General features: G+C 39.8%; 4 protein-coding genes and 1 long non-coding RNA gene across 7 annotated transcripts in view; 2 read left to right on the forward strand and 3 right to left on the reverse strand.

Annotated features, from left to right (window-relative positions):
* Positions 1 to 4,904: 4,904 nt before the first annotated feature.
* On the forward strand, positions 4,905 to 7,297 carry LOC146666621 (uncharacterized). The gene is made up of 3 exons (XR_014912785.1): positions 4,905 to 5,256; positions 5,903 to 6,023; positions 6,323 to 7,297. It is a non-coding gene; the product is annotated as an uncharacterized LOC146666621 (long non-coding RNA).
* Positions 7,298 to 8,225: 928 nt separating this feature from the next.
* Positions 8,226 to 10,553, reverse strand: LOC146666622 (uncharacterized). 3 transcript variants are annotated; one of them, XM_085414737.1, is made up of 4 exons: positions 10,234 to 10,553; positions 9,670 to 9,810; positions 9,386 to 9,464; positions 8,226 to 9,023 (listed from the first exon to the last, which is right to left on the reverse strand). In XM_085414737.1, the coding sequence occupies exons 1-4, from the start codon at positions 10,279 to 10,281 to the stop codon at positions 8,800 to 8,802; spliced, it is 492 nt and encodes a 163-aa protein (XP_085270863.1). In that variant the 5' UTR covers positions 10,282 to 10,553; the 3' UTR covers positions 8,226 to 8,799. The 3 variants fall into 3 exon arrangements, 2 of the variants coding, with proteins under 2 accessions (XP_085270863.1, XP_085270862.1); XR_014912784.1 differs by having other exon boundaries at positions 8,228 to 9,023; positions 9,386 to 9,467; positions 9,670 to 9,848; XM_085414736.1 differs by having other exon boundaries at positions 8,252 to 9,023; positions 9,386 to 9,467; positions 10,234 to 10,552.
* Positions 10,554 to 12,896: 2,343 nt separating this feature from the next.
* LOC146666623 (LIM/homeobox protein LMX-1.2-like) lies at positions 12,897 to 30,215 on the reverse strand. The gene is made up of 7 exons (XM_085411384.1): positions 30,098 to 30,215; positions 29,017 to 29,203; positions 18,870 to 19,102; positions 18,518 to 18,693; positions 17,486 to 17,563; positions 14,747 to 14,813; positions 12,897 to 13,297 (listed from the first exon to the last, which is right to left on the reverse strand). Exons 1-7 carry the CDS (start codon positions 30,213 to 30,215, stop codon positions 13,074 to 13,076), a joined length of 1,083 nt encoding a protein of 360 aa, XP_085267510.1. The 3' UTR covers positions 12,897 to 13,073.
* A 9,809-nt stretch (positions 30,216 to 40,024) lies between these two features.
* Positions 40,025 to 68,639, reverse strand: mvb12ba (multivesicular body subunit 12Ba). Its single transcript, XM_085414738.1, has 10 exons — positions 68,360 to 68,639; positions 55,545 to 55,667; positions 50,812 to 50,919; positions 50,608 to 50,704; positions 50,320 to 50,449; positions 49,694 to 49,834; positions 47,758 to 47,852; positions 47,341 to 47,396; positions 43,465 to 43,524; positions 40,025 to 43,220 (listed from the first exon to the last, which is right to left on the reverse strand). Exons 2-10 carry the CDS (start codon positions 55,653 to 55,655, stop codon positions 43,134 to 43,136), a joined length of 885 nt encoding a protein of 294 aa, XP_085270864.1. The 5' UTR covers positions 55,656 to 55,667; positions 68,360 to 68,639; the 3' UTR covers positions 40,025 to 43,133.
* Positions 68,640 to 71,240: 2,601 nt separating this feature from the next.
* Positions 71,241 to 72,089, forward strand: part of mapkap1 (MAPK associated protein 1) — a 19,991-nt gene continuing 19,142 nt past the window's right edge. Inside the window, exon 1 of the mRNA XM_085414739.1 lies at positions 71,241 to 71,400. The gene's annotated coding sequence lies outside the window, so the exon portion shown is untranslated. The remainder of the gene's footprint in view (positions 71,401 to 72,089) is intronic.

A 72,089-nucleotide genomic window follows, 5' to 3' on the forward strand; every position in this document is an offset into this window, starting at 1 on the left:
GTACAAAACAAAAATGGCAAGGGGGGGCGATAGCATCACCTTCACCCATGATTGGGTAGGAAGTCCCAAGTATGACTGAAGGTGTGATTTGTTCTAAAGTCTTAGAACAGCTGACCTGAGAGGTAGGATCATGGCTAAGCTGGAAACCTGGATCCTCTGTGGCTGATTACCAAGTCTATGTGAAGTATCCTCTGCAGGTCTACTAGAAGATGTGAATGCAGCATTACCGACAATCCCTACTGCGACGTTCACTGAAACCAACCAGTTGATGTACACCATGGCACAAGTGATACTTGTGAGGTGCATGGGTAGAAGGTGAACAGAGCAGTACCCTTCATGGAGAAGGGATGGAGACTAGAGGCCATGATCAAGGCAATGCAGAGAAAAGTTAGCCAACTACTGTATGAAAGCTGAAGAAAGGTGTGATGAAGAAAGGGATGCCTAACAAGTACAGCAATCTGTCTATACCTGAAGCCTTGGAAACTGCCAAGCAACGACTCACAGCATTGGTCAGCTGCTTGAAGGGATATACCAGAGAGATAGAATTCAGGGGAATAAATCAGCTCTACTCAGTGGCAAGGGAACAAGAGTGGAGCTGGAACAATACTGAAAGAGCATATGGGAGAAGGACACAACCCATAACAACAATGCTCAGTGGCAAGTAGATCTAATTGCAACTTTCCCAAACAGGTCCCAGTGACCGTCACAGTGGCAGGCATCTAAGAAAGAGACTTTCGCATGATGAGCTGGACAGCACCAGGCCCTGACATGATTCATGCCTATTGGCTAAAGAAGCTCACTGCACTCCATTAGCGTGAAGTCAGCACAAAAGAACCAGTTGCTTAATAACAAGTATGACTCAATGCAGAGAGGTCTATTAACCCATAGTGAGTGAGAAAGGTGACTGAAAAAGAAATACTCAGTGCATCACGGGAATCCCCCAGCAGCCTACATCTATTGCAGCATAACTAAAGGAGGATCACCTGGTCACCTGATCCAGCCCTGGCTATATGCTTTAGCAAAAAGTTTTAAGCCTAATTTTAAAAGTAGAGAGAGTGCCTGTCTCCCACATCTAAACTGGAAGCTGGTTCCATAGAAGAGGGGCCTGAAAACCGAAGGCTTTCCCTTCCATTCTACTTTTAAATACTCTAGGAAGAACAAGTATGCCTGTAATACGAGAGTGGTAAATGGACTGGTTCTTATATAGCACTTTTCTACTCATCTGAGCACTCAAAGCGCTTTACACAACTTGTGCATTCACCCATTCACACCCATTCGCACAAGCACATCTTTCTAAGTGCTTCATAGCTAACATTCACACACATTCATACTCATTCATACACACATTAGCCAATGAAGAGAAGATATATATATATATATATATAATACATATATATACATTCTATGTGTGAACCTGCTTTCATCTGTAAAGAATATATAATTCCCCGCTCGCCCCTGCGGGCGGTCAGTCCTTCAAGCTCGGGTCCTCTACCAGAGGCCTGGGAGCTTGAGGGTCCTTAGCTGTTCCTAGGACTGCGCTCTTCTGGACAGAGATCTCAGATGTTGTTCCTGGGATCTGCTTGAGCCACCTGCCTAGTTTGGGAGTCACCGCACCTAGTGCTCCGATTATCACTGGGACCACTGTTACCTTCACCTTCCACATTTTCTCGAGCTCTTCTCTGAGCCCTTGGTATTTCTCGAGCTTCTCGTGTTCCTTCTTTCTGATGTTGCTGTCATTGGGAACCGCTACGTCTATCACTGCGGCCGTCTTCTTCTGGTTGTCTACCACCACTATGTCTGGTTGGTTAGCCACCACAATTTTGTCTGTCTGTATCTGGAAGTCCCACAGTATCTTAGCTCGGTCATTCTCCACCACCCTAGGGGGCGTCTTCCATTTTGACCTCGGCACTTCCAGGCCGTATTTGGCACAGATGTTCCTGTATACTACTGGCTACCTGGGGTCTTGTCTGATGTGATAAACCCCAGCCTCTATGGATCTTGTGCTCAGAGCTTGTTCCTGTGCTGCCATGATTAGTGCCTCTGTGCTGTCTTTCAGTCCGGCTTTGTCCAGCCACTGGTAGGATTTCTGGATGTCAGCCACCTCTGCTATCTGCCAGTGGTACATACCGTGCAGGGGCCTGTCCTTCCATGATGGTTCCTCCTCTTCCTCCTCATTCTTGGGTTTCTGCTGCCTGAGGTATTCACTGGGCACTCGGTCAGTTGGGGCCATCTTCCCAATGTATTCTTGGATGTTCGTTGTCTCATCCTGGACTGTGGTGCTGACACTCACCAGTCCCCGGCCTCCTTCCTTCCGCTTAGCATACAGCCTCAGGGTGCTGGATTTGGAGTTAAACCCTCCATGCATGGTCAGGAGCTTCTTTGTCTTGATGTCAGTGGCTTCTGTCTCCTCCTTTGGCCAACTTCCCAGCAGGGTACCTGATCATGGGCAGGGCGTAGGTGTTGATAGCCCGGATCTTGTTCTTACCGTTCAGCTGACTTCTCAGTACTTGCCTGACCCTCTGGAGGTACTTGGTGGTTGCAGCTTTTCTAGCAGCCTCTTCATGGTTCCCATTTACCTGTGGGTTCCCCAGGTACCATGGCTCAGGGGGTTGGGAAGCGCATCTGTAATCGGAAGGTCGCCGGTTCGATCCCCGGGCTCTCTGTCCTGGTCATTGTGTCCTTGGGCAAGACACTTTACCCTATCGCCTACTGGTGTTGGCCAGAGGGGCCGATGGCGCGATATGGCAGCCTCGCTTCTGTCAGTCTACCCCAGGGCAGCTGTGGCTACAACCGTAGCTTGCCTCCACCAGTGTGTGAATGTGAGAGTGAATGAATAGTGGCATTGTAAAGCGATTGGGTGCCTTGAAAAGCGCTATATAAATCCAATCCATTATTATTATTATTGTAGCTGTCCTCTATGTCTACAATGTTGCCTTCTGGTAGTTCGATCCCTTCAGTTCTGAATACGTTCCTTCTCTTTGTTATCATCCGACTACATTTCCCTTCCCTTCTGGGGGTCCTTGAGGATCAGGACTGTGCAGCGTTCGGTTAGCCATTCTGGGTGTCTCTCGTCAACTAGCAGCTGGTTCATTTGTGCTGCCAGGTGCTCGTGGAGTGCAGTCAGCTTCTTCAGCCAGTAGGCGTGAACCATGTCTGGGCTTGGTGCTGTCCAACTCTTCATACTGGAGACTCTTTCTTGGATGTCTGCCACTGTGATGGTTACTGGACCCTGTTCGGGGAGGTTGCTGTGGTCTGCCCTCAGATCCATTAGCCGCTGAGCATTGCCGTTATGGGTTGCATCCTTCTCCCATATGCTCTTCCAGTATTGCTCCGTCTCCAGGTTTGGTGGTGCTGTTCTCATATTGTTCCCCTGCCACTGAGAGTACACCTTGGCTGGTTCTGTGGAGAACAGCTGGTTTATTCTCCTGCCTTCGACCTTTCAATGTCAGAGGCTGAACTCAATGTTCTATCCATTTAGCATCACCTCCCTAATTGTCTGAACCTCTGGAGGGCAGCACGGTGGTTAGCACTGTTGCCTCACAGCAAGGAGGTCCTGAGTTTAATTTGACCATCAGACCAGGGTTCCTCTGTGTGTAGTTTGCATGTTCTCCCTGTGTTTGCGTCAGTTCTCCCTGGGTACTCCGGCTTCCTCCCACAGTCCAAAGACATGCAGTTGGTGGGGATAGGTTAATTGATCAATCTAAATTGCCCATAGGTGGGAATTCTGGAGTGAGTGTGAATGCTGGTCCGTCTCTGTGTGTTAGCCCTGCGACAGACTGGCGACCTGTCCAGGGTATACCCCGCCTCTCGCCCTATGACAGCTGGGATAGGCTCCAGCGCCCCCTGCGCCCCTGAAAAGGACAAGTGGAAGCAAATGGATCAGTGTATCCTATACTAAAGGAGGTTACAAACAAAGTACTTAAGGATTTTTAAAAAAAATAATATTATTAATATATTATTAAAAGAACTTAACCAGCTGTCATTATGGCTACCATGCAGATAATTCCAAGTCACTTATCTCAGTTAGCAACCTTCCCCAAGCATATTTGACTATTTTTCTGCACCTCTAGCCTTGCTGAGCACTCAGAGTGCTTTTACACTACTTTTATGACTTTGACAATATAGCTTAAAATGTGTTTAAATAAAAAGAGCATTAGTTGTTTCTCAAGGAATAAAAAAAATAAGTAGATAAGAATTCAAGGCAATTAATTGTTTATTTTAAGTACCAACACTTAGTAAAGCAGCAAATTTAAAATGCATCCCTGATCATTTCTAGCTGACCCCATTGGAAAAAAATAAATAGCAAAGTCACACTAAACACAGAATATGAACAATGTATATAGTATGATAAATAGATTAAAACAGGATGATATTGTATTTTTTAAATAGAACCTTCTTTATTTATTGTATGTGCATACTGGTGAGAAATAAATAACTTAGTCCATTCTTATGGAACTCCAAAGTGTTCACAATTAAATAAATAAATAAGTCATGATGAAATAAATAACTATGTGAATAAATAAGACACAGATATGTAATGTGAGAATGATATTGTGAAATCATGGAACACATCTTGAAAAAAATGCTCATTATTGTGAAATATATTGCATTCTGCTATATAAATTTACTTGTTATTGTGAAATATTATTTCATGGTCATTATTTTTCACAATAACAGAGATTATTCCTGAGGCATTTTATTTATTTCCAGCCGTTTTTATTCCAAAATGTCCTTTTTTCAAAGTCAGTCTTTATTTCAAAATCCCGTTTTTCCCGATGGTCTATTTATTTCATAATGCGACTTTTCAGCAGAATGACTTTGTCTGTCAATCAATGTAAGTGGGCTGGACCTTTGCACCTATTGGCTTATCGTTTTCCATCGACTAGTTTTCCTGGATACCGCCTCCGCGGACGGCTAATACAGCTAGCAACAGCGTGCTAGGTCAAAAGTCACGGAGGATGGCGGACTGGTGTGAACTTCAGCCAGTTCTGCTCATTTAAGCAAATCAGATAGAGAGGGATCATTTACCTGTAGATACTGTTTTGAGTCGTTTAGATGTTTCTGAAATGCCCGGATGATAATTGCTCTTCAACATGTTAGCATCGATGACAGCATTGTCGAAGGTTTAAGATCAATTCAGCACCGTGTTCGTTTGGAATACGCCGAGGAAGAACAGTCTTCAAATGTTGGCCGTCCACGTCTTGAAATCCCAGTGCAGCACTCAGGACTTTAGTGCTGTCCGGGATAACCATCGAGGTAATTGTCGATACGTTTTCTGTGTCTCCGAGCACAATTAGGAGGGAAATGACGGAGGAAGGTCTAAGGTAAATTTATGCTGTAATTGAGCACCTGTGTGATTCTGTACACAGCATTGTTTAGATGTTGACCTTAATTATGACGTTTGACAATGAATTATTATCGCTTACTTTTTTTTTGTTACGGTCTAAACTAAGTGGGGCAGCTACGGCTAAAGCTATCGGCGCCATCTCGGCGTTGAGACACGTTTAGCAGTGTTCGCTGTTAGTGTGTTAACTCGGAGACTGGGGGCAGTGGAGCCTGTAGGAACCTTTTACACAGAGAGTAGACCCACCAGCTTTCCACAGTCTACTTACTTATCACATCTTGTTAGACAGCAGGGTCATTAGTGCTTTAAATAGTACATAGTTGAATGTTTCATTGCTGTTTGCAGTTGATTGTTCTCTGATAACGCATAACAAGGTTGATGTTAAATAGCGAGTTTATTGAAATGGTTTTGTCTATTTCAGCAGCATTATAGATATCATACTTTCTCTGGTGTCTTCGGTAAAGCTAAAACAAGAATACATTTACATCCTTGGTTCTTTCAGCATTAATTGGAAAACTTTGAGATTTGCTGTTATATGAAAAAATGTTTTATGTGCAGAAAATCTGATAGGAATTCTTCTATTGGAGATGTGGATTTGGATTCAAAAGTGCTGGACATTCAGTGGCCGACTGCAGAATGATGATGGGACATCTACGATCCAGAGGCATATACATTCAAAGTAAGCTGATATTGTTAAAATATCCAAACATCAGTTTCCGGCCTGGAAAGCATGTGTCAGTGTGGCCTTGATGTGATATTTTAATGTAGGCATCAAAAATGACTAGCATCTTCTTATCACTGTTACGCAGTTATGTTCCTGTTTGAACCAGTCTGTACACGATTCTCTCTCCTCACTAAATCTGTACAGCACCTGGATACTTACCTGACACAATGATGATCTGTCCCATATGCATTAGTGTTTACAATACAGTCTTTTTGTAGTTGTTAGTACTAAGACATGATCTGTTTGTTAATCAGGATTTCGACTGATGGATTCAATGAGACGAGTCAATCCAGAAGGGGTCAAGATGCGACGGTTATCTATTAAGACTGCAAGGCGTTTTCAGTACAGTGTATCAGCAGCAAATCACCTTTGGCATATAGATGGAAATCAGCATTGAGCGCCTGTGGAGGGATGTATATGAAAACATCTTCATCCAGCTGGAGATTCAAGGACTGCTCAACCCTGGTGAAAGAATGCACTTGTTTGCTCTGCACAGATGCTTTTTGCATCACATTCAACATCATCTTCAGTCATTCCAGGAAGCATGGAATCAGCATTGACTCAGAAAAGCAAACAACCATTCACCCCTGCACCTCTGGTTGCTGCTGTGGAGCAGGGAAATTATTTTACTGCTATTGTTAAATAATCATCATTATTACCATTGCATTAATAATATAATCTGGAGTTTATATTGCATTCAGGGGTTGAACAGTGTGTGTCTTTCAGAAAGGCTAAAAGTCACAGGCTGACAGGAAACAGGCTTGCAGAGAGTTTGCAGAAGCAGGAAGTTATTTTGAGCAGCAGGCTAAGACGAGGCTTTAACAATGTAACAGATAGCTTTAAGATGGCCTTAAGATGTTTATGATGATGTTAATTTTGTATTTCAGATGCAGTTATAACTATTGTGTACACAATGTATATCTGTGCTTATTAAAGAGTTGGAGCTCGGTCAATTAATTGGGGGTTGGAAGCTTTGTTCGGCGCGATGTCCGGACAATCTATTGTGCAAGTGACTTGGAGCCATAGAAGGAATTGCAATACATGCTTACAAAACACTTATATCAGGTCATTTTATATTAAGGTTTTAAGTAGAGGTTCTTGGTTAAAACATTTATTTAGTAGAAGACATACATATAGTCTCAGTGAGCCTCTGGTCTGGTAAAAGGTCAGAAGTGCAACAGGTGAATTGAGAAAGAGCATTTGAGGACGAGACACAGACAGTTAGTAGGTGAAGAGGTGACACAGAGAGCATGTGAGGTCAACATACACACACACACATGAGTTAGATTTATTTAGAGGAGAGATTAGTCATGTCTCGGTAAGAAAGAGGAACAATTCACTTTAAGACAAGAACGGAAACTACCAGCCATGAAAATAGAAGATGATCTTCTGGGTTAAAAGTCATTGTGGTGTTGATCTGATCTATGTATAAAATGTATCTGTGACGCATGAAGGGGCGTCAGTAAATCAAACCCTGATGCTATAAAATATCTGTTTATGCTTTGATTAAGTCGAAGATTAATTCCTGTCTGTGTACAGATTATTCTTCCCACACGTGTGTATTCATTAAAATCATTGTTTGACCAAGACCTTCTGGACCAAGGGTGGTTTGTACTCTCCTTCCTCAATTTTGAACCTTAACACTGCACAGAAAGGAGGGACAAGATTTGTCACAGGTACATGACTATTTGATCCATATTTGTTCTTTTATGTAGAACTCTGCTATCTGTAGTGGAGATGAGTTTTTCTACTGTGCAAGTTGGTGTACCAAAAATCTTTTTCCTGCAAGTGGAAATGTCTCCCAAGCCATTCTCTCCTTTTATCCCACCTGTCAGGTATAGATGGCAATACTTTAAACAAAGTTAAATTTGTTATACCTGAAGAGAACCAATCCTGACCTAGAATGGGTGAATGAATAATTAGTTGGTAGCCAATGCCTAAGCAACTCACATAGGCCCTGGCAGACTCAATAAGTCCATCTAGGAACAGCTGCAGGAAACAGCTCTTCAGTTTAGATTTAAAACATGTGCATGCTCTTTCAGGTTGATGAGGATTATGGTGTGGACTGGACAGGACCACATAATCGCTGCCCATCAAATGAGATCACCATTCCTGAGATTCAGCTCCCACATGCACTGAATGAACAAGACCCTGCTGTGCTACCAATACTTCAAAATCACTTGTAGAAAGACACTATCACATTTAATCAGTTTCTATGTCAGGAGGATTTTTTTTTTAAATTTCTACATCTATGGCTTTGTAGCTAATACTGACTCAAAACAGCATAACCAATTTCATTTTCAACAAAACAGTGAGTGGCTATAAAACAGGATTTGTTTTATACAGCTGTCACTTTAATGATATTCATCTCTTGGTTGGATATACAGTACATGTCAACTCTGAGCAGATTTAATACAATGAACACAGTACAGTAGTGTAACATCTTAATTCAAATAATTTTTTCTAGAAATGTTTTTGTACCAGTAGCGAGTATAAACAAAACATACTGTGTAATTTATAATGTACAGTGAACAACTGAGTTTGATATCTTAACTCTTCATCAGTTTATATTAAAAAAGCCATAAATGCTCACCTGTACTCTGTATTTTTCACTGTCAAGTGTATTAAAAAGAACTAGAACTCACTAGATTGTCTGTTTCTTTGAACACTGAATACAGTAATGTGATGCAAGAAAGAAGAAATGGTCTAATCTTACCATGTGGTTATGGAATCAATCGTAAACCAGACCAAAACCTGAGTCAGTAGAGTTGAGACACACCTGAATGTCCATTAGAAATGACTCATAGGTACAGTAGTGTGCGGGAAGGCGTAGTACTTCAAAACCGGTGGAAGACTTTGGAAGACTGCTGTTGACCACTTCCACAGTCATTTCTCTCGGTAGGACTTCCCATCCTGTCCAAAACTCGATGAGGGCTTTTTGTTGTGCACAAGATGCTGCAACAGAAGATTGTTTTAAACTATAATGACATCCTATATTCATTACTTTGAATCTTTTATGGAAAAATACCATAAAAGATGACCACTTACATACAGGGCACCAGACATTTTTGCCCCACTCAAATTACTGTTGTAGCTGTTATAGATATCATGTTAACAAAGCTAAAAGTAGTCTACATACAATTCTAGTGCAACTGATAATGCCACCACTCTTTTTATGTATTGCATGGAGCAAATAACAAAACAAAATTATACTATAGTGTACTTTGTTAATGACCCAAGATCGCTGGACTGTATGTAATTTACCAAAGTATAATCAGAGAAAACCAATGGCAAAATACCTATCGCAGCAGACTTACCATTTTCAATGAAGGACCGAAGGTAACCTGCCACTCTGCATTTATCCTCGAGAGCATTCCTCTTCTTCCTCATCTTCATCTTCTGTGGCAGGCCACAGTCATTTTATAGCTTTACTTATCTTGTATCAGCAACATTAGGTGTATTTTTATTAAATGTAACCCAGCTGTTTAACTAACCCAAGCATATAAAATAGTATATTGGTGTTTTGTGTCAACAATTAATGTTCATCCTTCATAAATTAACCTTTACTATTCAGATGTTAAAAGATGTGACCTGACCTTACCTCACAACAGGGAGCAGTCTCTGATTCCCTTGGTAAGAAAAGAGGAATGATGTCTGATCTTTCTGTCAGAAGCGGCCATACCATGGTTTCCTTAAGCCCTTTCCTCAGCTGCTTGACTTGACGACTTGTTTGTGTTATGACCTACAACGGTGAGACCAAACCAAAACTGAAGTTGGAGTCTGTAAAGTGACACACACTTTAAATGTTAAATATTTAAAGAACATCCACTGTACTAGTAAAAGCATTTTCAAATTATACCCACTTACAAAATCACTACGTTGAACTAAAATTGCTTTCTTTTCTTTCACATAGATTACTTGTCTTCCATATTAGCACAGAACATAAGCCACTTTAAAACAGTCATGAATAACTATTACCTACAACAATGTAAATAGTAATACAGACATTAACCCAGAAGACAATTATTTTCTCTTACCTAATTTATAGAATTCTTTGTTATGATAAAAAACAGTATTAAAAAAAATCTGTGACTGAACTGATTAAAAAGCTCATTTTTGGCAGACAGACAGACTAACCAAGCAATAATAACATATCGTTACTTACCCTGAACAGCGTTTCGTGGAGTGGAGCTAGCTGTGATAGCGTTAGCATTTGCTAACGTTAACACTGCGTTTGTGATGAGAACTTGGACCAGGTACCACTTCATCTCCAGTACACTGCTGCAATACTCAGACTGAGGTGAAGACGTTCAATCTAAGCGGTTAGCAAGTTCTCTGAGTAACTCAGAAACGGACTTGTTTCCTGCAGCCATGCCCTTCACAAGAATTGATACACCTGTAACGTTATTCGCGCCCAGTGTTTTGCATTTGTCGGTGCCTTAAGTTTATTTTGAGCTGCATACTGCCGCCAGCTGCATAGGAGACGCATTGCACCATTAAACCTAAATCGACATGTGCTATTACTTATGTCTGAGTAAAGGAGCAACCAATCACACAACTGGCTCCGCCCTGTCTCTCTTGATTGACAGACAAAGTCATTCTGCTAAAAAGTCGCATTATGAAATAAATAGACCATCGGGAAAAACGGGATTTTGAAATAAAGACTGACTTTGAAAAAAGGACATTTTGGAATAAAAACGGCTGGAAATAAATAAAATGCCTCAGGAATAATCTCTGTTATTGTGAAAAATAATGACCATGAAATAATATTTCACAATAATAAGTAAATTAATATAGCAGAATGCAATATATTTCACAATAATGAGCATTTTTTTCAAGATGTGTTCCATGATTTCACAATATCATTCTCACATTACATATCTGTGTCTTATTTATTCACATAGTTATTTATTTCATCTTGACCTATTTATTTATTTAATTTTGAACACTTTGGAGTTCCATACATTCTAACATGCAAAAATGCATGTTCTTCAAGAATAGTATATGTAGATGGAATACTATATACCTTCAACAATGGGTATCAATCAGCTGGCTCACATAATACTTCACATAACAAAAATATAATATTTGCTCAACTTCTCCTTTAGAACAACTTACAGTATTATTCGGGTATCTTTACTGAGCGGCACATAGAGAAACACAAAGCTCTGTGCTTCTGAGACACTGTTTGAAGTACTTCAATAAATCTTTAAGTTGAACTAGTTCAGAACAGACAAACTGCAAAATGTTTACAATATTAGTACAGAGCATTCAAAGGAGCTTGCAAAGAAAAGCGTCTGGACTTCTTTAAGTTGCTTGAAGACGTTTCACCTCTCATCCGAGAAGCTTCTTCAGTTCTAAGGTCAAATGGTGGAGAGTCCCAGATATAACCTAGTGGGAGTAACCCCCCACAGAGGGACAAGAGGACCCCCTGATGATCCTCTAATCGCCTGAGCCAAGGTGTGAAACTGGGTGTGGGTCTCAATCAGCCAGAGTTTCGGGTGTGTTCATTGTGAAACCTGGCCCCACCTTATCATGCGAATTCCTGAGGTCAGATGGCCCAGGATGTGAGTGGGCGTTAAGGCATCTGGGAAGGGATCTCAAAACTGGATTATAGATGGCAGACAGTTGGTGTCGTAAACCCCCGCCTCTGTTCAAAGATGGTCGCTCACAGTGGACATAGATGGCTTCTTTCACTCCTCTTTCAAACCATCTGTCCTCTCTGTCCAAAATGTGAACATTGGCATCCTCGAAAGAGTGTCCTTTATCCTTATGATGCAGATGGACTGCTGAGTCTTGTCCTGTGGAGGTGGCTCTTCTGTGTTGTGCCATGCGCTTGTGAAGTGGCTGTTTGGTCTCTCCAATGTAGAGATCTGAGCATTCCTCGCTGCACTGTACAGCATACACCACATTGTTAAGTTTGTGTTTTGGCGTTTTGACAAAGAAGTCCAGACGCTTTTCTTTGCAAGCTCCTTTGACTACGATGACCTGGATGACTGAGAACCTTCACAGACAGTACAGAGCATTATTATTCTTGTCCAATAAATATACACTGCTTAAAAATAATAATAAAGGAACGTGTTGAAAATACATTTTACCTCAATGGGGAAAAAATCATGTTGGGTATCCATAGTAATATGGACTATCAAGCTACAGAGGGCTGAAGTCAAAATCACTGTGAAAATTGAAGTTAACAAATGATGGCAGGCTAGTCCATTTTGTTGAAATTCCATTGCGATAACTCAGAATGATACTCATTAGTTTGTATGCCATGACAAAATCAGGGCATGCTTTTACAGTAAGTAATGAGATGATAAATCATGTCCAGTGGGATCTCCTCCCAGCTCTGAAACAGCACATCACTGAGTTCATGGACAGTCTGAGGTGCAACCTGTCAGTGTTAGATGGATAGAAACATAATGTCCAAGAGGATGGATTTAAAAAGGTGAGTGTTGGGACCACCATATCAATTCCTTCATCCTCCAGGAACTGCCTGCATACTCTTACCACATGAGGCCGAGCATTGTCACACACCAGGAGGAACCCAGGACCCATTGTACTAACGTAGGGGCTGACAGTGGGTCTAAGGATTTCATCCTGATACCTAATAGTGGCATTGCTTAGCCAATAGAGGTGTGATAACATGAATATGCCTTCCTGGACCATCACTGACCCACCAGTAAACCAGTCATTCTTAGCCAGTCATCTCATTTCAGCCAGCTAGTAAAATTACACATACACGGCTATGAACTAACACTTTCAATACTATTACATTTTGCTATGAAACAGGACTCAACTAGTTATTATCTTAATTAACCGCCTGCTTAAAAGGCAATCCCACTGCAACAAAACAACTTTTGAGAAACAAAGGAGTCCAGTATCTGCTTTAGGTGCGCCTTTCCTTGGATAGAGGTTAGTCTGGTGTATTTGGTCGGCCTTGGTCATATTTAGTTGCTTGCTGTTTTGTGTCTTATGGCCAAGTAGACTCTGTGCCTTTTGTCTGCACTATGGTGGGCTCACCGTCCACAGCCTGGTAGGAGGTATGGTGGGCTGAGAAGAACTGAAACTGATGATGTGTCTTAAGAAGTATGAGCTTTGCATGGAGTGAAGACAGTCAATGGTGTTCCCCACCCTTTCATGTAAAGAGGCTTCATCTGGAGTGGCCATGAAGCAATCATTTAGACTTGTCAGAGAGGTCTCACTGTCAATGTCATGGATGAAGTCAATACCTGTCAAAATTAGAGAAGAAGATATAAAGAAGTAAAAAAAAGGACCATGTAGAGAGAGTTTAATAATCTTTTATTACAAATTATACATAACCTGAGCCGCTGCTAACAAAGTTCTGTTATTATCAATGTTCTATTTAAAATATAGGTTGGAAAAAGTGCAGGGAATTGTTCAACTTATTTAGAAAGACAAACAAAAGAAACCAGAAGTAAGAGATTAACTGAACATCTTCTCAAACCTTTATCTTGTAAATGTCCATTTTATTTCTTTAAGTTACCAGTTGGTTATATTCACTTTCTACCTCCTTAGTTACTACTACTACCTCAGTTAACACCAAAAGTTTTTTGCTGTTCTTTGACTACTTGTTTAGACTTGTATTTATCTTCAGAAATTAGTATATCACTGTGTCAGCTCAGGTTGAGCAGTCTGGAGAGAAAGAGGCACAGCTGAGATGGTTTGGGTTTGTGAAAAGGATAGTGGATATATTGCGCAAAGGATGCTGAATATAGAAGTGCCAGACATATTGAAAAGACATGTAAATATTGTATATCGTATAGAGGTTAATACACAAATAAAATTGTCAGTTTAGATCTGACATTTTATCCTGATATTATACAACACAATGACAGTATTGTCTGTTTGTTTGAAGTAGCTGTTTCTTTCATTTTCCTTTTCTATTTTATTGATCTATTCTCCTGCAGGACTTAAGCAGCACACCAATGTTAAAATGTTCTTGTACAACAACGTGTCTTACATAGAAACAAATAAATCATCATTATCATTGGCTGTTTGATCTTAAAGATGTCTCACCTAACATTTCATTTGCTAATCTCACCTTCAAACAACCGGCTGCTTGCTGCTGGGTTGCTTAGTTCGTTTGGTTAACAGCAGCGGCTTCGACTCTAATAAACCCTGTTGCCATGCCAATATTGACATGCTGGAAGTCCCTGAACAGACAGAAGCAGTGCTTGCCAAACCAGTGAGACACTTATCTAAACTGTCTGTTCATATCCACTGTGAGACCACAGTGGCAATAAGCCCACTAGCCATGTGGAACTATATTGCAGAGAGAATCTCAGCTCCCGCTTTATAGCTCTGCTGTTGAAAAACCCATATTTACCAGCAGAGATGAAATTCTGGTTTCACAATATGGGGCGTGCTAAAAACTACAAAACTGGGAGTGTTTGCTGAGTGACTTTACTCTTTTTATTGTTCCAATAAAAAATTTAATATTTCAAGCTGTCTCTCCAAATTATTGATAAATCACCTAGCTTTCTGGAATCGCTGTTATTAGAATTCTAAAGGACAGATTGTAATGACAGTTACATTTCTAATGTTCTTCTGCCCCACTGACGCAGAAGGACGTCAGTGGTGGCGCGTTTCATTTTGCTACATTAGAGAAAAGTAGCAAAAAAAAGGAACTGGAAATGCAAACAAAGATAAATCCTTACCTTGGCCTAGCCTTTGGCTGTTGTGTTGCTCCTGCTGTTGCTGTTGTCTGCGGGCTAACTTCTTCATCTGCAAATAAATAAATAGCAAACAGTTTGATACATGACTGACAGGCAAACAAGCAGACACACACACACAACCAAAAACACACATGCAATACTGTGCAAAGTCTTGTGCTGTTTCTTTATATTGTGGTTCTAAGGACCAGTAATTTTTCTAAGCAATGTTCTTAAGGTCTTTCAAAGATATTTTTTGGACATAGTTAGCACTTTAGGTACTTTGTTACTTGCAGCTCATAACTGCAACAAATAATTAGCTCCCACTTATCACAAGTGTTTTCAGGAAAAGGTTTGTATTGTATTGTATTGCCAAATGGATTGAGCAGTTGCCCGGGTATGAGTGTGGGGCAGCATTACAGCATACAGTAAAGAGGACTGTGTCATGTGAAGCAGGGCCACATAGGAGCTTGATAAGACCACTAAAGCAGACAGCCATAGAGACAAAACACAGAGGTGACTCTTGGACTTCCTTTCCTGGGCGGTCCTCATGTGAGCTAATTTCTGTTTTGAAGCTTTATTTTCATGTATGCACATGTTTCAATAAATCACGGCTCCTATTTATCATTTTGTAGCAAAATGTAAAGAAATCAGAGGTAGTTTAAGACTTTTACACAATATTGTACCAATGTATCGGTTAATATGTACAAATAGATTAAATACAAATAGGAATAAATAAGTGGAGACGGCAAAAAATTGAAGTGTTAAATAGATTTATGTGCAAAAGAGCTATGAGCTCATGAGATGACCTGATGTGCAAAAATTATTATTACTAGTTAAAATAGGTCAGCTGTTCAAGAGTCTGATAGCAGTGGGGAAGAAGGAGTTGTTGAGTCGGGATCTTCTAGAGTTCACACTTCTAAACCTTTGTCCCGAGAGCAGAAGTGTGAACAGTCCGTGTTGGGGGTGTGTGGGGTCTTTGAGGATGGAGGCAGCTCTCTTCTGGACTCTGCGATGGTAGATGCTCTGCAGAGAGGGCAGCGGAGTCCTGGTGATCTTCTCTGCAGCTGCTATCACTCTCTGCAGGTCCATAGCAGTAGTGCTGCCGTACCATGCAGTGATGCAGCTGGTCAGGGTGCTCTCCACAATGCAGCTGTAGAACCTGCCAAGGATCTTGGCCAACATACCAAATTTCCTCAGCCTCCTCAGGAAATACAGCCACTGCTGAGCCTTCTTGACCAGCTTTGTGGTGTTCAGTGTCCAGGTGAGGTCCTCTGTGATGTAGACGCCCAGGTATCTAAAGCTGCTCACCCTCTCCACTTCCACACACAAAGTGAGTGACAGTGACAGTATTGAAGGCGGAGCTGTAATCAACAAAAAGTACCGTGATGTATGAGCCTTTGTTGCTGTAGGCTTTATCCAGTGTATTTTTCCACCTTGTTGCACAATCAAATACTGTTCAAACCTGGGGAAATCTGGCCAGGATTTCTGTTGACTGCTTACAGCTCATCCATGGTTGAGTTAGCATTAGCATCGGGTGGTACATACACGGCCGTTACCATGATGACAGTAAACTCATAAGGTATGTAGATAGGTCTGCATTTAACAGTCAAATATTCCAAATCAGAACACTGGCTGTCTACAGTCTTTTGTCTCTTTAGACCAGCTGTCATTGATCTAGATGCATAAACCCCCAATGTTGGTGAAGCAAATACTCGGGAGCGGTGGCTTAAATGTTTTTTTCTTTAACCATGCTACTGGGCCCACCCTGCAGCCTCGCTTTTGCCTCCTTTGTTTACACTTCCTTTTGGGCTTGCTGCAGGCCTGGAGTTCTTATTATGTTCTCCGGAATCCTGTGGAAGTGGTGATAGTCTGACATAGTGTTCCTTGCACAGTGTAATCCCAAACTCAGAAGGTCCTGAGTAGATACTACTCGCCATACAGTAGTAAAAAACACATACATCCACACATATACATGTAAAAAATCTAGAAAAGCAAGCACCGAATGTGGAGAGCAGTAAGCCACTGTGTCTATGTGTGTGTCGATGTCTTGTGGAAGGAGGGAACCTAACATGCATGTCTGTGGAAACCCGGAGTACCTCGAGAGAACCCACAAGGGCACAAGGAGAAGATGCACACTAATTCATATGCTACAGAAGAAAGCTTTGAAAATTTTAAAAGCTTCTAGGTTATTGGGAACCAGATGACAGACTATTCATCATGCTAGAATTTTTAAAACACTATGTTGTTTTTTTAATTTACAAAGAAGAAATTAGTAGACATGCAAGAGCAATGAATGGCTGTTAAATTAAACGGCATGATTATGATATATTTTAGACTTGAGCAAGTATTGCATCAGACCGATGATGGACAATAGTAAAATCCCTGTAGCTAGTGAGACTATGATGAGTTTATTCTCTCAAATGCCACCAAGCCAGACAAATTAGATTAGAAACTCTCAGTACACTGAAGCTTGACTGATGAAAAACTGATTACATAACTAAGGACTTTTGGGAATAAACAGTAAGGGCCCATTGTCAGAGGATGCAATGTGGGGGGCCATCAGCGACTAAGACTTCTGTGAAACACCTAAAGGCTCATTTTAACTATCTTTGCTTAGAAGAAGCAATTTAAAAATTGTAACTGTAGTTCAACAATGTGAATGCTTAGAAGTTACAACCACAAAATTATGAAACTAGGTTATAAATGTATAAATGCTTATAGCTTTGGGGATGTGCTCCTTACCTTTGCTCTCTGGTTCTGGAACCAGACTTGGACCACACGAACACTAAGTCCAGTCTCTGCAGCCAGGGTCTCTCTTACCTGTAAATCACAGCACAATTAAATTTTATTATTATTATTATTATTATTATTGTTGTTGTTGTTGTTGTTGTTGTCGTTGTTATTATTTTATTATTATTATTAATAAAAATAATATTAATAAAACAATTAATACTATTAGTATTCTTACTTTTTTATTATAACAAATACATTAAAAAAAACCAACATGCTTCCATTAAACAAACTCTTCTGGGCTGTAACTGTGTAATGCATTAACCAGTTTTCTGGCAGTGCAGGCATTTGCTAGTTTTTATTAGCTTTAAATTCTACTACCCTCAGTGTCACCCTTGATAGAGGACAAATGTAGACACACCAGCTCAGAAGTATAAATAAAAACACACACATATATACAACAACATAATCTATTACAATGTAGGCTCTACAGGGTTTCAACCCTCAAGCGTCGATGCAGGACTGACAAAACCCTATTTTAAAAGAAAAGAAAAGAAAATGACAAAATGTTGCTTGGAAATAAGATAATTTTCATGACAACATAAGTAAGGTTTTGTGCTTAAACATATTAATTTTCTTTGCATATATGTGTTAATAAGTTTAATGAAGTCTCAACTGTTAATTCATTCAACTCCTCATTTTAAATTTGGGTTGTTAAAGCTAGAGGAACTAATTTTTAAGTTTCAGTGTTAAAATAATTTTAAATATTTGCTTGGCTGGTTGTCTTGGGGCCTTTTCCTTCATATTCAAACTGCTACTTTTATTAAGAACATAATACTGTTTTTCTACTATGACTTCTTAGTCATAGTAGAAAAATAGACTTGAGGTGACTGCTGTTAAGCATTGATGCTATATAAACGAAATGATACTGAATTCAAATGTAATGTAAGAAATGAAATGCAATGTAATTGTAGTACTTGATATGTGGTTTTTGACTCAAATATACCAGTATACAATTATAATATACTCTATACCTCTACTCACCTTTCTGCAGGGTTTGGAAGAAACCTCAAAAGAGGCCTTAAAGGCTCTCTGCTGCGGGGTGGTCAGGATGGTGCGTGGGCGTTTGGGCCTTAGGGGTTCTTTGCTGTCACTGCTGCATTTCCTGACTGATAGGGTTTTTTCTGATTTCACATCCTCGTCCTCATCCTCATTCTTATCTGTCACCAGACACAAATAATTCCATTAATCCCTTTGTTTAATTGTTGCTGCAGATTTGACCTGAGTTCAGTTTTTTGCATTGCATGGGAATTTTCCATTTCTAGATAAAGTCATCAATTAGGTACGTTCCTTTTGATTCAGTTCTTTTCTTTAATAATCTGTTATAAAATATTACCTGAGTCTGTGATGTCTGTACTGAGTGTACTGAGCAGGGCCCTCTCTCTCTCATAGTCAGTCTTGCACAGCAGCTGACCTTTTTTCAGTACAAACTCATCTCCTTTACACAGCTGGCGCTGGCAGACACAGCAGCGGAAGCAGCTGAGATGGTAAACACTGTCCAGAGCTCGCATAACAAACTCTGTGGGCGCTATCTTTCCAAGACAGTTGCTGCACTCCACAGCAAACAACCTGAGCACAAGGGGAAGGAAGAACAGTGTTATTGATGCAGCATTTTTAGGGAAAATTGTGTTTGACATATTTTCCTTGCAATTGAATCATTCTAGCAGTTATGTTTCTCCTCCAACAGAGTGCGGAGGAGGAGCAATGAGATAACACAAACACAAAAGCTACCAAGCTAAATCTAATAAAAGTTGTTTTGCCTTCTGACCATAATTCAACACATTTTGCTGCTCAAATTGAAATTCGGGTGAAAAATTATTTGTCACACTGAAAAACCTGATAGTTTCACCGATTATTTTCATTTGAATGGGTTTACAAACTGGCGTACTCAAACAACAGTTTTCAACAGTATTTAAACACAAGAGGCTTCTCTTTAAAATGTCTTCTTTCTACAGTTTTCTCACCATCCCATTACCACTGAAGTGTAAAGTTATTTATCAATTTACAGGATCTCTGTGGCTTTTAAATCACAAAACACTAAGTTTGGTGGATAATTTTCCAGAAATTGTTACTTTAATTAAGGTACCAAAGTAACACCTAGATTAAAAAAAACTGAATCTAGTTTTGGTGTTACTTTTCTGTTACTTTTAGCCACAGCTAACTTTTGTCACAGGAAGCGTCGGTTACCTTTGATTCCACTGAATCACAACCAAGTCTAAATTTCATGGGTGTGTTCATGTCCTGCTAACAATAACTGGAGCTTGCCAATCTTAGAGGCCAGTAGTTTTGTTTTTCTTTTGGTTGTTTCTCTATGAGCCTCTGGTCTAATGGAAAACTGATTAGACCAGAGGAGACTAGTGTGCTATACAAGTTGCTGTAGGATCTGGTATCACTGCTCTGAGAGACGGTTTTTGTACAATGACAATAAAGGGCTAGTCTGTTCTAGTTACCATTGGTATCTTTGTGGTAACAGCACATGAGCTTCTGGACTGGTTCTTATACAACTTGCCTCATTCACCCGTGTCTGTGTGTGTGTGTGTGTGGGAGGGGGGGGCATGCAAGAACTGAATCTTGGAAAAGAGTTAAAGAGTGGGAGAGGAGGAAAGAGGTAGCATTAGGCAGGTACACAAGAGTTTGGACAGCTGCACTGTTCCTTTCTAATGACACTATCCTTCTCTGTTCAATAGTTTTTTCTCCCATTCCCCATATCTCATTGATCTTCTCTTTCAACCTTTGTCTTACCATCTGTCAATTCAGAAAGTGAGAAGAACATTTGCCATCAAGGCTCTTTAAAAAAAAAAAAGATGGACAGAGTATATAAAGTATAAGACATTGCCTAGTAAAATTAACAAATAAAAATACACCACAATCTGGTTCAAATCACTGTAATTGCAATGTATGCTCATAATAGAGTTGTGTAACAGAACCACGACAGGCCCGATGACGAGTTCATGGTTTTCAGCATTTCTTTATTTAACACTTTTATTCTCCTGGTCGCTGTACAACAACAGTCGGCTGCAGCTCCGCCGCTCACAGCCCGACACATATCAACAACAACAACATAACAGACAGCACAGCTTTTTATGCCGGCAGAGGCGTGATTGCAGATGCCATGCAATTGCATCCATCTCCCCTGCAACAACACCTCAGACCACGCACTGCCGAAGTTGATACACTCCTCATTAAATGGATATAAGCACTAACCCCATGGTGTGAAGGGATAACTAAGAGGGATAGAAAGAGTTGAGTGAAGGTAAATTGCTACATGCTTACAGAACACACTATCAGACAGGAAGGGCTGCTTGCCCTTGGGTGTATGATAACAGGGTGCTCATTTTCATGCATGAAAATAAAACATCCCTGGTAACAACTGTAAGGTAAGGAGGGTTTTTTTTTTCATACAGGACAAGATCCCTGACTGGAGGTTAATGACTGCTATCATGTGGAAGGACCCCAAGGAGAACAAATCAAGTCTAAACCATGGCACCTCCCCATCAATAGCCAATCAAAATTATTTCCGGTTGTCATGTGTCTAATACAGTCCTTGCAGTGACACCGCCCCTCTTGGACTGAGATTGCCCACCCCTGGTCTAATATATGCTTTGAATTATGAACTGTGCTTCACTTCTCCACGTGCAGACTGCCTGACATTGAGAAGTCCACAGCTGTGCAAGCCAAATCTTTAACTGCCTGATAATTGCTAGATTGTCTCCTGAACTACTCTCAGCAAAAAAACGAACACAACACCTTGATTCACTGAGTTATCAATAGTGTGAGCAGTTACACAACTCACCAAGAATGTTTGCAATGCTGTTAACAGATAAATTTGCATAAGTAAAGGAAATTAAAATTCAATTGAGTTCAATTTTATTTATATAGCGCCAAATCACAACAACAGTCGCCTCAAGGTGCTTTATATTATAAGGTAGACCCTACAATAATACATACAGAGAAAAAACCCCAACAATCATATGACCCCCTATGAGCAAGCACTTTGTGACAGTGGGGAAATAAAAAATCCCCTTCAACAGGAAGAAACTTCTGGCAGAACCAGGCTCAGTTAGGGGCGGCCATCTGCTGCAACTGGTTGGGGTGAGAGACCACAGCTTCTCTGCAACTTTAAAAAAACAAAACTTTTCAAGCTTGCATAGACTGCAACAGTTTAAATCCTTGTTTATACCTAAACGTGTAATTTTCACAACCTTTTGTTTTTCAGTTGTTGTGGGCTTTCATATATGCTGTAAACAAAGTGTACTAAAGTAAAATAAAAGCCTGGAAAGAAATGTGTGGAAAATACAGTGTAAGAAGGGTTGGTTAGACTAGTCTACATCCCTAATAATTGTGAATGAAGGGGAAATATTATTTATTCTTTCCTCTGAAATACCCCAAAGATACTCATTGCATTAAAAAAAATAAATAAACAACTTTAAAAACATTATATACTGTTTCGCCTTGCCAAGTATCATCAGGAATCAGTAAGTATGTTTAGGCACTCGAAAAATAAGTCCCATGGTGTATTATACAGTGCAATGTGTCATCTTTGAAAGGCAGAGTGAAAACGTCTTTCTCTTTGCAAGCTTTTAGTTAGATTTAGAGGCAGGCAAAAGCAAAGGGTTCATTTTTTTTTATACCAAAACACTTTGAGTCTGTGTCATATATGGAATATAAAAATTATTTTTAAGATCCATATTGTGAGAATCACACATTTACTTTTGTTTAATATTATACAGAAATGACAAAAGGGTTTTTCCACTACTCCTACTCCCTTTTTTCACCGATAGCTCTACTGATAGCTGAGATCATTACCATGCTAAAAACATGTTGAAGTGAGTTTCTAGAGAATCTCTAGGCTTTACTATGAATTTTTGAGCTTTCGCTGAACAAACAGCAAATCCATTCTCTGAATACTGATTTTATTTTCCCTGCCTCCTTCATAGACATCTTTTGATTACTCTGGCTAATTAAAAGTCCATCAAGCTGCCACCCAAAGCCACCACCCACTCATCCACCCAACCTCCTCTTTTAGGTCACCCAGCTCCATGAAGAGGGAGAACAAACAAGACAATAGTGAAGGAACACACACAGTCTGTTTTTACTGCTTCATTCTTTTTCCTCTCCTCTTATCCTCTTTAATCCTGTACCTCTTTATGCTTATTAAGCTGCTGGAAGCATAGGGCACAGGTCCAATGGGTTAAAGCTCCACCAAAGAGTTGACTCTAGCACTGAAAGGCCACAAAGAACTGAAGAGGACTTTGCGTGATTGCACTAATGGTAGTTTTCTATGTTTATAATTCCCTCTATCTATCTATCTATCTATTTTTATTTCATTTTATTATTCACATTATTATCTGATTCAGTATTATGCCAGAGCTGACAGTGGGTTAGAGCCAGGTTGGTGAAAGATGGAAGGAAGAAGAATAGAAAACGAAATTGAACAGAACCCTAAACTGACTCTGGTAGATGTCCCCACCCCAGACAGGGTGTAAAAAGCAGTGGTGTAGGAAGACCCGCCTCATCCCTTCCGTACTTGACAGTGTTCAAGGTCGACTGTTTTGTGCATGTGTTGTATGTGAGTGTATGAGGTGTAAATGAGTATGACTGTGTGAAAACTAGAGTGGTAATAAAATTGAGGGGACAGATGCAACATGAGAATACGATTGCTGGCCTCTCCCTGAAAACCCTCAATGTCTAAGGTGCAGGTAAAATAGCAACGAAGAGGCGACTGGAACTATCTCATCAACCTCATCCACCAACCTCTGGATAACACAACTGCCCCCAAGCCCTAAATGTCAAGGCTCTGTGTGCGGGCAGGCAGAGATGAGGATCCAAATGCAGGACTCGGAAAATGGAATGTAACTCAAAAAACCTCAGCTTTATTGCTGGCAGGAAAACAAACATAAAGTGAGGACGGAACACTGAGACCAAGAACACACAGGCATAAACTGATGGTACGACGCGACACTGAGCATGGGAAAACACAGGGCTTATATACACAGGGTAGTAACGGGGAAATCGGCAACAGGAGGGAGACACAGCTGGGAGAGATCAGGGCTAACGAGACAGGGGGAACAAAGCTGCACATACTAACATCAGACAAGAACAAGAACCTTCAAAGTAAAACAGGAACCAAAACACACTTTACTAAGACACAGACTAGACAGAGACAGACTTGACACTGACCAAAGGCTACTAAATGATAATCATAATCACAACAGTATCAGATCATAAATCATAATATAGAAAAACACCAAGATAACTGAAACACCAAGTACCAGAGAAACATAAAGGAAAATCCATGATGCAAAAGTACCAAAACATAATGAACTCAAAATACTGGGTCCAACGGACCCAGAACCGTGACACTAAAAAATAAAGTCATTATAGCTCATGTGTCATGTGCTCTCATTACTTTATTATTTATTATTTGTTTCATTAATATAAAAGTAACTAGAACTTAAAACAATCTCCAACCTGAAGTCACATCCCTTCCCAGGAAAACTAAAGGAAGAGGAAAAAGGGAAGTAAAATCTGAAAGGAAACTGTAACGTCTACAACCGACTCCGTGATATAACACACTATTTAGACACCATCTCCAACGGAAGTAACACGATATCGTCCTCTCAAATCCACACACGGTGTGCACACTGCTTTGAAAGGCCCAACAGCTTTGTTTGCTCTCCTCTTTTTCCCCTTTATACGCTGTGCCCACAACTATGAGGAGAAACACCTGCTGTCAGAGGGAAGACAAATCCAACAGAGAAAGGGGAGCGAGAGAAAACCACACACATACAGCACCATTGCTGTAACAGTTGTCAGAGGGATGTGGGGGGGAGGTAGACAACTGTACGTGGAAGGAGAGATTTCTTACACCCCACTGCAAGGTAAGGAAAAGCAAATCCGGAACCAACACCAGCAGCAACCGCCGTCCCCAGTCTGGCTCAACAAGTTCCAACAAGCCCATCTAAATGTCCGGTCATCTTGCTGTTACACTGTCACACAAAGATTTTTCTGCTTTAACAGCGCGGCTTGTCATTAATAAAACAGCTGTAGCAGTAAGAAGACAAAGAGGTAATTTCATGACACAAATCAGTACATATTTAAAACACACTTTACCTGAAACACTGCTTTTTGTGTTGTCTGTCTGTCTTTTGTCTCTTTCTAATGTGACAGCGCTGACTGGGCTGTTAAATGGGCGCAAGCTGTATTAAAAACTAACTCATCTCTCTTGTGAGGAGTTTCTTGCTCAGTTCTGCAGTGTTTTTGACAAGGGTTCAAACCTCAATGCCTCTGCTTTTTTCCCTGAGGCCATTTGTCTATTGGTCTTTGGATTCTGGCAGAAGACATGGGATTGGAGTAAAAGGCCCCTCATGGAGCTTTCCTATGCACTTTAAATGATGAACTAAAATCATATCCTCGCTTGAATCCCCGCCCTATAAGTGTTTCCAAGTCACTGCTCTCAATGGAAAAAGACTACTCAACATAACTCACAAAACCCAGCTGGCAACTCCCACTGTGTAAGGCAACCACACAGAACAAATATGCTTCTATCTATTTGTTGCACCACTCGCTCCTCTCGTCCTCGGTCATTCATGGCTAAGAGAGAATAATCTCAACACTAAATAGAGAAAAAAAACCATTTATTTCTGGTTGGAGCACTCACTGGCATCAATTCTGTTTGAAAAATACTATCCATCATTCTCCTCTTAGCCTCCCCCATCTCCACCTGATCTAAATGGTAAATGGTTAATGGCCTGCATTTATATAGCGCTTTACTAGTCCCGAAGGACCCCAAAGCGCTTTACACATCCAGGCATTCACCCATTCACACACTGGTGATGGCAAGCTACATTGTAGCCACAGCCACCCTGGGGCGCACTGACAGAGGCGAGGCTGCCGGACACTGGCGCCACCGGTCCCTCTGACCACCACCAGTAGGCAACGGGTGAAGTGTCTTGCCCGATCTAGCTTCAGTACCCCGTGTATCTTGTTTAGATGAAGTATTTTTAAAAAAGCCCTGTCTCTCTTTCTCTTCCTCCTCACAGAATTTACTATCAACTATCAATTTGCTATCAACCTTTATCCTAGTGGACCTTTGCCCACCAGCAGTTTATATAGTTTATCCAAACTGGAAAAAGAAGACATGGAGAAATACATGACAAACTCACTGACTAACATTCTTTCTGTCTTCCAGGCACTTGTCAATGACGCCATTCGGGATATCATCAATCACCTTGTTTTTGCCTACTTGAATTACATCACACAATTCCTTACATGACATTGTGGCTGTGGCTCAGGTGGTAGAGAAGATCAGCTACTGACTGGAAGGTTGGTGGTTTGATCCTTGGCTTCCCCCAGTCTGTATGCCAAATATCCTTGGGAAAGATAGTAACCCCAAGTTAGCTCCATCGGAGCATGAATGAATGTGTGTGAATGTTGCTTAGATTGCACTTGTGTATAGAAGAAAGTGCTTGGGTGAATGAGGCATGTTGTATACAGTGCTTGGAGTACTCCAGGAGAGAAGAAAAGCGCTATCAGTCCATTTACCTTGTGTTCGTTTGTCTTATAGTCAAGCATCTCAGTCATCACTGATGCCGAGTTGTAGATCACCTGCTTGGTTTCGGTGATGATCGCAGTAGAGATTGTTTATAGTGCTGTAGTCACATCTTGTAGAAGACCTTCAGATGATATGGTGACCTTCAGAGTGGACAATGGTGCTTTAAGAGGAGCAGATAGGCCCAAAAAAAATCCCATATAGAGATAATGTGACAGTAAGTCAGCCCGCTATCAGTGTGCTGCTCCTGTCTGGAAGACGCCTCAATACAACAGGCAAGACCACCAAGCTGCAGGATTCCCCCTCCAGCAACACAACAAATAGTGGGAGTAACACACACATTTAATGAAAGCTCTTAAAACATGTGGTTATCCCAATTGGGCTTTCATCAAATCAACAAAGATGAATAAAAAAGAAGGTCAGACACCAACTAGCGAGAAACAGAAAGCCAAACAGAACAACATTGCCATGTTTTGCTTAGCAGATAAACTCAGGAGAATTTTCTTAAAGCATGACATCCCTGTGCACTTCCCACCCAGTGACAGCCTCAGACAAAAATTGGTTCATCCCAAGGACAAAACTCCCAAAGACAAGCTAAACAACATAGTGTCTGCGTTGAAGTGCAGCAAGTAGTGCTCAGACCTCTATATTGCAATGAGCCACACTATAAATACATGGCACAGCATAAAAGAGCCACCTCGACAGGACATGACTCAACTGTCCATCTGCATTTAAACAATAAAATTTAATTTTTCAAGGATACCGATGTTCAAATTTTGGACAGAAAAGACAAATGGTTTGAAAGAGGAGTAAAGTAAGCCATTTATGTCCAGTGTGAATTCCCATTTTTGAACAGAGGGCTTACGACAACAACTGTCTGTCACTACAATGCGATTTTGAGATCTTTTCCCAGCCACCCTAATGTCCACTCACATCTTGCGTTAGGTGATCTCAAGGGCATATGATAGGGTGAGGCAAGGCAGTGGTTTCACCTGAAACCTCTGCTGATAATGACCCACACCCCTTTTCACACCTATTTGCATGTGATGAGGCACATGATCAATAGTGGGTCAACAATGCTCTCAAGGGACAGTCCCCACTTGGGTTTATTATAATGCTCTATTGAAACTCTTACAGTCAGTGCGATTACTGGCTCTTGTATGTTCAGTAAAAAATCCTGAAAATAGTTTTGTGATACATGCCACCAGCAGGTTTCCAACAACATTCAGCTCTTTTACCCATTTTGAGTGGCTTCAACAAAAATACATTATTTTCACTATGAAAATGAACAATGGTTGTGCAACTAATTATTAATTATTTATCAAATGTGTAGCCTATATGCTGTCTTTAAAGTATTAAAAAATAAAACAAAGGAAAAAATGGTATCAATTAAAATGTGTTTCATAGCCTACATCTGTCACCTGATGCCTTATCCTCTTAATTTTGTTGAACCTTAATAGCAATGTTAGTAGAAATGCATCAAAGGCTAGTTTTGAGTGGCCCCAGGTCTGGATTCCAAAAGAAAAAGTAACAGAGGAAAATAATACAGTTTATTTAAAATTGTCTTTGTTTGGTATGCTTAACCTGTTGTGAGAAGTTGCAAACAACAACAAATACATTAATTCATTAATTGAAAAAAGAAAATTGTGGAAAGACATTTCAGAGAAACCACGCTTCATTTGGTGAGAACCGTCCATGTGCAGATAAAAGAAACAGAGCAAATTCACAACTGGTGAGCAGTTCGATCTTTATGTCATCTTAGAAAAGACACTTAGACTGCCATTTGCTTTAGACGGGTGGTGCACGAAGACATTCACAGTAAGGTGTTCAAGTAATTGATTGATTGATTGATTGATTGATTGATTGATTGATCATTTATTTCGAGCATGTCTGATATGAGGTTTCCAACTGATTTTATTGTCAAGTATCAATGCTAAGAAATCTCCTATATATATATATGTGTGTGTATGTCTAGTGCATTTGTTATTGCTTCAGTTGCTTCAGTTATTGCCAGTGAAGTTGAGCTCTTTACTCTGAATCCATGAATCCTTACTTCATAGATACCATCAAAGATGGGCTATGACATCTGCAGCAAATTGTCCCAATAAGCTACTTTCAATATGATTAATTTACACAGATGACAGAGTAGTGGCTCCATAGGTTTACTAATACCTCAGGTTTACAGATTTACCTCACAATCAGAAGATCCCCAGTTTGATCCCTGTAAGAGACACAAATCCCTTTGTGGGCAGGGTAAGTGGCATTTCTAGACAAGAGTAGAGGCACCTGATTAAACTGTGTTATCTTCCTTTAAGGCAGCTCCATACAGACGTTTTATGATGAAAGTTTCTAAATAATGAATCTTTTGATAACAAAGATTACAGACCCCTATGATAACACGCATCAATTTCTTCTTTTATTTTCTATCTTCCAAATAAGGTAATAACTAAACTTTAATTTCTAACTCCTTAAAAGAACGTTTACATCAATGCACCACAGTGGATACTTAGAACTGTATTAAAGAGATTTCTGGGATGCCAGTAGCTCCATTTAAAATAAAATTACTGGAAGCATTACAATTAATTATGGAATTGTTAAATTTTAATATTTATTATTTTATGAATCAAGAATAAACGCCTTTCAAAAACAAATAAATAAGACATCTTTTAGGAGTCAAGGTGCATATGGAAAAATGTAACCCGTAAAAAATAAACAGAAAAGCACTTCCTTCTTTTCACGCACTAACCAATGTGCTAGGACTAAACAACAACAAAAAAGCCAGATTATAAAACGTGCTCAAGGTTAAATTTGCATAAAAAGCGCCTTCAAATAAACAAAAACAACCCAATTTATACTCTTTTCTTTTACTTTGAGCCACTGGCTGACTGGGCCCACAGAGGCCAAGTCCATGGATACAGAGAAGCGTTCTTACTGTTGGTAGTCGCTCTTGCAGTACGGCTTTGTGTCTCTGAAGTAGCAGGTGTCGGTGAGCGGTTGCTGGCACGCAGCGCACTGAAGGCACTTCTGGTGCCAGGACGCGCCATTGACCCTCATCAGGAAACGGTCTGAAATGATTTGCGCGCAGCCCTCACACACGGCCTGCTGTCGAAAGTCAGCGCCTGATTGACAACAGAACAGACATGAGCGGCGTGAACGAGAAGGTTACAGCTGATGTAAAAGGGGAGAATGCTCCCAAAACTGCGACTGTGATTTGCACATAGCCCTGTAACTCGGGAATATGAATTATTTGTTAACTGTCCAAGTCATCCAAATAAAGCGCTACCCAGACGAACCTGCATGTCACAAAGCTCTTGCTGGAATATAGAGGTCATCATGTACGCACACAAAAAATATATGTCCATTTTACTGGAAAAAATCTGCAAACCTGGTAACAAAAAAATAAATTCACTTTTTTTTTGCGAATACATAAAAAATGAATTTCTTCTCTTGTTTATTTATACGTTTTCCCTAGAATGGTTCGTTTCAGTAAATCAAGAGAATCGCCTGAGTGAATAAAGAGGACAGAACCTGCTGGGGTTATATATTCGTATTAAACACTACTTATATTTTTATAACGACTAAAGAATTCTCTTAGAGGTTTATTGAGAAAACTAGTGGGAGAGTTTCAGTGTTGTACGCCATAAATGAACACAGGGATTATTCATATCTCTTTAAACCGAAACATAATTTTGAAAACAACAACATAAAACATAACTAAATAAAATAAACAACAAGACTACACAAAACTGCCCCAGAAGCATGAAATATAACAACGTAATTTGAAAGACTTTTTATGTTAGAAATTATGCGTCGTAGCAGCAAACATGTTTCATAAAATCAAGTGGGGAACATGTAGCCATAATAATATCATAAAAATATCAAACTGAAAACACAGTCTCGAACCTGGACAGACACAGAAACAAAGGCGTTGCAAAATTAGCTTACACTCTTCCAAACCTGTCAGGAGATGGGAAAGCCGACCATCCCGTTGTGCAGGCAAAAAAGAAACTCACCGATCTTACCATCCAAAGAACTGGTATCGCTCCGCAGTTGATCCTTCATTTTAAAGTCATTCAACATCTTTAAATAGGTAGTGGAGTTAGCCTTGCTGTTCGACTCGCGCTTCTCCATATAATAGCTACACTTGTTGCAATTCCCATAAGCCGTGAGATCCAGGCCTGTGGCTCGTTTTTCCCATCTACAGTCTCTGCTGCCTGAGAGTAAAATATGGGCAAAATCAAGAGCACATAAATGGTCGCAAAGATGAAACCTTCAACAAGTTTCCCCCTCTTGTAAGTCAAGAGGTCTGCACTGAAACTCTCAAGCACCCCTGAACTTGATATCTCAGCCGTGATCTCTCTATACAGCTGGGCAACGGCAGAGATATGAAGCCTACCCATGCTCTCCGGCACAGCATTTTCTTGGCACTGCTGTGGATAGATCCGCCTGCACACAATGGAAGGAAAGAACAATCCTTTCCAAACTGTGTTGTTTATATGCGACAACTGTATCAGTCGGCAGACACCCCACATATGGTGGTGGCCACAAAAAATGAATTAGTTTGCGTTAATTGTTTACAAACGAATTAAACTCAAAATACAAATAATAGACGGGGCATCGTGACACTCATTTATAATATGTGCAGTTTAACACAACCATATATCTCTCTTTCTCTCGCTCTTGCTTACAATCAAGCTTTCAAAGTAAATACGAGTAACTACATACATGCAACAATAAATATAATAATATATTTATATTATAAATATAATATAAAAATAATATAAATAAAAATACTCCTAGCTGGTGTTATCAACTTGCAATATAAAAACAGAGACAATATCAAAAATATTTTTGCAATACTAAAATTGAATGAAAATGCTAACTTGACAAAACTGAGTCTACAACCAGAGTAACATAACGACTACAATTTTTATCTGAAACTATTTCTTATCCATATTATTAAATATGCAAAATTGGCGTTTAGTGCCCTGTCACGTGACAGCTCTAAACGTCTCCATGCCTAATGGTAATCTATTCACGTGAAAGACAGGTTTGGAGCAGATTGTCAGGATGAATTCTCCTTAAATCTGTGTAGCCTGATGCCCCATAAATCCACAGCCTGCTCTCAAAAACACGCACACGTTCACTTTTGTTTGGCATATGAAATACATCTCACCAATAGTCATATAACGTCGCATATTGTCATACATACAAACTATGTGAGGCGCAGTAAAGAACGATTTGTGTCAGCTGTGTGCGATTTTGTTCGCACAGCCCTCACTGTCACATGTGGAAAGCGTCAGGATATTTGAAGAGCAGGAGGAAGCTTTCACTATCGGGGAAAAATCATTTTGACAAATGAAGGATGTGAGCAGGTCAGGCTTGATACTGAGCCTCAGCACGGCGGAGGATTAATTAAAATAAGACAATTTTAGTAAAATATTACTGAAATAAACAAGCACCGACCAAATAAAACTTTCCGAGGCAGAGGTGCCGCCAGGAATTTGGGACCCCGTGAAAAAAAATACAACATTGGGCTCCACCACTTAATATTGTAAACCATGCCATCTTAAAAATGTTGTTGTTCAGCTGTGCAGACATAGATCAACATTCTGTACAGATTAATAGATTTTTTTTAAATTCAAGCAAGGTTCATGAGATATGTGCAACTAATTTCTTACATTTTATATATATACACACACACACACACACACACACACACACACACACACACACACACACACACACACACACACACACACACACACACACACACACACATCTCATCCACAGGCTCACTGGAGCTTATCCTGGCTACCGAAGGGCAAGAGGCGGGGTACGCAGGTCACCAGTCTGATGCAGGACTATCACATAGAGACAGCTATGGACAATTTAGAACAACCAAATAATCTAACCCCATTAATTAATTGTGGGATGAAGCTGAAGATGGTGAAGTCAGAATCTTCTTGCTGTGAGGCAACAGGGCTAACTGTGCCACCCTACTGCCTGCAAATAAAATATATGTTTTGGTTTTTTTTGGTTTAAAGAAAAGTTTAGATAAGTAGATAAGTATTTTTGCCACTTAAACATTTTTGTTTATAATATTTGCGTATTGGCAAATATGACTTAAATGGTAAATGGTCTGTATTTGTATAGCGCTTTACTAGTCCCTAAGGACCCCAAAGCGCTTTACATATCCAGTCATCCACCCATTCACACACACATTCACACACTGGCAAATATTACTTAAATGATCCTGGCTGTAGCTCAGGTAGTAGAGCAGGTCACCTACTAATTGGAAAGCTGGTGGTTTGATCCCTGTCTACTCCAGTTTGCATGCCGAATATCCTTAGGCAAGATACTATGATACTATAGGAGATGCTATCTGATGCATCCATCGGAGTATGAATGTGTGTGAATGCTTGATAGACACTACTAGGTAGAAAGAGCATGGAAAAAGTGCTGGGGTGAATGAGGCAAGTTATGTAAAGTGCTTTGAGTGCTCAGAGTAGAAAAGTGCTAAATAAGAAGCAGTCCATTTACCATTCCTCAGGATAGCACTTTTCAAAGTATAGACAACTCTGTCCTGAGACCTAGTGGAACTCAAATAGGTTTTAATCTCACATTATTGTTCAAACGGAATTTTAAGGTCTCCTGAAAGGCAGAATATATAGCCCCCCACCATTGAGTGATCAATCCTGACACCATGTGGTTAAAAATTGCATGTGGAAAAAAAGTGTGACAAAGAGTGACAAGTTATGTGAAGTAAAGTTTAAAAAATATATTTCAAATGTTTTTATTGTACACTACATTTTTTGAACTTTGAGCCAACTTGTCAGGGAGGGAACACACGGGCAGACAGAGTAACAAGTTTTACAAGTTTTACAAATTACTCTAATTTGTTACAGCTAAATTAGTTTTACTCAGACAACAATTCTGATTTGATTGAAACTTAACCCTTTAAGACCTACCATAGAACCAAGTCCCTCAGAGCTTATATTATATTTTTACATGGTGTGGTGCCATTTTTTGGGAGCATTTCAAGTTGCTATACATCAATACAACCATTATAGCCCAAATTCTAATAATATGTATGCATTAAGTCCATAGTAATTACATAAATTGCAAAAAAGTGCAATAAACTACAAAAAAATTAAAAATCATTTTTGTTTTTTTAACATATATTTCTAGTTAGAGAAATTTAAGCGGCTTATACCTCAAAACTGTAAATACAAAAAAGTTGCACAAAATAGTTTCCCACCACAGGAAATTTATTTTGAGTGTCTTCATAGTTTTAATTTTGAAATACACCAATTTTTATATACTGCAGGAAAAATGAAAATAAATATTATAGTGCAAATTTGCAAAAAAGCAGCATATGCATCAAAATAAACTATTTCCAGCAGTGCAATTTGTCCTAAGCATCCCAGAAACGACACAGAAAGTCATAAAGTCAAAGATAACTTTTAAAAACACCAGTCTAGGCTCATGAGGCCCTGATGGTAAAAAACGACATTTCCGCGAAAATGACGTCACTTCCGGATTTGGGCAAGTAATGGCGGACGTGCGAAAGTTCGCGCTGACGTCTATTCCAACTTAGGAAGTATTACGAACAGCTGATCGGATCGGCAAAGCGTGTTTCTGGAATATTATGTTTTTGTTGCTGCAAGCGCTTTTTATGCAGTTTTTGCAAAGCTATATTTGGAAGGAAACTGTGACCTAGGACAAGCTGATGGCATAAGATGTAAGAACTCCTCCGGTTTCATATGCAAAAAAATTATTGCGCTAGCTTACGTGGTTGCAGTGCTACCGGGGTTTAAAAATAGTTACGCAAAACAGAGCGTGCCCGCTCCAACCAGCTTTAAAGGGTTAAATATGCACTTAAAATAAGCCAAAACTATTTCACAAATGTACATTGAAGCAAATAAAAAAGACCTTAAAGCCCCCCCCCCTACACTTTAGCACAACTCAGTTTTTCACTTAGTATTAGTAATCACCATCAAAACAAAAGCTTTTTAAAATATATGCAAAGTCTTGCCACTAAGTTTTAATTATTCTATTGAAAAAATGCATTGCAATTTTTGAGGTAAATTTATGGGTAGTTAACAGGGATGCACAGAACATGACAAGATGTTAAAGAACCACCTAGTTTTATTCAGGTGTGTTACAGAAGGGAAAAATCTAATATCTGTTGGACAATGGAATCCAAGGACCAGAGGTGGTGATCTCTACCAAATTAACATTCCCACACCCTCTCCATCAACAAACACACATCACATACTAAATAAATAACCTGACATATAAAGAAAAATGTTTAGCATCAAAATTGATAGTGCCTTTCCATTGATTTTTCATTTAATTGCTAACCTGGTAAGTAGCGATGGTGTGATGAAGCCCCATCTCGAATATTTCCGGCCAACTGCTTTGCCAAAAGGCAGGTCCCACAACATCTGACACCAGCTGGTCGTTCGATGTACATCAGCCCGATTTACAGCACGGTATATTACCGCATATGGCAATTTAAGATTAATAACAATCTGAAATGCTGGAAAAATCTTCCCATCACATTATTAGGGTGAATAGCTACCATTAAAATTAAAGCCTTACCCCAAGTTATTATTTTTCTCAATTATCCCATTCAAACCACATCCATATGGTTTTAGACTCCAACATTATTAAGTTTTACTGGAAAAACAAAAGAGCCCAAATCAGTCTTTTCACTCTTCATAAAAACAAATGTACAATACAGTAAAATATATTATAAGATAATTTGCTTGGATAGAATTAGATAGATTATAATAACATTAAACTTTCAGACCTCCCCTTTATTACCGTTACAATTAAACGTCATAACTGCTTCCAAGCTGGTAAATCTCCACTACCAGGTGATCTCCTGGCAATAATGTCACTGGTCCCCCAAACTTGCTATCCCCTACTCCACCTGCTGTCCTTTTTAATGCAAATCACTAATCCTTCTTTTCACCAGCTTGGAGGTGTCATGGTGAAGGGGGAGGGGGGGGGGGTGTCCTTATATCTCACACTGTTCTGCTCTTCTCTCTCTCTCTTCAGTTCACTTGGGGCCTGGTCCTCTGTGATTCTTGGGGGAGGGGACTGGCCTCTCCTGGTGGATCCATGGGGGATGGCATGTGCTGGATGGCTGCATGGGGGCTAAAGTGCATTTCACAGGTGATTTCCTCATACTTTAAAGGGATAGATGAGGTGCAAGAGATTGGGGGTTGTACGGCAGGAAAAAGGTGGGGGTTGGTAGATCCTGTCAACTCTCTTCTTCCCTGTGCTGCTAATTACCTATGAAGTATGAGGTAATCTTTAATTAAGCCTTCAGGACTTATCTGTTGCCCCTCAAACACTTGTCTTCTGTGCTTTCAGAAAACATGGATGTGTTATTCTTTTTCAGATGAGAAGCTTCAGCATAATGACAAAAATTCCAGACAAGAATTCCCCAAAAATTGAGAAAAAAAGATGAAAAGAAAAACAAGTTGAAAATGAAAATTTCCATAGTTTCAGTTTCAGAAAACTCAGATACATTTGAAAAGTCTTGAAATTAGTTTTACAAAAACATATACAATGGAGTTTGTGACTGACTGAGAAAAATTTTATACATCTTAAACATATACACAATATTGCTAAAAATATTCACTTTTAGTGATATCCCATTCTTAATCTGCAGAGATTAACATGACTTCTAACATGGGGTGGCTGTAGCTTAGGTGGCAGAGCAGGTCAGCCACTAACCAGAAGGTCGGTGGTTCGATCCCAGGCTGCCTCCTGGCTGCATGCCAAATATCCTTGGGCAAGATACTAACCCCGTGTTTGCCTACTGGTGGTGGTCAGAGGGCCCGGTGGCGCCAGTGTCCGGCAGCCTCGCCTCTGTCAGTGCGCCCCAGGGCAGCTGTGGCTACAATGTAGCTTGCCATCGCCAGTGTGTGAATGTGTGTGTGAATGGGTGAATGACTGAATGTAGTGTGAAGCGCTTTGGGGTCCTTAGGGACTAGAAAAGCGCTATACAAATGCAGGCCATTTACCATTCTATCCACTCTCTACATGTATAATAGCCCCAACTCTTCTGTGAAAACTTTCCACAAGGTTTAGGAATTTATGGGAATTTTTGACCATTTTTCCAGAACCGCATTGCTGAGGTCACCCACTGGTGTTAGATGAAAGGTCCCGGCTCACAGTCTCTGCTCTAATTCAACTCAAAAGTGTTCTGTTGGGTTGAGGTCAGTCAAGTTCTTCCACACCAGACTCACTCATCCATGTCTTTATGGACCTTGATTCATTTGTGCACTGGTGTGCAGTCATGTTGGAGCAAGAAGGGGCCATCACCAAACCCGTCCTACAAATTTAGTAGCATGAAATTGTGCTTTTCTCTGTAAACGATGAAGGTTGCACAGACAGAAATGTTGTAACTGAATAAAAACAGTGGTAAGCAGCAGTTATGTTATTATATTATGTTTTTCTACATTTTCTTTCTCTAAGCACTTGTCGTTTGATTCAGGTGTGCAGAGGTTTTCCTAAAATTAGCATGAAATTGTGCAAAATGTCTTCTATGAGTTCTAACAGTTCCTTTCACTGTAACTAAAGGACTATGCCAAACTCCTGAAAAAAGCAACAAAAAAACCTCCACACCATAACCCCTGACCACCACCCAACTTTACACTTGGCACAATGTAGTCAGACTGTTCTTGTATTTTTCTCGTACTACTAAGAGTACATCTTGGAGGGGTGAGTGGAGAACAGCTTGTTTATTCTCATTTATCAACGCACATCACCATTTTTCTGATCCTGCACTCTCAGTGTAACCAGGACCAAGCAACTCCTGCCCCCAAAAGTTGATTCTGTTCATCTGGACGTAGCGTTTTCAGTGGGAGAAATGTTTCATCACTCATCTAAACCACTTTTTCATTCTCAGCTGACTGCAGGTTTCCCCAGTATTAGAAACAGTAAATTTGCACAATGACTGAAACTAGCACTACTGAAGGAACAATGGGCTGGGAGGTCAGTTCCTTGATCATTAATATGCAAATTGTCATGACCATTGATCAACAATGACAGATCAAAGCTCATTGATCAAAGACCACTAATCAATGGCATTTCACAGAGAGTTGGGGAATGGCTGCAATCACAGCATTGTAAGATGGCGAAAGATGTACCCTTAGGCCCCCTCCACGATTCAGAGATGGTCTTTCCTTTTTCACGTAAATGGCCTCCTTGACTCCCTGCTCAAACCAGGCGATGATAAGATAAGATAAGATAAGATAAGATAAGATAAGATAGAACTTTATTAATCCCTCGGGTGGGTTCCTCTGGGAAATTCGACTTCCAAAAAGCACAGCAACGACCGAAGTTACAGTTACAGAATTGTTTTTTATATATATATATATATATATATATATATATATATATATATATATATATATATACACACACACATATATATATATACAGAGACAAATATAAATAAAATATACGAAGGGGATAAATAGAATAAATAGGAATAAAAAATAAAAATACAAGTGAATTGCACATTTCAAGTATTGAGTCTATTGCACTGTTGACTATTTACAAAAAGTATTGCACAAGGTATTGTACAGTGAGGTGAAGAGGCACTACAGCTTAGTTGTTCCCCCCTCCTTTGTCCTCCTGTTTCCCCTCCCTCTCCCCTCCAGAGAGGAGTTAAACAGTCTGATGGCGTGTGGGACAAAGGAGTTTTTAAGTCTGTTAGTTCTTGTCTTGGGGAGAAGCAACCTGTCACTGAACAGACTCTTCTGATTGTTTATGGCCGTGTGCAGAGGATGCCCAGCATTGTTCATAATGTCCAGCAGTTTCTTTAATGTCCTTTTCTCTGCCACTGTCACCAGAGTGTCCAGCTTCATGCCGAGCACAGAGCTAGCCTTCCTGATCAGTTTCTCCAGCCTGGATGAGTCCCTCTTTGCTGTGCTGCTCCCCCAGCACACCACAGCATAGAAAAGTACTCCAGCAACCACCGACTGGTAAAACATCCTCAGGAGCTTCCTGCAGATGTTAAAAGACCTCAGCCTCCTGAGGAAGTACAGTCGAGCATGAATCAAGACGTCTTTGCATCCTGCTTACCACCTATTTGACCTGCTGCCCTCCGGTCAGCACCTCAGGTCAATCACGTCCCATACCTCCAGACTTACAACCGGCTTCCTCCTCTGGGCCATTTGGACTGTTAGTATAAGGTGTCCATTTCCTGACTGAGATTAGTTGGAGGCTGCACACAGGATTTGTAACAAGTCTGCAAAAACCAAGATGTGGTCCAATCTACCATGTGTTGGTGAGGCAGTAGCTCTATAAGCTTCTTTGACAATGAAGATGAAGATCAAGGGCTTCATTTGATCTCGTAGGACAGTCAAGACGTGTGAATCCAGTCAGGTAGGACGAGAGAATTTTATGTCAATAGCACCTTTAGAATTATACTTACATATGCATGAATGTATACACACACACACACACACACGTCAGAATCACTGTCCAGGATGAGGCAACGAACATCCACAAATACATCAGGAAGATGGACACAACTTACCACGTTCTTATGGAAGGACAGGCCCCCTGCACAGTGTGTAACACCAGCAGACAGAGGAAGTGGCTCACATTCACTAATCATGGCAGCATAGGAAGAAGCTTTTATGTTTAGAGGTAGGGGTGTACCACAGCAGTTAAGACCCCAGGTGCAGGCTGCTCTAGCAGCAGGGTGAAAGATGGTAGCAGGAAGGGCATACATGGCACGCCATATCCAAGTGACTGACGTAGTATACAGAACCATCTGTGCCTGGAAATCAAAACTTCAACATGGGTGGTCGAGAATGACAGCTAGGATTCTGTGGGACTTCCAGATACAGACATACAAACTGGTGACGGCTAATCAACCGGACATAGTAATGGCAGACAGGTAGAGGAAGACGGCCACAGTGAAAGATGTAGCTATACCGAATGACGATGATAATCAGGAATAAGGAACACAAGAAGCTGATGAAGTACCAAGGCCTGAGAGCAGAACTTGAGAAGATGTGGAGGGTGAAGTTAACAGTGGTGCCAGTGGTAATCACAGAACTCTTTGTAGTGACCCCCAAGCTAGGCGAGTGGCTCCAGTAGATTGCAGAAACAACATCCAAGATTTCTATCCAGAAGAGCGCAGTCCTAGGAACAGCAAAGATGTAGAGCAGTGGTCCCTTTTTTGCACCACGGACCGGTTTACGTCTGACAATATTTTCACGGACTGACCTTTAAGGTGTCGTGGATAAATACAACAAAATAAAACCAGTACCAGAAAACCCAAAATTTATTCACAACACACGGGAATAAAACCCAGGGAAAACGAGTTAACAATTTAAAAAAAACCCAAAAAAACGATAAAAAGCAAGCACCCTGAAAACCATAAATATCACACCCGAGCCTCAAGTCTTGCGGCCCGGAACCAAACCCGGGGGTTGGGGACCGCTGCTGTAGAGGATACTGGTAGAGGACCTGACCTTGAAGGACCGATCACTCTGAGGGGTGAGGGGAATTTTTATAAGGACTTCAGTTCATCACACTTTATTAAAAGTTAATCAAACACAAATTAATCTAATGTTTTGTTCAAAGCTTACTAAATGAAACGATTTTGAGACAAATTGATCACTAAAAATATTAACATTAACTGCAATACTGAAACCACTGAACCCAACATGTCACCATGCATACTATTAATACATTAAAGAGATTATTTGTAGTTAATAGTTACATTACTTAGCAAATGAATACTGCAGCCCACCAGGCTGGAAGTAAACAAAGTTGAGAAATATACACGTGTAGCTTATCACACAGCAGGCAGTTACGCACAGCTGAAATACACAGAGCTTCACATAGCCATTTGTCTAACCCTATTAATTTCAGCAGTATAATTAAGTTTCATAGGACACACTGGAAAAAAGAATTTATTTAAGACCAAGTAGGTGCTATACTGAAATACTGACAAAGTAAACAAACAGCAAAAGGAGTTACTCTATTTAATGACTTGATATATTGCAAACATTTTTTCTTGTCACATATGACCTGTGGAAAAAAATAAAAATCAGCAAAATTAAAACTGATTTAATTTTCTTTACATAATCGGTGATGCTACATCATGTGTTTTAAGAAGATGGTGGACAGACTGACCTTCACAGACACCTGTTCAGGCTGAACATAAGGTCAATAATAAGAGCCCAACTTATACTGGCCTATCACATGTTTCTATTAGTGTACATTTTGTTCGATATGAGGAAACATGAAACTTTTTCCTATTACAGGACAGACATGGAGATAATTAAGCTTAATTAACATGAGATAAATTATCACACAATTAGTTTCAAATCCATTTTGTTCACATCAAAGTTGAGAATTAAGTGAACCACTTATTTTCCCTTTAAAAAAAAATTATAATAGGCCTTTTTAGTGTATTACAGATTCAAAGTATCAAACAGCAATAGTCTACAAATAAAAGTTTCCAATATGACCTTTTTGTAGCAGTTCATAAGAATACAATACGCCAGAGAATACCTCATCTACATGACACATATCCTACTTATTCTCCTGCTTTTCTCTAAACATCTCAAAGGCTCAATGTATAATGTAGGTAGTAAAGAAAAACAAACAAAGTAACTAACTGATACTTATTTTATCTGGTGGTTTTAATAATAGTGGTTAGTGCTATAGACAATTAAAAAATAAAAATAGTTATTTGCATATAACCAGTGGTGACTCTAATCAGGGTCAAAATTCCATAAAGTCACATGGTTCTGAGTTGGTCTTTATTGTCATCACATGTGAAATAGGTGATTTTAATATTAATGGTCAAAAGTTTTGGAACACCCCAATTATTTCAGTTATTTATTGGAATTCAAGTTGCTTAAGTCCAATGAATAACTTGAAATGGAACAAAGGTAAATGGTGAACTGCCAGAGGTTTACAAAAACAACACCAACACCACCCCTACTCCAAACTGAAAAATAAGGTACATTTCAGAGTTATACAAGAGACCTTTTTTCAGGAAAACAAAAATGTGTTAACAATTTAAAGCTGTTCTACAGCAATGGTGGTTTATGGAGCCTTGAAAGCTGGTGCTACTAATTCCTACAGGTGTTCCAACTTTTCTGGATTACTTCCAACCCCTCTGTCTGCATAAAAGCAGTGTTGGAACACATTGTGTTACCATATTCTCGTGAGCATCAGTTGAAAAAGGCATCGCAATGGAAGAGAGACGGACCATCAAAATGTATGTCTTCCTACAGAGAAACTGCAAAGAAAGGCGTCAATGAGTACAGTTTTCTCCACCATCAAAAGTCACTCAGAAACTGGGGTAAACTCTGACATGAAGAGGTCTGGCAGACCCAAAGCCACAAATGAATCAGAGGACAAGTTTCTGAGAGTTAACAAGCTTGCATGATAGACGGCTCACAGGACAACCCAACCCTTTCGAGCACAGCTTAATAGTGATCGTAGCAGGCAAGTCTCAGTTTCAACTGAAGACTTCAGGCTGCAGGTTTGACAGGACGAGTTGCAGCAAGAAAGACACTGCTAAGACGTTAGAATAAGAGGCTTGCCTGGGCCGCGGCTACCACAACATTCTGTAGCGCCATGCAATAGCCTCTGGTATGTGCCTAGTTGGTCAGGGGTTAGCACAATCTCCAGACTTAAACCCCATCGAGCTGGTTTGGGTACCACACATTTATGGGAACTTATTTAACACATATGGGAAGAACTTTATGAAGAATATTTGATTTCTAATGTAGAAAGAAAGCCATGGGTATGTTCAGCTGTTATATCTGCCAAAGGTTTCTACTTTGATGAGTGAAAAATTTAGAATAAGTCCTTATTTGTACAAGGCTTTCATTTCAGAGTGCAATGAGACATTAAACTGAATCATTTTCAACAAAAACTGGAAAAATTGGGGTATTCTAAAACTTTTGACCAGGAGAGTAAAATTCTGTACACACGTTCCATAACCAATGTACTAAAATAAAACTCTTTGCAATATTATACTTTTACTGGAGCATCCATTTCTGATATAACACCAATGAAGATGAAGGAAACGATGAATATAGCTATGATATTGTTGAGATATAAGGACTAACTATCAGTGCTTTTTAGCTAAAATGTGTGAGGTTTGCTCAATGTTACTCATTCAGTGAAAAGATGTATCAATAAAACATCTATATGCATGCAAAGTAAGGTATTAGAGTATGGTATAAATAGAAAATCTTGATGTGAATACTCCACACAGTGAATATTAGCTGTAGTCATGGTTCTGTCGGGCAAGCTGCTACCTCACAGAAAGAGAAGAAGTGGTTTACAGAATATCTACAGCAATTAGGAAGCACAATAACAACCTCAAAACACAAAAGTGCACTCACAGTCACACCAGTAAATGGCAATACATCTAGAAAACAATGAAAAGCATTTCCCCATCAAGAAGACAAGCTCAACAACAAAACTTAAAGTCACAGTTTTCTTTTAAATTTCTGACACCCTAAGGTGCCTTTATGGTGCGCTTTGATTCAGAACAGTCCATGTCATAAACGAAAAAGGCAACATGACTGGTGTGAGATCCAACAGAAGTCCTCCATGAAAAAAGTACCGTGTGATCCTTTTATCTTATTTCTAACAAGATCTTTTGATGGGACAAGGTTATTTTTTTTCCACCACAATACGACACTTGACCATTTTTCACTTAACAAAAATGTATTTTTGAAGTCATTCGAGTGAGATACTGAAGTATCTCGATGAGCATAAAACGTGTTTTCTTGTCCCAGCTCTGCAGTGTAGTAGTTAGAGTCTGACTGAATTCCATTGTTTTCCATTTCAACAGCACACAGAGGGCCTACAACATGTCCCAGAAGTTAGAAAATCCACAATTTTCGTTGGGAATCTTTCTTTTCATTTACAGATTGAATATCCCCGTTGTAGGTATGTTCTCAGTAGTTGTGTGCACTTCTCTCCGGCTGCTGTCTATAGTGTGGCGATGACTGTTGTTCATATAAGAGATGCTTAGGCCTCAGAACTCAGAGAGGTCCGTGTTGGACTTGGAGGGAGGCGAGCCGCTGCACTATGCTCTGTGCGGAAACTGTAATCATACTTACATAGGGAGAGTTGCATATTATTACTAATTAGTATGGTCTAACAAATTTTCTTATTGTTCACTAAAATCATAATTTCATTTACCTATCTGCAAAATACAGTGTTGATTAACAATCATATACAGTAATTTATTAATCCTCTAGTGGACAATCTGTACTTAAGCAAATACTACTTCATTATTCATCTCTGGAGACCATAAATTATACTATGAGAAATGTAACAAAGTCTTATGTCTACTCACCTCCTTTTCAATCTCAGCCAGTGATTTAATTGTAATACCCATCAGATCCACCTGCTGCAGCTGTACATGGAGAACAGGAATGCTGAGATGTGTGAACAAGCTCAACTTCAAGCATGTTGCAATTGTGTGAGAGTAGTGTTGGGAGACTTGTATTACTACAACGTGACTTATTTGAAGGGTTAAGTTGAATAAAAGTTTGCCATTTTTCTAGGTGCAGTCTGAACATTGTGATAGAGGCTCAACAAATTTATCAGCTCATCACCCAATAAAAGGTTTATGCCACAGCCGCCTTCAATGAACAGAATTGGTAATTTAGAGCAATACTGGTAACACTGCTATTAGCAAAATCCGTTTTTATGTTTCTGTAATAATTGATCTACCAGTATGCCGAAGGCCTTTAAAATATTTTGAATGCTAAAATATATATTTATTGCTACTATCCAGTCATTTTCAAATTTACCATTTCATAAATAAGCATTAAATATATTAAAGCATGTTACATACTAAGAAAAATTTAATTACTTTTAATTTGAATACCATCTGTCATTATGGAAAATGTTACTTAATACTAATCTCTTCCCAACAAGATGCAAGAGTTAATTTGTGCTAGCTAAGCAATAGTGGTATTGACAGTGTACCCTTTAGTGCTTCACTGAGATTTGGCTGAGTGAACTTTGAAGAGGCTCACTCATCACTCTGGATGGCTTGCAACGGCCACAGGATATCACCAGAGAGTGATGAATGAGAAAGGGAGGAGGAATAGCGATGTTTGTGAATGAGAAGTGAAATAACACTGGACAACACTTCCTGAGTGCTGATTGAATGAGGAAGAAACTACAAAAAAAAAAAAAAGCTCAAGACCAGAAAAGCTCCCCACTGCTCAGGGACTGTGCAGACCAGCTCTGTGATCATGCGCATGTTTATCCGTGGGAGACATCCTGTGTTGTTCCAGTACTAACCATTTCACACTTGTAATCTTAACTTCCCACCTGATGAAGACAATTAGGGAGGATTGTCCTCAACCACCTCGAAACTCTAGTAAGCATGCTGCTGCCAGACCCCTGTAGTTCACTTTACTCTACTTTTGGTAGAGCTGGGCGATAGAACGATAACGATATGTATCGCGATATAACTTTTTCTCGATAGAAAAATTAAACTATCGCGATAGACCTCGCCACTCTTGTCCTCTTAAAAAAAAAAAGAAAAAAGAAAAAAAAAAGAACAGCCAATCCAAATTAAGTAGCGCAGAGCCGAACCAATCACAGCCGCAGCGTCACGTCACGTGACTTGTTACGTACAGCACAAGTGCCAAGCCGCACGTGTGTTTGTTTGGGAAGCAGCCAGCCACCGTACCGCCCGGGTAATGTAGGAAATGAGTGTGCCGACTAGAAAAATCAACCGAGCGTGACCGAAGGGAAAACAGATGATGGTTCCAATGCCGGAGAGATTGTCGAACGGAAGAGCCATAGAAGTTCCGTAGTGTGAAGGTATTTCGGCTATTTCAAGTCTGACAAAAAACAGAGTAGCGTGCACTGTAAATTGTGCCGAAAGCAAGTCTGGAAATACAATAAACTGGTGCATGCGCTACGTCCACACGTACCCGGGTATTTTTGAAAACGCAGATTTTTCTATGCGTTTGCACCTTTCGTCCACACGTAAACAGCGTTTTTGGTCACTGAAAACGAAGATTTTTAAGAACTCAGTTTTTGCATTTACGTGTGGATTAGAAAAACGTAGAAAACGCAGCGTCAAAGGTGTGCGCATTTTTTGACGTCACACTGTGCGCCACGTTATTGTTTCGGTGAAATGAATTTCTACAATACTGTTACTGTTAATTCTACTCTCTGCAGTGTTTAAATGCTTACATATACACACAGTTACTGTCCGTCCACACATACGACTCTGTTCTGCTTCTATGCCCCAGCTTTGTTTACTTTTTCCCACCGAGGCTTCTAGACTTCTGATTGGCCAACATTTCTGCACGGTTAGGAATCTAGCGCCACCTGCTGCTTTGGCATGTTCATAGCAGCGTTTTCCTTCATTTCTGCCTTTATGTGTGGACGGGATTATTTTTTTAAAACGAAAACGGAAAATCTCAGTTTTCAAAAATACCCGTGTACGTGTGGACGTAGCCTCAGTCTCTGACTGGAAGCGCTAATTCGTCATTCGGCTTTTGTCAGACTAAAGTAACTGTTAAAACTGTTTGAAAAGCTAAGCTATACAACAAGGAGAGATTGAGAATTTCCTTTTAGTTCTCAGTTTATTTGATACTGACAAAAGTTAGTCAGTTTTGTCTGTTCTTCTGTAAAACAAACTAAGATTTATTTTTAGAATTAATATTTTGTTTCTAAGTGGAATTGACAATTTAGTCTGTTTTGTTTGTTCTATTTTGAAACTTAAACGCTTTAGCGGCTGCCTTTTGTGTAGTTTGCAATATTTGCCTTTATTTATCTGAAAAAGTCTCATGTTCCTTAAGTACATCTACCCTGTTGAACTTATTATGGGAAATAAATATTTAAATAAAAACAAGCTGCTGATTATTTCACATTTTACTTGTGAGCAACGGCACATTTAAATCTTACAAATATAGTTATTTGGCTTATATCGTGATAGATATCGTTATCGCCTGAAATGAAAAAAAAACATATCGTGATATGCAAAAATCTTATATCGCCCAGCTCTACGTCCTGGAATTGAGGTGGATGATGCAAGCATCTACCTCAATAGATTACTGTCATGCCTAAGAATACTGGAAGCACTGTGAGGGTCATGTTTTTTGACTTCTCTAGCACTTTCAATACAATTCAACAGGCACTGCTAAGATTGAAAAGCTGAAAAGGAGCAGGAGTCGACCATAACCTTACTTTATGGCTATCGGGCAATTTTTTTTAAAAGCGGTTGTCTGATGGGGAGGTGGCCGCACGGAGTGGGACGGGAAACAGGTTAACAGTCTGAAAACGTGGGCCAGCTCTTTCCTGGCCAGTCCCCTTGACCGCATAGAAGAGGTGGGTGAGAAAAGGATCTAATGGGCATTATGAACAACATCTCTGACCCCCTAAATAAGATTATAGAGGTCCTGAGCAGCTCTTTCAGCAGTAGACCGTTTCAGCCACAATGTAGGGCGGAGCTCTATTGTAGGTCTTTCATCCTAACAACACAGGATAAATACTGTTTAAAAACAAATGTGTATTATTACCACTCTCACTGCACTTTAAGTACATATGAAAATCTTGATGTATTTTACTGTATACAGTAACCATCTATAAATAGTATAGTATTTTTGCTTTTTTGTACACTACTCTTACTTTTTCATCTCTAATTTTCTTTTTATTACTTGTGCTGCTGTAACAAGTCATTTCCCAAGAGTTTGGGATTAAATAAAGTTTATGCCTATTTTTACTGTTACTCAGTTACATTCCTGAACAGAAAAAAATTGTTTTTTTGGTTTGTTGTTATGCTTGATTAATTTCTGACTTCTCAGTGTCCTGGCTTAAGTTTGGGGAATAAAAATATGAATTCATTTAAGTTAATTCTGTACTTTTTAGTTTTAAACAAGCTTTTCACAGATTTCTAAATTGTGGGTATTTTCTTGCTTTTATGACATGTGGGTGTAATAAATTTGTTAAGCACTGTATCCCTTTCTTGCAGGGTACAGCAATCTCAACTAAGAAATATATGTAATCTGATATTCACGTACCAAATACACATCAGACAATGTAATGAAGCTTAGTGTATGAATGTAAGGCTACTTACAGCTTTTGGGCAAATACTGTGGTTGTTGTACTCTTTTTGAGCAGAGATGTTAAAGCAAAACACTGGAAATTGATACAGGGGGACATGTTGGCAAAGTCACTAGGATTAAAACTTAAAACTTACATCAGATGAGGCACAGGCAAACTTCTCAGAGATCATAAAAGGCACCCCGTCCATTGCTGAAAGAGAAAGGTCAAAAAAACGTTACATAATTTCATCTCGTAAAAGAGATCAAGTAGTAACCCATACAAACCATAAACTGAATAACAGCAACGACTTGAGACTGTTAAACAAATGACAGTGTCCACATATACAGAGATGTGGACACTGTCACCTTCAACATGCAGTCTATTATGAAGAGAGAGCTTGAAAGCACACAAAAGTGAAGCTGTTGATGTGTCATTAGGGTTAGGGTAAAGGGCTAGGGAAACCATTATGTCAATGAAGGTCCTCACTAAGATAGTTGAACGGGGTTGTGTGTATATGTGTGTGTATTCATCTTTAAATCAACAAGGGCGACTGAAACTGTAAAGACCTGACCTGTAATAGCATACAGGTTGGAGTTCTGGTGCTCATAGTCTGGTCTGGTAGTATTTTTTCCTCTGAAGCTGGCAGGGAGGGTCATGGAAATATGCCTTGAAACAAAAAGAAAAACATTAAGCACCTCAGTAGTTCAATATATATGTGAAAGTGAGCCAAATAGCTAAGAGTTTAAAGAAACTATCACTATCCACTCCTGCTGTGTCAGCTAGAACTAATCCTGGACTGTCAAATTGCACAGCTAAGCAAAGGAAGTTGGGTTGTACATTAGAGCTGTATCCAAATTTTTGACTATGGCTTGTTGGGTAATTTCTCTTCATCCTAGAGTACTTATTCATACATTGTTATAATGTACTTAATTTGAAAATTATCTTTGCTACAGTAGCTGAAATATATATATTTTTGATGGTGGCTCCTCCTCTTTCACGGGTTTCTGCTGTGATCAATCAATCGATAGATGAAGTGGCTGATGTCCACAAATCCTACTAGTGGCTGGACAAAAACACGCCACAGAGGCAGTAATCATGGAAACACAGGAACAAGCTCTGAGGACAAGATCCATGGAGGCTGCGGTCTATCACATCAGGCAAGATCCCAGGAGCAGGCTGTGTAAAGATGCCTCGGAGAAATCCAGCATATAACAGCAGGGTGCAAGATGCTGGCAGGCAGGGCATTAATGGAACGCCATAACCAAGTGGCCGGCATTAGTATACAGAAAGATCTGAGCAGAGTACCTGGAAGTCTCGAGGTATAAATGGGAGACGCCCCCTAGGATGGTCAGGAATGACAGAGCCAAGATCCTGGAATTCCAGATACAGGCGAACAAAATAGTGGTGGGTAACCAATCAGACATAGTAGTGTTGGACCAGCAGAGGAAAACAGCCGTAGTGATAGATGCAGCGATACCGAATGACAGCTACATCAGGAAGAAGGAACACGAGAAGCACCAAGGACTCAGAGAAGCGCTTGAAAAGATTTGGGGGGGCAAAGGTAACAGTGGTCCCAGTGGTAATCGAAGCACTCCGTGCAGTGACCCAAAGCCTAGCCGAGTGGCTCCAGTAGATCCTAGGAACAAGATCTCTGTCCAGAAGAGCGCAGTCCTACGAACAGCAAAGATATTGCGCAGGACCCTCAAGCCTCTGGTAGAGGACCTGAGCTTAAAGGACAGACCGCCCGCAGGGGCGAGAGGGGATTTTTTTAATATATAATGTTGTGCAAGATCTGAGAGAGAAAACTTTAAAAAAAAAAAAATCCTTTTTAAATCTGTAACGTGCTCTGCTCAATTCTCAATTGTTCCATTAATATTAAAAGAAATTATGTTACTCATTATTTTATTATTTGAACTCTTAAGCACATTTTCTATAAAAGTTTAATTAAATCGCTCCAAATGGACAACTTGGGTTGAAGGAGTTTGAGACAAAATAAAAGAGGCAAGGCTAAGTTGGTTTGGAGATGTGCAGATGAGTATAGTGGTAAAAAGGATGCTGAGTATGGAGCTGCCAGGGAGGAGAAAAAGAGAAAGACCACAGATGTTTACTGGATTTGGTAATATGGACATGGAGGCATACGATCTGGAACAATTGAAATAGGAAGATGACAAGAAAGTTAAGGAAGTTCCTCCACTGATTCAGTCAAAGGTGTAAAAATAAATATCCATTGTCAATTTAAACATATCATCATAACAATTTTTGTGACATCTGAAGATACATCTTCTCTGTGTTGGGGCACTCACAAGCGAATGAATCACTACTTGCATGTACATTCCATAACCTCTAGGCAATACCAAGATAAAGTGCTAATCTGTGCAACCTGTATTGTTACAGTGCACTTGCTTTGTTTTGTGTTGTATTTCTCTTTTAAGGTTACAAGAACTAATAAGAGATACATGTGAAGACAATTACATACAAGTACTAGCACATCATTAGAGTGAATTTACTTAAGCATGGGAGCTGGTGGGGCTGATCCTGAGCTGGAGGAATTCACATTCTGGGTGTTGTTGATGGTTTGTGTGTGTGTGGAGTCCTGGGCCCGAGGCACATTTCCCATGCGATACCAGATTCCCATGTTGTTGAGCTCTCTGTCAAACAATGTTAGAAGCATTATTAAGCAGAAAGCGCTGACACTAGTTCCAAGGTTAATGTAAACCTGCTAGTCAAAACGTGTGTGTATTAAATCCATGCCCTCCTTTCCCCTTCATACATTCTCTAAGCAATTATCCTAGAAATGTTTTGGGGACAAAGGTTTTTTTTTTTTTAATAAACACTTTGCCAGAAATGATTTGGATTCTTTAGCTCTCATGTGGAACACATCTGACATACTGGAAGTGTCTTTTCATGTAGAAAACTTACTGATAGAAATGCCCTGAACATTCCATCATACATTAAAAATGTAAAAAAGATTAATGTGACTTGATTTCTGGAGTAAGTGGAAACTGTTATGCCAAATGGAGTGATTCCATTACAGTACAAACAACTTTTTTATTTATAAACTATTTTCTTCTGTTTAAAAAAAGAAAAAAAAGAAAACAAAAAGTTAAATTTGACTGGAAGTTGCAATGCTCACCCTATAAAGGTATACTGAGGAGGTGCCTGCTTGGAGCGTCCCAGGATGCGGATATCACAGATGGCTGCCTCTGTGGAGTCCCGTGGAATAAATTTGATGCAGAGTCGCCTCTTCCTGAAGGCCTGCTCCTCTGTTGCAGAAAAGACAAACTGACGGTCATTCCACAACAAGGTGGTTCATGAATAACAAACAATTCTTATTTCAGAGGTTAAAAAGATTAATTATTTTCACATATTCTTACCACACATTGAGGCTCTAAGTGTCTTTCCACTTGAGATAATAACTTACGAGTATCAACAGTTTCCTGGATTGGGATGAAACCCACAGGCAAAGTGTCCTTTATATCAATCAGCTTCATGTCCACAAGAACATTACCTAAATGGCTCTGCAGAGGAAAGAATAGAGTACAAGAATATGGTATTGAGAAAGGAGATGTTTATTGGAGAGGGGGTGGGACACTTATTTAACTGTTGAGGAGGTAAGTAAACTTACATTTTCTTTAGAGAAAACTCTGGTGAAGCAAAGGTATCGGGTCACCTTGGATTTGAAAAGTCCGTCTTTCCACAGGTCAGCATCCAGGCCATCTGTTGTTGTTGAGATCTATAAGCAGAGGGGGATAGATTTTCATTATTCTGAGACAAGAATAACAATATCCGTGGATGATCTCCTCAATCTGTACACTCCTTGCTGAGCTTTAAGACCATCAGGTCAATTACTCGTGGCCCAACCTAAGTTTAGGCTGAAGACCAGAGGTGATCGTGCCTTTGCTTCAGTTGTACCTAAACTTTGGAATAGCCTCCCTGCTTCTATTCGTGCCACAGACTCTATTCAATCCTTCAAATCAAGATTGAAAGCTTACTTATTTAACCTGGCTTTCCCGACCATTTAATACCCTTATTAAACTTATAAATAATTTTATTGCTGGTTTTTAACTTCTTAGTTGATATTTTGTATTCATGAACTGACCTTCCTCCCGATTTGAGGTTCGATACCTATTTTACTTAACTCTTCTGGTCTATTAGTGCATGCCTTCTATCTGTGCTAGTGCCCAATCTGTACTTTGTTAATTGATTTACGTTGATTCTCTGTATAATCAGGAAGCACTTTGGTGTGCCTTTGGGTTTTTAAATGTGTTATATAAATAAAACTGTATTGTATTAACAAGCTAAATTCCTGGTAGGTAACAGAAATTCAAATTTGGTTGATTGCAGTTGTGAAGGTAATAGTTGAAAAGATTTTCCTCATGGCCAATTTTTTAGTCAGCTAAACGAGGGAGAAAAAAAAATCACTAAATCACTTGAGAAACAAAAAAAACCCAAAACAAAACAAAAAACTGTAAATTTAAGACACTCAAATATCAAGTTAAATTTGAGAACCGTTTAACGGCCAATGACAAAAACTCTGCAAACAAAGGCATTTGAAAACATTAATCACATTCTTCAATTATGAATCATGCTGCTTAACCGTGCAGGACCTCACATTGTGCATACTGACCACATTACACTCCAAACAGAAAACGAAGACGAAAATAAACCGATGTTAAATAAATAAATATTAAATGTTATAATATAAACTTGCTATAAAAGATGTTCACGTATTATTAAAATATGACAAATTAACATTTGAGAATCTAATGAATTGCAACTGAAAACTGTGGCACAGTGTTCCCGTCTATTCTGGACGATGCGCGCTGTTCAGAAATTCATAACAACTACTTCAATAAAAGTTAAAATCTAACAACATAGCACCTTAAACACTAAGTGAGGAGGAGGGACATCTTCCTGTATCCCTTAAATAACAAAACAAGAAACAAAAAAAAACGGGAGTCAAGAGGCGGCTTGTAGTGCATTTTGACTCCATTCTGCTTGTTTGGTGCAGCATTTGTTACAAAGACGCAGGCATCCCCACACCCACTCACTCACCCACTTTGTTTTTGAGTTTTTTGTCTCTTCTTGCCCCACACCACTTTCTCCTCTTTTTTCCTCTCTTGCCAGTCTTGCCTTAGACATCGTCATACTATACCATATATAACGTAATATGTGAAATAACACAGGAATAAGACAGGACAAGATATTAAGAAAAAAAATGAATATCTAAAATAGTAAATCAATAAATCATCCAGCAATTTTATTCCGCCTATCTGAAGTTGCAGGGGCAGGAGTCTAAGCAGGGAAGCCCAGACATCCCTCTCTGCAGCCACCTCCTCCAGCCTATACTGAGAAATATCGAGTCGTTCCCAGGTCAGCCAATAGATGTAATCTCTTGAGAGTGTTCTGGGTTTACCCGGGCCATCTCCCGGTAAGAGAGGAAACACCTTTATCTTACACCTACACTGGCTCCTTTCATCAAGGAGCAGCAGCTCTACTCTGAACTAGGGCTGCCACAAACGATTATTTTGATAGTCGACTAGTCACCGATTATTTTTGCGATTAGTCCACTAATCAGATCATCATCCATTGGACGTAAAACTACAGCTTATTGCACCAGCGGCATCTGCTCTTATATAACTATCATTAGCTTACAGCTTTAAGTGTTTAAGGTATGTGCTAACTAAAAATAAAGACAAGATGATAGTTTATTAAATTTTAATGAAATTTGCAGATTGTTTCGGTGAAGTTTAATAAACTCCTTGCTATCTAAAATATAACAGGACACCGGAGTAAATTCTCGAGCATCTCACACTTCTGATAATCAGCTGTCTGCTTGACGTTTGCTCAGCTGTGTAAAAACTTTAACCTCAGCCAAACAGATTTACTCAGGAACAAATAAAATACTGAAAAAAGCCAAACAATAACACTTTTAAGTTATCTAAGTGACTTATATATGTTTAACATGAGTAGCGAAAGACGGCAGTGGGTTTGAAAACGATTTGCCGTGAGTCTGGTGTTCTCACGGCTCTAGTGAGCCTTGCCCCCGGCTAGCTATCGAGCTAGTGGGCAGTGTTGGGAAGGTTACTTTTAAAATGTATTCCGTTACAGAATACAGAATACATGCCCCAAAATGTATTCTGTAACGTATTCCGTTACGTTACTCAATGAGAGTAACGTATTCTGAATACTTTGGATTACTTAATATATTATCGTGCTTTTTATAACAACGTGAATGTACTATTGCTGTGTGATTTATTACTATTACTGAAGGTCCGCGACTCCGAACTGTAGTAAAGGGACCTCTGACTAATACGGCGGGGTCCCTGTCGGCTCATAGCCGAAAAATAGCTTTACTTTGTTGTGTGGGTCAATTTTTCTTGCGAGAGACAGAGAGAGGCGTTGAAAGGCTGCTCCAACGGAACTTATTGTTTTCGGAGGAAAACACGAACACGGTGTACAGTCGAGTCTTAATAGCTTACTTACAACTGGGCTCGTCAGGCTCTCTTCTTGGCTGCAGTGGTTATTATTATATTTACATGCTTCCAGCTCCCGTTTTTCCTCGACGACAACTCGTACCTTTCCACTCGCCTTTTTCTCCCTCCTCGCGCTCACAGACACATAACGTGTATGGCAGTGCATTCTCCCTGCAACACGGACTATACTGCCCATGATGCTACATTCTTTAGAGCTATGCTTGTAGCATTCTGCCTGTTAGCTTAGCACAACAACAACAACGAAAAGGCGCTCTCTCACCCAGGAAACACACAGTCGCAGAAAGAGAGAGAGCGTCGCCCTGTAACCATGGCAACCGTAACGCTGCCGCCTGGAACGAAAGAACGTAGCTGTCAAACAAAACCCAAACAGTCCTGACCCGCGACAAAATGAAACAGGAAAGTACCGCAGTGTAATCCATTTATTTCAACAAAGTAACTGTATTCTGAATACCACCTTTTTAAACGGTAACTGTAACGGAATACAGTTACTCATATTTTGTATTCTAAATACGTAACGGCGGTACATGTATTCCGTTACTCCCCAACACTGCTAGTGGGTAACAGACGTCTCCGAAAACGTTGGAGCGCTTTTGAAAATATGTGGTGTCTTGATAAACCGAGCAGATATTTGAGGTTTACACAGCTACATTCTCGCCTGAAAATATTTTAAACGTTTATTTTGTGGCCCACATAGTTTTAACATTACTCTTATTATTCTAACTAGCTACTGCCATTGTTGGAAACTGAGCAAGGCCGCGCTATGAATTCTCGACTATTAAATTAGTCGTCGATGATTTTGATAGTCGACGTAATCGTGACTAGTCGACTAATCGTGGCAGCCCTACTCTGAACCCCACACAAATAATTGAACTATTAATCTTATTCTAACGGAAAGCCCATTTTCGTTACTCGTATCCTCAATCTTTTCCTTTCGCTTATGAAAGAACTAACAACAATACATTAGCCCAAAATTAACAGATTAATGGAGTTTCTCAACAATGATGCCACAAATGGCAGCACATGGCTGTATAACATTTAGGCACAACAATTTACCATCACTTCGCATCAATTAAAATGATAGCAATTAGGTTAAATGATTACTACGTCTTGTACTGACTAGTGACAATAGCAACGATTAGTTGCTTGGTTAACAAGTCATGCACATCCCTTATTTCACAGGAAAGAAGGATAGTGATTCTGCTCCTCTTTAACTGTAAGCTACCAGGTAAAAAGTTGCTACAAATGCTAAAGCAGCTGCTACTGTTGGCAAACACACACTGTCATCCACCTAATACATGAAGACTAATTCACAGCAAAACACTCTTAAGTCTGGGCTATCATCATATACACGGAGAATAATACATGTGGTTTTCCATAGACATTTGGAATTGGGTGAACAGAAAAAAAAAAGACAAAAGAAAAAAAATAAAAATAAAAAACAACCCAGAATCACTATTGGCAAGTTTTTATAAAAAAAAAAAAAAAAAGGAATTTGTGCATCACTGAAGTTCAGTCACTGCCTATATTTTCCTAACAACCAGCTAACCATTTTGCTAACCAGAATGTGCACCAAATCAAAAACAGGTTTGTATGTCAGATGTTGGAGTTTATCCACGAGAGAAGCCCTCACTGGGAACACATGCGATTGTTGCTCAATTATTTTTGTCACAATAGAATATTTAAGAAATTAAATTAATTTAAGAAAGCATGTAAGTGCCTCCTTTCATGCGCACACACAAGTACATAAATGTGCAAATTAGATATTTCTGTTACTGCAAAAAATAAAATCTAATAGTGTGGGAAAAATTCTGGTATTTGGCAATTCTGACCAATCATTCTTGAGTTATGTTATGTTGCTTACCACATCATATCCAGTGGGTGCTCTATTTCTAGAGGCTACTACTCCGACTCCAGTGATTGGGTCCATTGGCATCTCTGGCAAAGCTTCAGAAAGGTCCCGAACCTCAGGCATCTTTATAGAGATCTGCAATAAAAATCCCCACAGATGACATTATTGGAAAACAGAAAGTAGGACAATGGGAGAACGGGAATAAACATCAGGATTGATTGGTAAGATAAGACATGTACTTTTCTCTGCTGTTCATACAGGGGAAATTTTTTTACTCTACTTACTGAGCTCCGATCTAACCGTTTTGAACTTATAGTATGGAATAATTTTTTGTACCATAAGTCACAAAGGGAAAAAATATAATCCGAGCAAATAATTTAATTTCTTGGGCACAACTCTGATGTGAATCCTGCTTGCTTAAATCATTAGATTTGTGACTGTTTGGAGGGGAAGCCCAAAGAAAGCAAAGAAAGTGTCCTAATGTGACTGGTCACTTTCATGGACAGCTCAGGTTACTGCATTGAGTGGAGTTACATTGTTGCAGCATCCGTCCCCCAAAAAACCCCACTGTTTTAAATCATATTTGCTTGGAAAATAAAGTTTTCCAATAAAGAAAAAAAAAGGAAAAAAAAAATCCAGATTCTTAAGTATCCATAGGATAGTGCCAAAAAATTATACGGAAAATGATAACATCAAGCGATAACAAAAGTCAATTTCAGTGAGAGATAAAAAACACACATATATACAATAAGATGAGGCTAATAGAATATATTCACAGAAGTTTTTGTGATGGTGCAGTTTAACTGAACACTGCACTTTCACAAAAATCTAAACCTATGGGCTCAAAATGTGGTCATAAATATTTTGTACTTGTAAAAAAGATTTGTACGTGTAAAAAAGATTTGTGTGTGCATAAAAAAGATTTGTGTGTGCATAAAAAAGATTTGTATGTGTAAAAAGAATTTGTGTGTGCGTAAAAAAAGATTTGTGTGTGCATAAAAAAAGATTTGTGTGTGCATAAAAAAGATTTGTATGTGTAAAAAGAATTTGTGTGTGCGTAAAAAAAGATTTGTGTGTGCGTAAAAAAGATTTGTGTGTGCGTAAAAAAGATTTGTGTGTGGACTTAGAAAAAAAACCCCTGCAAGTTACAAGTACGGATTTTTGACCCTATTTTTCTTCCCTTCATCTGATTGGTCAATGTTATGTCAATCACAAATGTAACAATCCAATCAGAGAACAGATGGGTTTGGCTGTCGGAGGGGCGCTTTTTTGAACTGCAGGTCCTTGAAGGGTGATACCGTTTGAAGCTGGAGGATCGCTATATAAATATCCGATAGCAGCTAGGTCCCCTAACTTTCAGTAGCTGTTGAAAGGAAAAAGTTGTGGTATATCAGTGGTTAGAAATACCATTATTACTTTAGGATTAGTTTAACACAAAGTCAGGGCTGACCCAGGACCATTGCTGTGAGTCACAGTGCGCAGCATAAAAGTCCTTTCACATCAGATGCAGGATACGCTGCTAATGCTAACTGCTAACTAAAAGCAAAGGATCCAGAATTTGTTATGCTGGCTGCTGGGCTCTGTGGGTTTTTGCAGCAGCTCTACCTGTACTAGATGCACCTGCTCCTTGTCTTTTCTATCTCTGACTTTATGTCCTCTACAAGAGTTTGTTTTTTTTGCTGGTTCTTCAAATGTTCAATAAAAACATGTATGCTAATTCATAACGAAGAAAGCTTTGTAATGAAGACTGTCATTTCCAAAACACTGCCCGCCCCCACCCCGCGGTCCGCAGCGCTGTTGAAAAGGCTGTGGAAGTCCCTGTATTAAACACGTAGACCTGTGACATAAAAATCACCAAACTTGGACGACCACAGACTGTTTTCCTTCGTGGTGATGAAGGAAAACGCTGGGTTGGCATGTAAAAGGGCATTTATTCCCTTCAAAGACCTGCAGTTCAAAAAAAAAGCGCCCCTCGACAGCCAAACCCATCTGTTCTCTGATTGGATTGTTACATTTGTGATTGACATGACATTGACCAATCAGATGAAGGGAAGAAAAATAGGGTCAAAAATCTGTACTTGTAACTTGCAGGGGTTTTTTTTCTAAGTCCACACACAAATTCTTTTTACACATACAAATCTTTTTTACGCACACACAAATCTTTTTTACAAGTACAAAATATTTATGACCACATTTTGAGCCCATATAAACCCTCGTATTACTGTAGTATTGTATCTTCTGGATGAGGTAGATGTGTGTTCATGTGTACATTTTTCTGCATCTGTGTGTGTTAGTGAATGAATAAGGCTTTAAGAGTATGTGGGGGCTCCAATGAAGAATAGTGAGCATTTGGACATTTACCCTGAGCTTTGATGCAAAATTTGGTGGGCTGAAAACAGGATATTACAATGGCGTAGATTTTAATAATGAATGCTAATAATTCACAGTGTCTAATATAACAGCCCCAGGTCAGTGACTGAGTTTTACTATCCCCTGTACATTTTTATTGGCCTGCAAAAAACAAAAACAAAACAAACAAATCCTTTATATTTTTAAATATTAACATTTTATTTCACTTCACTTTAATTTTGAAAAATAATTATTAAAAGACTGGTCTAGCACACCCCCTGCCCCTCTTTAAAGTCCCCTCTGCTTGCTGCAGGTATCACGGCGACAGAAAGTGGAATGTCAGCCGTCAACAAGCTGCGCATTTTAAACATGGTATCAAGGGAGTTTTTCCTTCCCACTGTTGCCAAAGTGCTTGCTCATAGGGGGTCATATGATTGTTGGGTTTTTCTCTGTATCTATGAAGCGCCTTGAGGCGACTTATGTTGTGATTTGGCGCTATATAAATAAAATTGAATTGAATTGAATAGAATATCAAGTTAACAGTTCAGCTGCATTTTTTAATGCAACTTCTGCAGCTTTACTAAGGAGGTTTCCTGTATAAAACAAACAATTGTGGATGGAGCAACTACAAAGTTCACTTTTCTTGATGTTGGAGTTTGTTGATTAGGTGGTTTGATGAATCCAGCCAACAAATATCTCCCCATTAACTGCAGCAGACCAATCTCCGCCTCAACCCAGTATCACAGAGAAATGTGTAATAGACACATCTCACTCCCACTTTTTCCCAGTAAAGGTTTTAATGGTGATTACAGGAATGGTTCTGCATGCTAGGAAAAAAATAAAAAACCTCTTTCTAATACACATGTACTTAAAGACTATTTAAATGAAGTAGTTCAAGCTCTGTTGAAGGAAAAGAGACAGAGTCAGTAATTAAAAAATTCAATTCAATCAGGAGGACACATTTGCTAGCTTTTGACCTTCTGTTGGATTCTGGTCTTGGAAGCTGTTGACGAGCTGCCCTCCATGGATCACTCTGCAGGTCATGCCCTCATATGAACCCTTGATCATCATCATAATAATAATAATAATAATAATAATAATAATAATAATAATAATAGATTGAATTTATATAGGGCTTTTCGAGACCCTAAAAGCGCATTACAATTCCACTATTCATTCACTCTCACATTCACACACTGGTGGAGGCAAGCTATAGTTGTAGCCACAGCTGCCTTGGGGCAGACTGACAGACTGTTGACCATGTTGGCTGGGATGCTATAGTATTAGAGGAGTTTCTCGGTCCACACTGTCAAACACAACTATGACGCGTAGCACTGCGGTCTAATCTGTGCTTGATCAATTCTGTCGGAAGCCTGCTTGCTCATCCCACAGTAGCGACCCGATAGAAGACCTTGTCGTTCAAGGTTCAGCAGCTCACTGCTGAACGACATTTCAGACACTGAGATTCACCCTATAGCTGTCAGCGATCATGGTCCTGTATCTTTAACACTAATGCACAAGAATAATACTACGCCAAGAAAAAACTGGAGATTTAATATATCACTACTTAAAGATGAACACTTTATTAAATATTTTAAAAAAGAGTGGACTTCATATTTGGACTATAATGACACTCCCGAAACATCAGCTTCTGTTCTATGGGAAGCAGGGAAAGCTGTGATGAGAGGTAAAATAATTTCTTTCTCATCACATAAAAAGAAAAAAGAAAACAAAAATATTCAGGAATTAGAAAAAAACATCAAATCACTAGAAGAAGCCTACGCGTCCCACCAAGATCAGGAAACATTGAACAAAATACGCAAAACAAAACTAGAATTAAATGAGATAATTGATAAAAAAAAAAAAAAAAATTCTTAGTACAAAGACTATGCCTACAAAATTATGAACATGGTAATAAATCCGGTCAATTTCTAGCAAACCAGCTAAAAATAAATAAAGAAAAAACAACTATATGTGCTGTTCAAGATTCATCTGGGAACACAATATATGATCCGATACAAATAAACAACATTTTCAGGGATTTCTATAAAACGTTGTATTCACCACAAATAAACCATCTAAAAAAGAAATTGATCAGTTTTTGGACAACATAACTCTTCCAAAATTATTGGACACTCAAGCAATGGCACTGGATTCACCACTGACACCAGGTGAACTCCAGGAAGCCCTGATAAGTATGCCCAATAATAAGGCTCCAGGTCCAGACGGCTTTCCTGCAGAATTCTACAAAGAATTCTGGTCGATTCTAGCACCAGTTTTCTACAGAACGTTGTTGGAAATTAAAGAAAAGGGCAGACTTCCATCAAATATGAATTCTGCAAACATTAATCTCCTGCTTAAACCAGGCAAAGACCCTGTATATCCCTCAAGCTATCGTCCAATATCCCTTATAAATGTAGACCTTAAAATAATCTGCAAAGCTCTCTCAAAGAGACTGGAGAAAATAACCCCCCTCTTAATTCATCCTGACCAAACTGGTTTCATAAAAGGTAGGCACTCATCAACAAATACACGTAGATTACTTAATTTGATAGACTACTCATACAGTAAAAACCTAGAAACTACAATATTCTCTTTAGAAAAAGCATTTGACAGAGTTAACTGGAAATTTCTATTTGCAACTTTACACAAATTTGGTTTTGGATCCTCTTTCATAAACTGGTTAAAAATATTATATAATTCCCCAACAGCTTGTGTTAGAACAAATGACCAGACATCCTCCAGCTTCTGTCTCTTGAGGGGCACCAGGCAGGGATGCCCACTCTCCCCTTCACTGTTTGCAATTTTTATTGAACCCCTAGCAGCAGCAATTAGACAGAATTCAGTAATTAAGGGCATAAAATGCAAGAACGTGGAACATAAAATCAGCCTTTATGCGGATGATGTGTTACTCTTTCTCCAAAATTCACAAACCAATATCTCTGGGGTGACTGAATTGATAAACTCTTTTGCAAGAATATCAGATTACTCAATTAACTGGTCAAAATCTACAGTTCTACCGATTAATTGCTCCCTCCATAATTCCTCTTCTACACCACTGCAATCGGGAAATATAAAATATTTAGGTATTAATGTTTCTCCCAAGCTTGCAGATCTAACTAAATTAAACCATATCCCAGTTTTAAAGAAGGTAGAAGATGATCTGGTTAGATGGAAATGTCTACCCATATCACTCATGGGAAGGGTTGCCGCTATAAAAAATGATGGTCTTACCAAAAATAAATTATTTATTCTCAATGATCCCAACTAAACCGCCACAAGATTGGTTCAGATCTCTAGATTCATGTATGTCCAAATTCCTTTGGAAAAATAAACCCCCACGTATAAGCTTAAAAACACTACAAAAGACCAAGGATAAAGGAGGACTAGAACTGCCTAACTTTCAGTACTACTTCTTAGCCAACAAGCTTCAGTTTATCTCAGGATGGCTAAAACATACCCTCTTAGATGAACCTTGGCTAGATGTAGAACAAGCACTTTGCAATAATCTAGAGATCTCAGACCTACCATTTATCAGCTCAAACATCCAACGACATGAATGCTTTAAAAGCATCAACATCAGCTCTTCTCTGACAGCATGGTGGGAGTTTCTAAAATTGACGGCGTCTTCATTAATCCCATGCAAACGTACACCTATCTGGAACAACCCTGACATATTACAAAACAATAATATGATAAACTTTTCAGATTGGAGTGGTAAAGGAATCAAATATTTAGAACATATACTAGAAGGAACAGAATTTATTTCATTTGACGGACTAGTTACACAATATGGGATCAACAAGAAAAGATTTTTAGAATATCAACAAATTAAATCCATAGTAAAAAAGAAATTTAAACCGGGTCAAGTTGAACTACAAACACCACCAAGTGTGGTTCAATTTCTTACTCTTAAAACCCCCAAATTACTATCCAAAATATACAGAATGCTTTCTAAAACAGATGAATCAATATCACTTCCTATTGCAAAATGGGAAGCGGATTTATCAGTTAACTTAGACCTAAACTTCTGGTCTCAGATTTGCTTAAAAACCTTTCATCTAATTAGAAATCCCAGTCTTCAATTAATTCAATACAAAATATTACATAGAGTGCACTATACAGGTCATCGGATGTTCAAGATGGGCTTTACGTCTACCAACAACTGCTCACACTGCCAAACCAATTCACCGGACAATTATATCCACGCTCTTTGGTTCTGTCCACCAGTTCAGAAGTTTTGGCGCGAGATATGTGAAGACTTATCGAAGTGTCTGAAATGTAACATTCCAACTTCCCCCTTAGTGTGTTTGTTGGGCAGCTTAGATAATGTCACTTCAGAAAAGAATATCGCCCATATGGTTTTCACTGCCCTATGCATAGCCAAGAAAACAGTCCTCGTGAACTGGAAAAATAAAAATAATCTTAATTCTAACCAATATAGAAATTATCTATTAGATTACATTAGTCTTGATACAGCCTCTGCCACCACATCAGATCAATTGCTCTGGGCTCCTTTGATCAGCTCCATCACCTAGTGGGGGTGGGGGGTCATAGTTTGGTCCCGCCTTCACTGTTGTGATTGGTGTGGGGGTAGGGACAGGCTTAGGGCGTCGGGGGGTTCCCTGGAGGCATCTTCCTTGGGGGGCTCAACCCGGGGTAGCGGTCATGTCCGGTTAGGGGCTCTGTTGGCTCTCAGGTGACTGTTTCCCCGCGGCTGCGTGCAGCGGGGCTAGGGGAGGGTCTGTGCTGACGGACGTGGGTTACTGACCTGGTAGCCTGGCTGCCCCTGGGTGGGTCCGGGATGGGCGTGAGGTTCTGGGGGCGCTCCGTCTCTGGGCTGGGGCCCGGGCCAGGCCTCGGGGGCTTGGGTCCTGGTTGGTGTGTTGCCGGGGTTGTGGGTGGGTGGGTGCATGGGGGCCCAGCCCTGGAGCAGGGTGCCGCCGGTGCATCGAGCCACCTGGGGGGGCTCTTCAACTGGTGGGGAAGATCGTCACATCTTGCAGGAGCTTTCCTCTCCTCAGGGGCTCTCTCTGCAGGAGGGGGAGATACAGGAGAGGTGGAGGAAGATCTCAGCCTGGGTGTTTATTGTCTTATGTAGTCTGGAAGATGAGTGGATGGTGGGGTGGGTGCGGTTTTCTCTGTGGTGGGGTTGGGTGGACTGTCCCGGGCTCTGTGGGGCCGGGAGGCGCTGCTGCGCTGGGCCCCGGTCTGGATGGGCCTGGGCCCCCTTTCCCTGGCGGGTCGCGGAGTATGGGGGTGCCTACTGGGGTCAGCGGGGGAGCTGGCCCCAGGGAGGGGTCACTTGCCCCCCCCTTCCTTCCCTCCCCATCTCCAGCTGCCTCCCTCTTCCCGCTCCACCACAACCACCCACACATGCAGGACCTTGGAGTAGGGGTATGTCACCAGGGGGGTGTCCGTCCCCACGTTGAAGTGAAAATAAAATAAACAATAAAAGGTGAATCAAATGGACCATTACGGCAAGGCTGGGATGGTCAATTTGGTAAAGTAAACCCGTTGGGCATCTTTCTTTGCCTTTAGACAACAATTCTGATGGCAAAAGAGCCAAACGGGACAGGCAAAAAAAAAAAAAGAAAAAAAAAGAAGACCTTGTCTGTTACTGACAGGAGTGCGATGGCCCTGTAGTTGTTACAGCTGCTGAGGTCACCCTTCTTGGGGTGGTTACTCCTCTTTTTCCCCCAGAGCTTCTAGACGAGTGTATATAGCAACTCCACTGGTGCTTCCAAATCTGCTTTGGTATATCGCCAGGTTCAGCAGCCTTCCTGTTCTTCATTAGGGTGATGGACTTCCTGATCTCTTCTCTGGTTGGTCTGCTGCAGTTAATGGGGAGATATTCGTTGGCTGGATTGATGTCTGGTGGATTTGGTGGTGCAGGTCTCTTCAGGAGATCCTCAAAGTGTTCAGACCATCTTGTCATCTGCTGCACTAGTCCTGTGATGGCCTTTCCCTCCTTGTCCTTGTTCTGGCTTGCTGTGCTTCCCACACAATTTCTTGCTTGTGTCGTAGAGCTGCTTCATGTTATCATTGTATGCTGTCTGTTCAGTGTCAGCTTCTAAGTCCATCTATGTAGTTGTTCTTATCCATCCTAATTAGGGCTGCCACGATTAGTCGACTAGTCACGATTACGTCGACTATCAAAATCATCGACGACTAATTTAATAGTTGACGCGTCGTTTGAAGCTTTGTAAGATCCTGAAAGATGCAGGAATAAGTAGCAGGATTTAAGAGTGTAATAACGGACTGAAACAGAAGATGGCAGCACTGCATGTACAAGGATGCCAGCTGCCGTTAAACCCCGAAGAAGAAGAAGCTGTGTCCCACAATTCATAGCGCAGCCCTGCTCAGTTGTCAACAATGGCGGCAGCTAGTTAGTTTTAATATTACTCTTATTATTCTTTCTGGGTCACAAAATAAACGTTTAACATATTTTCAGGCAAGAATGTAGCTGTGTAAACCTCAAATATCTGCTCAGTTTGTCAAGACACCACATATTTTCAAAAGCGCTCCGACGTTTTCGGAGACGTCTGTTACCCACTAGCTCGATAGCTCACTAGAGCCCGTGAGAACACTGGACTCATGGCAAATCGTTTTCAAACCCACCGCCGTCTTTCGCTACTCAGGTTAAACATGATATATAAGTCACTTAGATAACTTAAAAATGTTATTGTTTGGCTTTTTTCAGTATTTCATTTGTTCCTGAGTAAATCAGTTTGGCTGAGGTTAAAGTTTTTACACAGCTGAGTAAACGTCAAACAGACAACTGATTATCAGAAGTGTGAGATGCTCAAGAATATACTCCAGTGTCCTGTTATATTTTAGATAGCAAGGAGTTTATTAAACTCCACCGAAACAATCTGCAAATTTCATTAAAATTTAATAAACTATCATCTTGTCTTTATTTTTAGTTAGCACATACCTTAAACACTTAAAGCTGTAAGCTAATGATAGTTATATAAGAGCATTTCTTTTTTTCAGATAAGTAGAGACTGTACTGGGGCTTAGATCATTTTAGTAATTGAGTATCTATTATTGCATCAAAAATCGAATAAGAAATACTTTTGTCTTATTAATGAGCAGTAATAAATATTCAAAAGACAAAAAACAGGTCTTTTAAAATGTTTAAATAGTTCACCTCCTCATAAGACCTTAAATATCTCCAAAATATTGTATATAACCAGATGCGTATCTTAATGATCTTAAAGTATGGTATCACTGTATTAGAGCACTAACTTACAAGAGCCAAGATATACCAAATTGAATCAAAAACTGTGACCCCAAAACTGTGCTATGAACAGAACCACAGATTTTGTAAACTGATCCATCCCCAGTAGATGTCAATAATAATAATTATAAATAGTAATTCAGTGTCTCTAAAGTTAGAAATATCCTGTCTCAGAGTGACGCTGAAAAACTAGTTCATGCATTTATTACTTCCAGGCTGGACTACTGCAATTCATTATTATCAGGACGTCCAAAAAACTTGCTGGAAAGCCTTCAGCTAATCCAAAATGCTGCAGCAAGAGTCCTGACAGGGACTAGAAAGAGAGAGCATATTTCTCTTGTTTTGGCTTCCCTTCATTGGCTTCCTGTTAAATCCAGAATTGAATTCAAAATCCTGCTCCTCACATACAAGGTCTTAAATAATCAGGCCCCATCTTATCTTAATGACCTTGTAGTACCATATCACCCTATTAGAGCACTTCGCTCTCGCACTGCAGGCCTACTTGTTGTTCCTAGAGTATTTAAAAGTAGAATGGGAGGGAGAGCCTTCAGTTTTCAGGCCCCTCTTCTGTGGAACCAGCTTCCAGTTTGGATTCGGGAGACAGACACTATCTCTACTTTTAAGATTAGGCTTAAAACTTTCCTTTTTGCTAAAGCATATAGTTAGGGCTGGACCAGGTGACCCTGAATCCTCTCTTAGTTATGCTGCAATAGACGTAGGCTGCCGGGGATTCCCATGATGCATTGGAGTTTTTCCTTTCTTGTCACCTTTATCACGCACTATGTGTTGATAGACCTCTCTGCATTGAATCATATCTGTTATTAACCTCTGTCTCTCTTCCACAGTAGGGCTGGGCCATATTATACCGTTCACGGTAATACCGGTATAATGTTAGGCAACGATAGGAAAATGAAATATCGCGATAGAATATGAGTAAAACGCGCATGCGCAGTGCCTTTGTTTTCATACGCACATGGCCGATTGTTGAGTGAAACAGATGAACCAGAATTGGTTTGTAAAAATGGTGCAACTTCAGTGATGTGGAACTGGTTTGGTGTTTGTCCGTCAGATACAGACAAAGCACATTTTTTTGCAGAACATGCAAGCGGCCGTCGTTATTGTCGTATTTGTCGGACTAAGATGCTCTTAAAGCTGGGAGTAATCTGGGTCCTAAACTCCGTCTTTTTCATGTCAAACAACACTGCAGCATCACTGCGAGTTAAAAACTGTCTAAATTCTTTCATCTTTAATAAAAACAATCAGCATTGCTGCTTTACCAGGTGTAACTATGAAGTTTAACTTCCAGGTATGCATGAAAACAAAATTTATTACATTTAACGGAGTTAGAAGTTAGCAGGAAGCTAGCGGAAGTTAGCTCGCTAGTTTCGCTAGTTACCTAAGCATGATATAGCATGTTCTGACTGAGAGATTTCTGAAAAAAAATCAAACGTACAGCTCTGCTATCACTTCCAACATAAATGAAGACAGGAAACTAAACAGCAGTGATGTTTGTAGGGTTACTGAAGTTGGGCTAGTTGGTATATAATGATGTGCTACGTGATCGCTAGCGACACAGCTATGTTAGCATAACATAAACAGTGAAGCTGGAGGACGAACACTAACACTTTTCCACTTATAAAAGTTAACGTAAAGGTTCCTCATGGTTAGAGACAAATGCAATCGCATGGCAGGATGCTGTAAACGGACCAAACTTCAGTCAGGAGAACAACTGAGATAATCCATCCACAATACGAGGTTAGTCATTAATATACTGCAACAACATGGGAATAGAGCAGCTGCCAGAGAATTCAACATTAATGAATCAATGGTACAGAAGTGGAGGAAGCAAGAAGAATGAGTTTAATAAAGTTTGATTTATCTGACTGCTTTGTTTCGCTTAATGTGCCTTATAATCCCGTGCACCTTATGGTCCGAAAAATACGTACTGCACACTGCAGTTTAATGTTGCAAAGCACCTCTTTTTAACTTCAGTGGATATTATACATGGTTATGCTCAGGATATGTCAGCCCATTTCTACTGGAAATGCCTTTTGGTTAAACTTTCAGCAAGCAATTTGCATTTGCACTGTTACATTTTTATAAAGCTTTAATGTACATAAAAACCAGCTTCTTGTTTAAGTGAAAATAAATGGAAGGTTGTCTTTTTGTGCTAGTAATGTTGTGGAGTTGTATTTTGTCTCGCATCAATTATATCGTCAGTTATATCGTTATCGCAAATTTTCAAATATATATCGTGATAAATATTTTTGGCCATATCGCCCTGCTCTATTCCACAGCATGTCTTTTATCCTGTCTTCCTTCTCTCACCCCAACCGGTTGCAGCAGATGGCCCCGCCCCTCCCTGAGCCTGGTTCTGCCAGAGGTTTCTTCCTGTTAAAGGGGAGTTTTTCCTTCCCACTGTCGCCAAAGTGCTTGCTCATAGGGGGTCATATGATTGTTGGGTTTTTCTCTGTATCTATGAAGCGCCTTGAGGCGACTTTTGTTGTGATTTGGCGCTATATAAATAAAATTGAATTGAACTGAACTGAACTGTGTCCAACCAAACAACCCTCAGGACAATGGCTCAGAGTTTTAATGGCCCATGTACATTTTTATTGGCTTGTGAGAAAAAACTTCTATTGCCATATTTTTTAAATCTTGATGCAACTTATTTTACATAAGTCACAAAATAATCTGGGGTATAAACAAACGGCTTACGTAATAAGGACATAAATTTGCTTTTTTTGGTCTCCAGTGAGCTCCTCTGCAAAGGACTGGATTTCTCTTCTACGTCCTAACACTCAAAATTCCAGTGGTGCAATGAGATAAAAAGATGTCACTCAAAAGTTCTCCTCATACAGGACAAGTTACGCATTGATTCGTAGGTTTAACACAAATTACTAACAACAGCCATAACTAAATTATTTATTGTGCGACAATAACTCGACTTCGTTTGTCAACTCTAACTGTGAAATAATAAATAAGCGATCAAGCTAACAAGCTAGTCGGGTAACATAGTGCATCTTCCACACGCCAGCTGCAACCGACCACAGACGTCAGCTATGGTTTTACTGGCCAGCCAACGGTCTGTTATCCCTTGGATCGTTTAAGCGCTTATATCACATACCTCAGTCAATTACACCACCAAAGGCAGCTTCACGTATCACATTCTTGAGAAGACACGGGATTTGCAATAAATTATAATGTTAGCAATCTAACTGGGTTAACCACTTACCGAAACAGGCTAACAGTTGGATGTGAGAGGTTCCCGAAATTTTTCCTCAGTGTTCTGTTTGGTTAGGTCGTTTCACAGCTTTGGAAAAGCTCGCATTGTTAGAAAATTGCCTTATTCATCAAACCAGTGCTAAACACAACCTATTCTGTGCATATCTGCACAACAGTTTTCCAGCTAGCGGTTTCAGGAAGATATCATTGTTCGAAAAGCGGAAAGAACTCGTTCGGATTCGGAGGAGTCGTCGCGGTCTTCTTCTTCTTCTTAATATTTATTGGTTGGCAAGTAGCGAAATTCTTCTTCTTCTTCCCCTGTTTTTTTGGCGGTTGGCAAATAACTTCTAGGTGCAATACCGCCACCTTTTAGATTGGAGTATAGCACAGAATCTATAGTACCGCCAAATACATTTCTTTTTAAAATTCCCGTCTCCTTCAAAAATGTAAAAATATCAGCAAAAACTATATGCCCTGAGTCTCTTTGAAAGTCTCTTTGTTTCTTTTTGTAGTTTATTAGATTTTGGGAACATTTTTTAAAATCTTTTGAAAGCCTTATTCTGTTGTTTAACTGGTAATGTACATTTTTGTGTCCACCATGCAACAAATCCCAAAAGGTTGATTCTTTTCATCTGGGCATAGTGTTTTCAAATCAGAAACCTTGGAATGTTATAGGTGACCGAGTTGATCATACAGACAATTGGTACACCCTACACCCAGTAAACCATATACAGACTTAGTGTAGATTCCCCTGGTATGAGATGTGGTATGAGATCCAGTCAATAGCAGTTTCTTGTTCTAACTGCTTGAGACAATCTATCACCTTCTTCCTGTAACCACTTCCTGGGTCTCGTTTCAGGGGCTCATAAGTATTTTTGTCACTGAGCAGTGACAACATTTTCTCATGATAATCTTTCTGGTGCACAACCGTGCACCTACCCTTGTCTGCCAGATAATGTTATTGTCATTATAAGTGATGTGAGTGCCTTCCTCCCCTCCATGTTGATGTTGGATGCTGGGGGCTTAGCATTGCTGAAACAGGCTCAAACTTTCGTCTGTAGTCCAACTTACTTACCTGGATGATTGAGCATGTTATTATAGCTATTGTATTTTGATAACTGTTTAGGTATTCAGATAACTATTATTATTTTTTAGACACAGGAGAAGCTTCAATTAGTACACCCAGTTATGGAAAACAAAGTGGGGTAATTGCTGCAGTTTAGAACAGGTTTTTGTGTCCCAAGGAACCCAGGATGTTGTCCGGAGCATAGAGCCATAGAAGGTCTTCAGGAGTGGGCCCATCAATCCAAAAGACCTGAGCCCCTGCAGCAGGTACAGCCTGCTCTGTCCTTTCTTGAGGTAGTCCAGTATCCATGTTGTGAGATGATGGTCCACTTCTGAATTCTCCAGTTTGTCCTTAAGGACTGTGGGAATAATAGTGTTAAAGGCACTGGAGAAATAAAAGAACATGATTCTCACAGTGCTCCCAGCAGTCTCCAGGTGAGAGAGGGAACGATGTAGGAGGAGAGTGACAGCATCATCCACTCCAATGCCAAGTTGGCAGGCAAACTGAAGTTGGTTCAGTGATGAGCTCACCAGGGGCTGAAGCTGAGCCAGGACCAACTGATCCAGGGTCTTCATCAGGTAGGATGTCAGAGCTACTGGCCTGTAGCCTTTGAAGTTCTTGGGACGTGGAGTCTTTAGCACTGGTACAACACAAGAGGTTTTTCCAGAGCTGTTGAACTCTCCCCAGCCTCAGGCTCAGTTCGAAGATGTGCTCCATCACCCCACACAGTTGATCTGCGCAGGACCTGACAACCCTTGAGGTGATGCTATCTGATGCAACACCAAAACCTCCGCTCCAGAGGGCGGACCCTGGGAGCACACCAACAGACACTCTCATGTAACGTGACAAATACACATATTATACAGCTTATACGGCATTCTCTTAAAATTATGCATGTATTAATAAATTAAGCACTTTATTTTCTTTAGCAGGCTTGACGAAATCGATAAATGTACTCACATCTCTTTAATGACTTTTTGGAAGAATTTAAACATACCTTCAATCATCCTTACACAAAGGAGGATGCAGCCAAATGCTTATTAAACTATTCCAGCAACAACACTGCTGAGCTGATGTAGCTGGGAAGGGTCTGATTAACACAATGGAAAAGCGACAGATGCAAATAATGGCATGTTTATATCGTGGCTCGTTGGAGCATTTCCTTGCGGCTTGTCCATCTCCACTAAATGCTGCCTGCAATACTGTGCAGTTAACACTGTCCAATCGATTTCAGTGCAGAACAAAACGAAATGAACTCTTTCACCATAGGCTCCCCCAGCCTTTGAGCCAATTGTCCAATTACTTTTGGTGTCTTTAAAAAAAGGGTGGCACATTTTAAGGACCTGAATCTTCTGAACTCTTCATTCCAGTTTAAAAGTGGATACCCTCAGACGAAAGGTGAGATTCTACATATTATGTCCATGTCAATTATATAACAATAATTGGAATATGTTTCAGTAAACAGGTAAAAAAAACACAGTTTCCAAATATATATGGACCTCATTTTAGGTCGAAGCACATAAAATGCCCTCCCTGACTGTCGGGTATATTTTTTACAATTATAATTATAACTAAATAATAATAATAATAATAATAATAATAATAATAATAATAATAATAATAATAATAATAATAATGTTAGACTTAATCAAATTAAGTCACATGATATTTTCATAAACAGTTATATTTTAATAAAAGCGTAATAAGGATAAAAATGTTGCAAAATATGTCGATGACTGAGGCTTTCTGTGAAAACGAAATCAGTCTTTTTTTTTCTTTTATCACGAAGTAACGGAACCGGAAGTATAGCCGGGTTGGTTGTGGGTTGGTTGTTAGGCAGAGCATACCAGGTTGAGTTGGTTTGTATTATGACTTTAATGTGGAACATTAGTCGTGATGAACAGAGTTTCTGACTCTATTATGATTATGCTTGTATAATATGGAGAATGGTGGATGTTTCTTTCCCTTGGTGGATACATCTAAAGGTAAGACGTCGTCTTAAACAAGGGAGGTGCAACCAAATGCTGGTCGCGTTAGCTTAAATGAGCTTGCAAGCTACTAGATTGAACCGCTTCTGGTGAAATATTTTTCCAATCCTGATACTAAAAATAAACCTTTTTACCACTCTAAGCAGGCGGACTGCGATTTAAAAAAGTATTACTTTGAAGTCAGCCGGCTACGATGGTTAGCAAAAAAGACAATAGCTACATCACCTATCATTAAAAACAGCTACGATGAATCATTACGTGAGGTGCTTGTTGCAGGTATCAAACAGTATCACTTGGCATTACACGCCATAACACATTTCGCTTTAGAGAAGAAGACCCTTAAGCTGTCAGCAAGGACAAACCTGACAATACACTACAGCTTTTCATTAGTTGCAGTTAGCGTCGTCTAGAAGCTCTTTGCAATTACTGGATCTTCTAATGTAAGATTAGGCCCGCCGCATACAATTTGAACTATTCAAAACCTAACAATATGTTATTAATAGTTTGACGTTTGTTTACTAAAGTTACAAAAAATCTTGGTGCTCTGGTCCTGATCCTTTATTGGACGTGTTAACGTTGGTATCTCATTCAACCTAGTTTGAGTGTGTGGTTGTTTTGGCCTGGCTTACAGCTCTTATTTACATGTTGAAATTATCAACATCTTTATGTTCAGTGTTAATATCACG

This window comes from Rhamphochromis longiceps, linkage group LG7 (genome assembly GCF_057381845.1).
Source record: "Rhamphochromis longiceps isolate RC_006_pf linkage group LG7, R_longiceps_female_GT1.1, whole genome shotgun sequence".
Taxonomy (NCBI): domain Eukaryota; kingdom Metazoa; phylum Chordata; class Actinopteri; order Cichliformes; family Cichlidae; genus Rhamphochromis; species Rhamphochromis longiceps.

Bases quoted from the DNA above. Each gene is read 5' to 3' on its own strand.
- LOC146666622 (XM_085414736.1), bottom strand. From the start codon at position 10,281: ATGCTAACGCTATCACAGCTAGCTCCACTCCACGAAACGCTGTTCAGG. The intron at 9,811-10,233 runs GTAAGTAACGAT...TCACCGTTGTAG, and splicing joins TCCACGAAACGCTGTTCAGG to GTCATAACACAAACAAGTCG. The intron at 9,468-9,669 runs GTAAGGTCAGGT...GGCCTGCCACAG, and splicing joins AGACTGCTCCCTGTTGTGAG to AAGATGAAGATGAGGAAGAA.
- mvb12ba (XM_085414738.1), bottom strand. From the start codon at position 55,655: ATGCCTGAGGTTCGGGACCTTTCTGAAGCTTTGCCAGAGATGCCAATG. The intron at 50,705-50,811 runs GTAAGTTTACTT...TTTCCTCTGCAG, and splicing joins GAGTTTTCTCTAAAGAAAAT to AGCCATTTAGGTAATGTTCT. The intron at 43,221-43,464 runs GTGAGTAGACAT...TCCCTATGTAAG, and splicing joins TGGCTGAGATTGAAAAGGAG to TATGATTACAGTTTCCGCAC.
- LOC146666623 (XM_085411384.1), bottom strand. From the start codon at position 30,215: ATGGAGAAGCGCGAGTCGAACAGCAAGGCTAACTCCACTACCTATTTA. The intron at 19,103-29,016 runs GTAAGAACGCTT...CCTTGTGCTCAG, and splicing joins TGCAAGAGCGACTACCAACA to GTTGTTTGCTGTGGAGTGCA. The intron at 14,814-17,485 runs GTAAGGAGCACA...ATTTATTTGCAG, and splicing joins TCCAGAACCAGAGAGCAAAG to ATGAAGAAGTTAGCCCGCAG.